Source organism: Rousettus aegyptiacus, unplaced genomic scaffold (assembly GCF_014176215.1).
Source record: "Rousettus aegyptiacus isolate mRouAeg1 unplaced genomic scaffold, mRouAeg1.p scaffold_m13_p_4, whole genome shotgun sequence".
Classification (NCBI taxonomy): Eukaryota; Metazoa; Chordata; class Mammalia; order Chiroptera; family Pteropodidae; genus Rousettus; species Rousettus aegyptiacus.
This window is the reverse complement of record NW_023416307.1, coordinates 121951865-122005970: the sequence shown is the minus strand read 5'-3', so window position 1 is coordinate 122005970 and position 54106 is coordinate 121951865. Positions and strand designations below refer to the sequence as shown.

General features: G+C 40.8%; 1 protein-coding gene, 1 long non-coding RNA gene, 1 other non-coding gene and 1 pseudogene across 5 annotated transcripts; 1 reads left to right on the top strand and 3 right to left on the bottom strand.

Annotated features, from left to right (window-relative positions):
• Positions 1-716: 716 nt before the first annotated feature.
• Positions 717-860, bottom strand: LOC118602363. Its single transcript, XR_004950701.1, has one exon. It is a non-coding gene; the product is annotated as a small nucleolar RNA SNORA79 (small nucleolar RNA).
• Positions 861-1088: 228 nt separating this feature from the next.
• On the bottom strand, positions 1089-37693 carry TSEN2 (tRNA splicing endonuclease subunit 2). Of its 3 annotated transcripts, none has more exons than XM_016162719.2 (12): positions 37611-37693; positions 32455-32661; positions 30988-31069; positions 25369-25405; positions 19424-19946; positions 18460-18537; positions 12545-12595; positions 10209-10347; positions 5933-5969; positions 5325-5436; positions 4112-4201; positions 1089-3121 (listed from the first exon to the last, which is right to left on the bottom strand). In XM_016162719.2, exons 2-12 carry the CDS (start codon positions 32641-32643, stop codon positions 3062-3064), a joined length of 1398 nt encoding a protein of 465 aa, XP_016018205.2. In that variant the 5' UTR covers positions 32644-32661; positions 37611-37693; the 3' UTR covers positions 1089-3061. The 3 variants fall into 3 exon arrangements, with proteins under 3 accessions (XP_016018205.2, XP_036075219.1, XP_036075220.1); XM_036219326.1 differs by lacking the exon at positions 37611-37693 and adding an exon at positions 36746-37576; XM_036219327.1 differs by lacking the exons at positions 1089-3121; positions 4112-4201 and adding an exon at positions 4206-4309.
• LOC118602539 lies at positions 14375-14493 on the bottom strand (annotated as a pseudogene).
• Positions 37694-37782: 89 nt separating the features above from the next.
• LOC118601654 lies at positions 37783-38590 on the top strand. Its single transcript, XR_004950459.1, has 2 exons — positions 37783-37879; positions 38175-38590. It is a non-coding gene; the product is annotated as an uncharacterized LOC118601654 (long non-coding RNA).
• The last annotated feature ends 15516 nt before the right edge of the window (positions 38591-54106 follow it).

Sequence of the window (54106 nt, the reverse complement as noted above, 5' to 3'; positions counted from 1 at the left end):
CACTGAGTCTCAAACCTTCCTCTTGTGGAGAGTCCCACCACCTAATCATAAAGGGCTTTGCAGTATGAGCAAGAACAAAGGTGTCTGCCTCATCTCAGCTCTCAGTATCTGAATATTTGCTGTAATGATTGGCAAAAAATGGTCCCCCATATTGGTTATTCAAATAAAAAATAGTACGTAAGAGTCTGCAGTGAAATCATTCAAGTTGTGTCTGGCCCAGAAAGAAGACACAGCATGTGCTTCTGTTTTAGCTGACTGCCTGATGTCTGCGTTTAGATGTGTATTGTAATAGCACATCATTTCCTTGACTATACTAAGTAAAAATGTCTCCTATTGAAGTGGAAAAAAGTAGATGAGTTTTAGAGGCCTAGGAAATTTCCCTATATTAGAGAAAAAAATGATAGTGCATTGAGAAAGGTGATCATATAAAAGCTATAATCTTGGCCAAGCAGGTTTCTGGTTTTTTTTTTGCATTGGGTTGACAAAATATAACTTGTGAAACATATTGGTTTCACAAAACTTCAGTGTTCTTGAGTATGGCACGCTGTTTTTATAAGGCTAGTGAAATTCCTGTATGGCCAGTACGATGCCACCAAATACAAGCTGGTACAGTAGACAGCTTTGAACACCTCGGGAGAGCTGGAAAGTGATGGAGGAAAGAGGATTTGGTGAAGGATTTCGGTTTTATTTTTATTTTTTTTTTTTTAGTGTTAGAAAAGTGTCTGATTCTGCAAATTTCAGAGAATAACCAGATAATCCCATTATCCTAATATTCTCTGTGTGAAGAAAATCAAATTTTAATTTATGATGACCTAAAATCCTAGTGCCAGGCCTAAAGGCAACAGGAGGAACAGTCATCAAAAGGATTTCGGTTTTAAAGCAAATCCGGGAGGGTTGAGAGATTTTAGAACCATGTAAGCCTGATGCTTTGAAGGGTGTGGGTGAAGCAATTTCTGTTCTCAGCGAGGCTGTGGCATCTCCCCCAGTGAACTGTAAAATCTCCTAAGGGGGTTTTTATTGAAGAGTAAATTTCCAATCTTGATAAACCTGAGGTTTTTTTTGTTTGTTTGTTTCTTTTTGAAAACAAATGCCATCTGGTACATGTATTTCAAAAAGTAAGAAGTGCTAGGACTCAGTGCTTTCGAAGATAAGCTAATATTGCTTTTAGTTGGAAACTGGTGAGTGTGATATAAACCAAAACCTTTGCTGGTGTATTACTCCAGAACCTCCAGGGCCCATGTGTAACACTGAGGAATGCATGGCCTGTTTTGTGCTGTTCAAATCTTATGTATAAAAAGAAAAATCCTTCGTATGAGTCTTGGCTAAAGAGGATGCTTTGGACATCCTTCTGGAGCTTTTGGTTACAAATATCCATGTGATCTTTTGTCTTCTCTACATCTTTACTGTAGCCTTTACACCAAAGAGTCACTACCACCTTCAAAGCATATTAGCTGACAGGATGACCGTACTTTGATAAAGGACTCACAGAAGAGTGTTTACCATAAAGGCATTTGATGCACTGATTAGGTTTGCAAAGATGTGCCATCACAAATGAAGAATGAAATAGAGAAGAAATGCCTCCTGAAATTTTTTGCCAACATTCAAGATTTTGAGAAAGTGATGATTCAAAGTGAAATCTTCCATTTTGCTAAGGAGCCTTTTTACTGTCCAACAAAGTGGACAGTAAAAATGTTGAAGAACTATTAGCATCACAAATGAAGAGTAAAGAATATACTAAGAAGCTCTTTCAAATTGATGGTCATTATTGGTCTGATGCAGGGGAGGAAGGGGAGCTCCATTATTTGGATGACAAATCTTGAAAACGTAGGGCATGCAGACATAATGATTTTGTTGCGAGAGGAGGATCGTGACGTGAACAGAAGCACCGCTTTAAAACACAACTACAAGCAGAATCTTAGGCTGTCAGGAACACTAAGATCAAGCATCAAGGGAATGCAAACAAGAGGCCATGTTGGTTTTTTCATCTCAGCTTCCAAAGATGGTTCTTAACCATCTACTTCTGGAATATTCAGTGCCAAGGAGAAGACTGTCCACCAGTGTCTTGAATTTGGACAGTGGAAGAATCCCAGACACCGGTTTCCTCATGCCTACACTGGCTGCCACTTGCTCGTCTGCCCCCAACTTCCCATGCCCTCTGTCCATTTCCCCACTGCCTCCAAATGCCACCCCTCAGGCAACTCTTCATTGGGATAGAACCAATTTAAAAGAGGCTTTGTTTATTGTGTTTTACCAAATATTAATCGAACTCATTATTTATCTTCATACATTATTTCACTGCCTATTTTTATTTTATAACAAGTACACTGAGGTAAGATGTGATTTTTACCTAATATTGTATAACATTGTTGTGTATTCTAAACAAATATGCCCACCAATGACTTCACTGACAAATAATTAGGTAATTGATGTTTTAAATGCTACAGAAATCCTCGTTAAATATTAAATGGATCTTTATGTGTTTGAGAAATTGGATGAAGCTCTTAGACAAGCTGAGACATATTATTTTTTTTTTTATTTAAAATAATGGACCGTAAAGCCCTACAATCCCCAAATCTGCTCTCCACCACTCTTTCAGGAACAGACTGGATATGGGGAACAAGAGAGCGCTGTGTACAAAAGCACTTTGGAAACTGTAGAGTACCACATAAATGTAAGCTATTATCATTCTCTGGTAAAATCTGAGAACAGAATTTCTCTGCTGCTGAGAGAGTTCTCTTGGGGCTCATCTAGTCCAGCTTCCTCACTGAATGGATGAGGACACAGACTGAGGCCCAGAGGCAAGGAGCTCAGGGTCAGTCAGAGACAGTGACTGATTCAAGGCCAGAATCTGAAGCCTCAGCGTAGGGCTCTTTTTCTCCCTTATATAATTTTATGTTTCAAAACACTAAGTTTTCCAGTGTTGGGAACACCATGTCATTTAAAACTTTTAAATTAATGGACAATTACAATAAAAGGACTCTTTACCTCGCCCTGAACTTGGTTTATCATAGGAGACTCAATAAGTATTTGCTGGTGAAATCAGAAATCTGAGGCTGAATTGTTAAAGTTCATCTTGGTCACTCCTCTCTCGTGAAGAAACCCAGCGGCTTAGAATCACCTCCTGTAACCAATCAAAACAAAAAGGTGACTGAATTTTAAGAACAGAAATAACAACATGCTAGGCATGTGATATTGTAGCTACACTGCACAAAAAGCTGTCTACATAATGAGGATACCTGTTCCCATTCATTTTAACCAAACATTTGGAGAAAATGTGCATGCAGCAATACAAACCTTACATGCAAATAGTGTCTATCATATTTATGCAAAGAATTTAAAAGCTAAACTTGCCTCTACTAGGACTTTTCAGGATTAGGAGCACCAGGGCAAAAGCTTGTATTTAATATCAGAACCAAATCTATGATGGCACTGATACATCTAGGTCAGCTCTGAGGGAGGAGGAGTGGATCTAGATTGGCATGTCATGAAACGTTAACCTAGTGGGGATGAGCATGACATAAAGGGAGAAGAGGTGCTGGGGCCCTGGAGCAGGTCTGCAGTGTGCTGGGGCGGTGCAAACAGGAAGGAAGGGTGCAATGTTAGAGATGGAAGAAAAACAATGAGATGCTGATGTGGAGGAGGAGTCAGACAGGGCAAGGGATGGGATGGAGTATTAATAAACGCTGGGTGACTGGACAATGAACTTGGTAGCCCTGGCAGAGAAAAACCCACCAGGAAGACAGAAAGAGACTCAGTGTAACACAGAACCCCAGAAGCAAGGCGAGAGGTTTCAGGAGAGAGCAAGTCAACAGCACCACTTCTAGTCTCTGGGAATGAGACTGAGGCGAGGTCCTGGCCTGGCTGGGAGGTCTCAGGTTGTCTGGCAGAACAGTTTCAGCTGATTTAAAGGACAGAAACCAGATCATATGGCAGGTAAAGAAGCAGCAGGAATTAAGGGGGAGTAAGAATGGGGTTAGCGGGAAAAGACTTGAGAGGGTTTTCTGTTACCAAGGCAAGATGGGTTTCATTTCTTAGGAGCACCTGTTCGAAAGGACACAATACAATGGATGGAATCTTTAGGATGACATAAATCATCTCTTAGTTTACCCACCTGAACTTTAATTCTTTTCATACATTCTGGTGACTCCATTTCTTTGTCAGTCATGGTAGAGGGTTTAATCAAATAGCACAGCATAAGTTCCTATTGATAAATGAAAATCAGTCTCTATCTCCCACAAAACAATAGTACAAATTCGAGTGCGTCAGCAGGACATGCAGGTCGTTTCCATTCCCTCTCACCCGTGTGCTCCTGGAAACATCACAAAGCACTTCAGTTTCCTCTTGGGAACATCGTAACTGGGTTCACATTCTAGACTAAGGACTTGCCATTAAGTCATCATTGACATGGCAAAAAAATGCAAATAAAGTAGATATGCTGTGATAAATATAGCATTTGAAAAATTAAATATATGCTATGAATCCCAAAAAGTGGGCACAATAATACTAGGAACTGCATAGACTCCCTATTTCTATAAGACAAAGCTACATTTTATAGGCTGGAGCTTAAGCAAGTTAACCTACACTTAAGACAGCTGTCACCTGGCCCCTTTGTCCCTTCTCGCCTCAGCTTCCACACCTCCAGCAGCAGTGAGACAGAGTTGGAGGGGGCCTACATTTATTTTCAGTTAGCAAATTACTGACAACAGAGAATGCACAGTTTTCATCAGTAATGGCCTTGGTGTAAGATGAAATTTCCCTTCTATCTCAAGAGCAGCAGGATACAGTAGAACACAGCCAGCAACTCAAGTAGCTCTAGGTTTAAAGCCCAGTATTGTATATGAACTTCAAGACCATAGGTTTCTCACTAAACATCTCTGACCCTTCAATTCCTCACTCTTAGCATGAGAATAGTAAACAGGTGGTAAAAAACAAAACAAACAAACAAAAAAACAACATGTAAAGTGTTCAGCAGTTAATTCCATTCCTAAGAGATCTGTAAACTTTAAAAAGAAATGTGTCAATGTTTGGACTCTTGTGAATGTGTGAGTGCATTTGAGCATGTGCTGGCTGCGCGTACCAATGGCGCCCCTGGGAAGAAAGGCAATGCCCACTGATGGGAAACGTCAAAGCTCAATTCCTGGAGCTTAGAGCCAGGAATGGTAGGAGGGGACATGAGGGAAGACAGGTTCCAGTCCAATCTTCCAGGACTTCACTGGCAGGAACATTTTGAAGTTTCTACAAATGACTTTCTGTTTCTATTAAATATGGAAAAAAAAAAAAAATTCCAACCACTTAAGTGACACATGAAGAGCTGATGTTGTTACCTTGGAAACATTCACTGAAACTCTGCTCAAGGCAGCCAGCGACTTCCAATTGAAAGGTCTTCTAAGAGAGCCCTCAAAATGGTCATCGACTAACTCAATAATGACAGAGTAACTGAAAAACACAAAGGGTGTTTTAGAAATAAAAAGCATGAAATCAGTCTGTTTTAAAAAAATATTGTTTCTCCTACCAAGAATGAAGATACATAAAAAATAAAAAGTAAATCATCTTATCCTAAATTCCCCTAGACTGCTACTGAGAAAATATTAATGAAAAACTCACATTTTATGTTACAAACATTTAGGCTGATTTCCACATGTACGGGAAAAGAACAGAAATATTTCTCCCAACATAAACACTGTACTGTTTAGATACTAATATTTAGTGATATTAAAAGGAACAATTACCACAAAGATTAATTCAATGTCATAACCTATTTATTATTTTATATATAGTATAACAATGTTAGTGTATACGGCACATAAGAGTATCAATCTCTATTAGGCCAACAGAACATGACTGTTTCTGTGGCAATGAAAAATTAAAGTGGAAGCCAGAAATTTCATCATGGTCCCTTAAGCCATTAACTTATTTACAAATCACTCCAAACCTTGCGTGGTAAAATGGAGGGCCTTTTCGATATAGCACTGCAAAGAAAAAGAAAACGTATAATCACCTCAAATCAAAATCTTATTTTTATTACTTAAGCTTTTTCTTCTCCAGAAGGACATAAACACCCAATTATCTCTATATGGGTAATGTGCAGTATGCCCTGTAGTCTATTTTAAAAACTCAAACTGTTTTTTGCCTCTGAAACAAAATGCAATTAGTAAAGCAAACCTGTTGCCAAGACCCTAACATCCTCATCCTTCTTTCATTCCACAAATGAATTCCAAAGTCCAGCACAAGCAATTCTTGTCTTGCTTCTTATGATGGTCTTGCTTCATCTTATACTCTCTGGAGTGAGAGTGTGAAAGTGTAATAAGAGTATACAGTTTGTATAATGTAGAGCACCATTTTGTTGTTTGTATCAAATTAGTGTAATTTAAAGTGTCTAAGTTAATCTAGCTAGGTACTGACTTAGGTGTTGCCACCAGAAGTGAATAAGACTCATGCTTATTTTTAAGACATTCAAAGTCAAGTGGGGGTGGGGGGTGGGGGGGGGATCACATAACCATACACACTACTCAGAGATCAGTCTGTCCTACTACAGTAGTTTCCCCTTATCCATGGGGGATATTTTCCTAGACCTCCAGTAGATGCCTGAAACCACAGATAGTACCAAATCCCATATATGTCTATGTATGTTTTCTATCTATCTATATCTATATATATAGGTATGTTATGTTTTTTCTTATACACACACACACACACCTATATTAAGATCAACAACAATAACTAATAATAAAACTGTACTGTAATAAAAGTTATGAGTGGCTTTGGGGTTATTGTTAAGTAAAATAAGGGTTACTTGAACACAAGCACTGTAATACTGTGACAGTCAATCTGATAACCAAGACTGCTACTGAGTGACTAGAGGGTGGGGGTTGTATGCAGCATGGGAAAAAGGGATGATTCACATGCTGGGTGGGACAGAGAGGGACTGTGAGAAATTTCATCATTCTACTCAGAGCAACACACAATTTAAAACTTATGAATTATTTCTGGAATTTTCCATATTTTCAGATTGCCATTGACCGTGGGTAACTGAAACCGAGGAAAGAGAAATCTCAAATCATAGGGGACGTCTGTAACGCAATCTGTGGAGGTCAAGAGTTGCCACCTGGAAAAGGAGCCTGGGGCCAGAGACTCTGCCATGCGGACCCTAGAACTGTACAGGGAACCCTCTGGAAGCACACAGTCTGTGGCAGGGGGGCAAACACTATACTCCTAGGAGTATTAAGATTAAATAAGACAAGAGAAGAAAAGCACTAAAGCAAAGAGCCTGGTCACCAAAAGAGCCAGCAGCCATGGTAGCTTTTGGGTGGGGGATGTAAGGAAAGGTTCTCCCTGGTTTCTAGTCTGGGTTTCACCAGTGGGAGATCAAGCTGAACTAGCTCAGCAGCTGCACTTGATTTGAGATCCATATCACTTGTTCCAAATACTGCTCCTGGAATGAAAATTGATTGACAAGATTTATTCAAGGAAGAGTTTCCCTGATAAGATGTGGATTTCATAACAGCCCTTTGTCATGAGTCATTAGCTCTGTAAGCAGAAATAACTGTTAAGAGAATGTCCTGGGTTTAACCCGTGTTGGCAGTTCTAAGGTATGCGTGATTAGGTCACCAGCCTTCAAAACTAAAATAGTATTGTTAAAAATCAGTGGCACTGTGCAGCTATACCTGGAGAAGAGGTAAAGTTTAGAAAGCTGATCCTCTCATCCTGGGCTAGCACTGATCGTGAACTCTTGCTAAAGCAGGAACTGTGAAGACATCCTTCATTTGCTCCTGGGCTAGAGACTTGGTCTCACATTAATTATACAAGAGGCTTGAAGTACATGATATGCCCCAGCTGTAACAAAGGCCTCCAGAGAGTTGGGAAATAGCAGTTGATTTAGTTTCCTTTTCTTTTTAAAAAAAGTCTATCCTTCCATCCTAATAAGGCAGTTTATTTTTAAATTAGGAAAATTCTATTAAATCATCCACAAATATGGCTTGAGTATTGAAAATATATGATATAAGGTACTCAAAAAAGGCTCTGCTGCCCTGTAATGCACTTTTTTAAAAAATAAAGAATGTTATTTTATAAAGTTGTTATCCATGTCATATGATGAGCAAACAGAAGCTCAAAGAGATGAAGAACCTTGCCTGAGGTCGTAAGTGGGGCCGGCTGTGAAACCAAAGAGCACTCTTTCCATCACCCCATGCCACATCTTAATGTATCGCTGTGGCCTTATCCACTGGAAAATTCTAATTAAATTTCACTCACACAATGAGAAAGTTGGAGAAGACTTGCCAAGCATTTACGCTGAGTGGCTATTCTTACAGGAGCATGAAAAGGAGAAGGGAGCAGAAAGCCAAAGCCAATGAAGAAAAATGAAACAGGCACATCACTCACTTATTTAAATAATGTGACCTGTGGCTAACAAAATTATCTGGAAGCCTAGCAAACCAATCTCAAGCTAATCCTGATCTTTCATGTGGTAACTCTGTGTTAGGATACCTGTACAGAAAATCGAGGCATGAAAGAAACAAAAGAAGCCATTTATCTTAAGAGGGATGGGTGACCCTTAACCTTTATTTTGGATTGCTGACCCCCTTTGAGAATTTAATGAAACCTATGGACTCTTGATCCAGAAAAATGCACCAATCTATAAACGCAATATTTTGAATAAAATTTCAGGGGTGCAGGTGCCCCCTAAGACCATTCTATGAGTCTAGATTAAGCACACTCAATTTTGCAGCATTTAAAAAGTCTCAAAAAACACACAGAACAAGTATGTGACAGCTCAAAAGACTTTAAGGGCTATGACTTCTTAGACAGCCTCTCATGTATCTTAAAATTTTAGTTTGAACCTAAAGATTCTGAAAAGCATCCAGGAAGCAGCACCATCACTTGGCAGATGAGGAACATGAGCTTTGAGAACTTATTGAAGAAGTGACACTGGTGCTGATTATGTTCACTCACCCAGGCCCATGGCTTTAAGTGCCAGGTATATAATGACAAGTCCAAATTTCTAGCTCAAAGCTCTCCATGCTTCAGAACTGCCTGTCTTCACAGTATCGCCACTGGACTTAATATGCCCAAAACATTAAGCCAAATATCTAGGCATTATCCCTGATTCCTCTCTTACCCACAGATCTTACATTCATTTTGTCTTTGGGGCTGGTCAAGCTCAGTTTTCCTAACTAGTCTCTCTGCTTCCATTTTTGCCCTTCTGCAGTATATTAGTAAGAGAGCAGACAGAGGGTCCTGTTAAATTAAGTCATTAAATTTAAATCAACCCCTTGCTCAAAATCTCCCAAGATGTCCACTCAGCAGAAAAACATCCAAAGTCTCTGCCAGGTCCTACACCACCTGGGTCTGGCCCAATGCTCAGGCATCAATCACCTCATGTCACTCTCTCTGTGGATCTCTAAGTTGTAGATACACTATCTTTTTGCGACCTGATGAGCTTGTTTCTATCTCAGGGCCTTTGTGCCTAAGGTGCTCTTCCCCCGATTCTCAAGTGACCTGATCTCTCACTGTGGTCACTTCCTTTCAGAGTGCTTTCTTGACTGCGTTTACTAACTTCTTTTACTCTTTATCCTTTTATTCTGCTCTATTTTTCTTATGGTACTTATCAATTCCTAAAATTACATTACATATGTGTTTGCTTGTTTGTCTCCTCCACCAGAATGTAAACGGCTCCATCAAGGCAAAGGAGCCATTCTCCCAAAACTGCAGACTCCCTATTAGAAAAATGAGTGTAGTAAGTATCCATCACATAGAACTGCTGTAAGGATTAAATGAGATAATGGTTGTAAAATACTCAGCATGTAGTAAATGCTCAATACATGATCGCTATGATTATGATTACAATTAGATGATTATTCTCATTTGCCATCTGAGGCAACTGAGGCCCAGAACAAAGGAACTGCTGCATGGCTTATGACAGGTGGGGTTGGCTGCTGCAGAACTCTTTCCGAGGATCACAGAGTAGATGAAAGGAAAAGCCTGACTTAGGGCTGCAAGCTTTCACTCCAGGCTTTTCTCCTAGATTGCTTTTTCATTCTTTCTGAACATACCCTCTATTCCAGTCCAAACATCCAATATTCTTATCTAAGCCAAAAGGAAGACATTTCTTAGAAAAGATCAGCAACAGCACATATAACCACTTTGCTTTTCCACCCTGGGATCTGATGCAAACTCTGGTTCTGACACCTACCAAGCCAAGAATTACTTACGTAGATCTGTTCCATACTTAAGTCCTGCTTTGGGCACCCAGCCCTTGCTTCGGAAGTAATGGTATGCCATGTATGTAGTCCTGAATGTGGGCTGAACTATGGTGAAAACTTTCCAGAGTTTCACAATTGTTAAAGGTTCCTAAAGTTATTGAAAAAAAAAAAAAAGGCATTATAATGTGTATACTCATTCATGATTCAGCCAGTAATCAATGTCTATAAGTGTGAAGCTGAAGCAATGAATAAAACAAACATGGTATACCCACAAGAGGGATTTAACTAGAAGATCCAGACCTGTGCTGTCCAACGTGGCGGCCACCAGCCACATGCCTGAACTGAAATGTGTTCCAATTGTAAAATACATGTGGAATTTCAAAGGCTTAATAGGAAAAAAAAAAATGGAAGCTACCTCAATAGTTTTCGATATGTTGAGTTAAATAAATTATGCAACATATTATAAATTAATTTCACTTGAGTTTTTAAAAAACTTTATAATGTGACTATCAGAAAATTTTAAATTATAAACATGGCTCCCATCTGAGGCTTTCATTACAGAGTGGACAGCACTGCTCTACAAACTCAGGAGAGGCTGTCCTGAGGCGGTAACATTGGAGATGGGAAGGAAGTGGCCAAGAGACAGGGGCTGGTGGAGAGTCCTGGAGGAGGTGGTGGTGGTGTCTGGGGAAGAACCTGGCAGGCAGAAGAAGGAGTGCGTGCTGGGGTGCTCTAGAGTAACAAGTCCACAAGCGAAGCATGTGCCAAACATCTCACAGACCCTGAAGATAGCTACTACATGTCAGTCCATGTTCCAAAAAGGCACAAGTAATTTTATAAAAGCTTAAAAAAAAATGTTCCATTTAGTCTCTGAAACTACAGAACTGGTGGCACAAATTAATAATCCAATTGTTTATAAGAAAATTTTGCTTTCTAATGTAGAACTTGAAGAGCCTGAGAATGGTTTTTGTATTGATACATCAGAGAACATTCTGATGTATCAATACAAAAAATACAACAACAAAAACTAGTGAAGTTTGTAGAGTTTTTCATTTTATTTAAGTACTTAGTAAAATGATCAATTCTTCAGTTGGTTTAGGGCTCAGTCACCTGATAAGATTTGCTCAGTTGGCTCAAATAAAGATTTTAATACCATAAATAAGAGGTGGAGTTGTGGTTGTTTTTTTTTGTTTGTTTGTTTTTTTGGCGAGAGTGGGGCGGGGTGGTGGTGGCAGTTATTCCTAAGGTGAAAACTCCATATATGTGTAGCCTTCAAATCTCACTGTGAGGAAACACTCAACCCCTCCCCTAAGAAGCAACAGTCTTGTAGAGAAGGCTGAACTTCCAATATGGATAGCCCACCATGTTTCAGATGTGGAGGATTCTATGTAGCATCTAGGACGCTCTGACAAATTTCAGCTAAGGCCCAGGAGAGGAGGGAAGGTGGGCTAAAAATGGCCACTATCTGGGAAAATGAGTCACCCATTAGTCAGACACCTGTTTCCAAACCACTGGAATACTTGCGAAAAAGATTTATATAATTAAAATTTGATGAATGATAAAACTGTGTACTTTCAAGAACAGAATAAAATATGCTTTCTCTGGTCAAGTTACTGTGCTACTTACATTTCTCTTTTTAATTTTAATTTCATTTGAATTATTTTGAATAGGTGTTATTACATTCACATGGTTCAAAATTCAAAAAGTACAAAACGTATACAGTGTCATCTCCCTCCCAACATTGTTCCCAGCCCTCCAGTTCCTCTACTAGAAGGCAAGCAATGGTATCAACTTCTTATGGAACCACCATTCTTCTAAGGGCAGCTGGCTGCTACATAAAATCATGGGCTTTGGAGCTATCCTAAGTATAGGTTCAAATACTAATTCTAACCAGACTAGCTGTGTGACCTTGGGTGAGTTATTTATTTTCTCTGAGACTCGGTTACCTTATCTATAAAATTCTTACCAGATGGAGGTAAGGATTATAAGTATTGAATGTAAAGCACCTAACACATACCCTTTACTGAAGAAGTGCTAAATACTGGTGGCTTTTATTTTTGTTAATTGTTAGTGCCCTTCTGACATAGACTTCCTGATCATTATGTAAGATATTGCTCTTTTCCTACCTTCTGGGAATGAAATTCCAATTAAAATAGTCAAAAGTGGCTTTTGCCTGAACAGTCCCAATTCAGGACCCAAAGCTGAAACTTAGAGAAAAATTCAATTCCTTATTTTACTTAGTAAAAGTAGATAAATTTGTATTGAAGCAATATGGAAATTACTATAACCTGCTCTTAACATCAGGAAAAATTTAAAGTGGATTATAACTAAATAAAACATCTTACCTTCTTATAGTAAATACTTAGACATCCCAGGGCATAGACCAGGAAGAAGGCCTAAAAACAGAACAAGCAGAAAATGCTCAACTATTCCACAGTCTTAAGAAATTATTTTACAGATTGATTTCTCTTTGCCTCAAATACAAATGAATGCCCTCGAATCGTCATCAAAATGGTCACATGTATGTGTGTGTGCGTGTGTGTGTATAATATATTTTTTAACGCCTACAGCACCTGGTATTCCTAGGTGGTCTCCCATCAAAGTACTAACCACGCCCGACCTTGCTTACCTTGGTCGCATATTTTTAACAGAAACAGTTCACACAATTTTCAAAGATTAAAAAAAAAAATCTAAGAAAATATGAATGTCACAAACTGGTTTAAAATCAGTAAAAATTAACACCTACTCTGAAAGTTCTAGCTAGAGTAATTAGGCAAGGGAAAAAAAGGCATCTAAATTGGGAAAGAAAAGGTAAAATTGTCGCTATTTGCAGATGACTGGTTATGATATATAGAAAACCTAAAGACTCCATCACAAAACTTAAAACTAATATCAGTTAATTTGTAAGATATAAAATACATAAAAATCTGTTGAGTTTCTATACACTAATTAATAATGACTACTAGAAAGAGAAATTAAAAACACAATCCCATTTACAAGTGTATCAAAGAGAACAAAATACATAGGAATAAATTTAACCAAGGATGTGACTTGGTAAACATTGACAGATATCATACATATAAAATGTGCCTTGGGATCCTCGATAATTTTTAAGAGTAAGTGGTTTGAGAACTACTACTTTAGTTTTACCCAGAACCACATTTAGAGCTTCCCTGAGAGTGCAGGTGGTTACCTACTGATCTCAGTGACCCTGGTTCAGCCACCACTTCCTGCCTGGACTTCTGCAAAGGCTTCTTTGCTCTTAGCCCCTCACAGTCCTTTCTCCACAGCAGCCAGAGTCATCTTCTAAACATGTGAAAATCATGTGGCTTCCATGACCAAAACCCTCCAGAGGGCTTTACTGCACTCTTGCTTTCCACCACCTGCAGCCCCTCCATGTCTGATCACCACTCTCTCCAGCTGTCATGGCTTCACTTTTGCCCCCTGAACACACTAAGCTCATTCCTGCTTTTGTTTCTGTAATCATGATTCCCACACCTGGCATAATCTGCCCCAAATGTAAAGGTCATTTCTCAGAGAGGTTTTCCCCAACCACCCAGTTTAAGTAACCCTCATTATGATTGTCTTCTTCAGAGCATTTATTTGTCTGAAAATATCCTTCTTATAGGTGTCTCTCCAAATAGAATGCAGGCTCTGTGAGAGCAGAAACTCTGTTTGTTGTTCCCTTGGCTTAGAAAATGGTCTAGCATACTGTGGGAGTTCAATGCCTATGCTGAAAGAATAAGAAATAGGTCCCTGGATCTTGCCACGTAGAGCAGGTCTGCAGGCCCGGGTCTTTCGGCTCTTTTCTCCTCAGTGTAGACACTATGTCCTATTTCTCCTTTCAGCTACTGGTGATTTCCCGGGCGTCCTACAATCTTAATTTAACCTTTTATCTTCTCATGGCCCACTACTTACTAACACAGAATACCATTTCTTTCTCAGATGGACATAGACAGTGGCCAAAAGGTGCAATAAAAAGGACAAAGTTGGTTCCCCAAACAGCCAAGTCCTATTTATTCTTTTATTCTCTCACTTCTTGGTTCAGAATGGAATAAGAGGAAGAATGAACTCTGAGACGGAATTTTCATTAATAACTAGAGCCTTGGAAATCTCACTTAAATTCTCCTACCTCATCTATAAAATGGGGATAATAATGCCTTTTCTTTTTTTAACGCCTACAGCACCTGGTATTCCTGGGTGATATTCCATCCAAGTACTAACCAGGCCTGACCCTGCTTAGCTTCCGAGATCAGACGGGATCAGGCATGTACAGGGTGGCATGGCCAAAGACTGATAATGCCTTCTTGGTTGAAGATTTAATAAGGTTAAATGTCATAAAGATTTTTTTTACTGTTAGCATTGAATTTTTTTAAAAAATTAAAATTATTGGGATGACATTAATAAAATCAAATAGGTTTCAAATGCAATAATATGTCATATGTATATTGCATTGTGTGTTCACCACCCAAAGTTAAATTTCCTTCCGCCGCCAAATATTTGACCCCCTTTACACCTACCTACCTCCCTGTCCCCGGCTTCCCCCTCGTAACCACTAATTAATTCACTGTCTGTGTCTATGAGTCTCTGTTTTTCATGTTTGTTGCTTTTAGTTTTATATCCCACGGATGAGTGAAATCATATGGTTCTCAACTTTTTCTGTCTGACTTATTTCATTTAGCATGATAATCTCAAGATCCATGCATGTTGTTGCAAATGGCAGTATTTCATCTTTTCTTGTGCCTAAGTAATATCCCATTGTATACATGTACCACATTTTCTTTATCCAATTATCTACTGATGGGCACTTCGGTTATTTTCCTGTGTTGGCCACTGTGAACAATGTTGCTATGAACATCAGGGTGCACATATCTTTGTGGATAAATATTTTCAAGTTTTTTGGAAAATACCTGGAATAAGGATTGCTGGGTCACATGGTAATTCTTTTCTTTGTTTTTTTGAGGAACCTCCATGCTGTTTTGCATACTGGTTGTATCAACTTACATTTCTACCAGCAGTGTGTCTTAAAGATTTAAAAAGCTATGCTCAATTCATTTAATTTCCTTCCCTTTATTAAAACAATTTAGATTTTGTAGCCTAGAAAGGTTCATCTTTTGCCTAGCAAGAGATTTCTTCCTGGTATCTGTTACAATTTAAGTTCTTCAGAAACTTTCCATTATCAGCAAACATACATTTCTCTAAGAACTGATGAAACAAATGCCTCATTTTTATTGGCCTCAAATAGCTTTTATGAAGCTATGGAAAAAGGCTCTTAAGACACTTATTCGAGATGGAGGGGAGCTTAATTTAATTGAGCTGATTTTATTTAAAATTAAATCATCAGCAGACTGGGGAGGTCTGTAGAGGTTGGTAATTATGTCCTTTGAGATCTCATTAGTAAGTTTTTGCTTTGATAGTACTAATAAGATGGAGGGATGAGTTTTAATGATGATTTTAACATTGTATCACAAAATCTAGTTAGGGCCCACATCATTATAACAGAAAAACAGTTGTCAGTAATGAATCTCTAAGAAGTAGATTTTTAAGTTAACTATGGTATCACCATTCTCAATCCTTAAAAAGAACTGCTTTGAATCACAACAGGAGGACTGCCCATGTTCCTGACAGACACTTATGGAAACACATTAAACTGTAGAAGCGGTGTGCCAAACATGGGTGAATCATTCAAAGGAAATCGGCCAAACAGAACTGAGAAGCAGAGCCAGGTTTAACTGCATGCTCCTTGAGAACTTCCGCAACATGTCTCTGGAATGTTCTCAGGAGCCACGCAGCTTCCAAGAGTGCAGAGCAACCTCACCTGTTATCTCACTACTCTTGCCTTTCTTCAGGGAGTGTCTGGGAGGAGGCAGAGACAGTAGCATTTTTTTTTTTACTTGTCATTAAAAAGCATCGACTGGTCACCCACCTGGAACAGTGAGGCTGTACCTGCTAGTTTCTGACACCTGATATTCTTTTCAGGCCTACTGCTGTCATCTCCCAGAGCTGAGAGGCTGACAGTCCATGCTCATACTGAAGCCAGCTCTAGTCCCTGTTGCTCCTCCACATCAACCATCTGCAGTGCCCTGGTGCACCAGGCCCAGGTCAGACCCCTACTCAGAGATATGCCCTCCATGATCTAGCCCTCCTGTGCTGCCACTTCCAGGACTGAGCTGTATGAAAGAGCCCATGCTGTCCTGTCTATCTGGCAATCCCCTACTTATTCTTTAACATCCATAGATATCATTTACTCTGTAAATTCTATCCAGTTAGCTTGTGTCCCTTTGGACTCCATCAAATTCTATGTAAATTCCATACCTTGTACATATCCATTTAACAAATAATTATTAAACACCTAATAGATGTCAGGCATTGGGTATAAGGATACAAGAGGAGCAACACTGGCACAATTCATATACCACATTGTGCTTTTCACACTGAACTATAATTATTTCTGTGCTATCTTTAGGACCAGAGTCATATTCTATTTATTTCTGTATTGTTAGTACTTAACCCAGTGCCTGGCACATAGTAAATACCCAGTGAATATGTCTGCAAAGCACTAATTGAGAAAGAGTTCCAGTCAGCTACTAAATAGCTCTTACAAGTAACTTAATAATGATGACAATGACCGAATAGCAGGCACTAACACTTACTAAGCATTTACTATACACTAGGCCCTGTATATTACATTTAGTTTCCAGAACATCTTATGAACAAGGTGTTATATAACCCTCATTTTACAGAGAAGTTGAGGCTCAAGCACTTAAGGAATGGGTATCCACAGTGCTGTGAACAGAACTTCCTGTGATGATGGGAATGTTCTACACATGTACTGTCCAAGAGAGTAGCCACTAGCCACATGGGGCTGTTGAGTGTTTGAAATGTAGCTGGCACAACTGAGAAACAAAATTTTGATTTTTATTCAATTCTAATTAAATAGCCATATGCGGCTAGTGGCTACTGTACTCTACAGCAGACTAAGCTATCTCATTTGCAAAATGAGACGAAGTAAATAATTCGAAACATCTGTCCTGCTCTGAAAGTTTGTTCTTTGTACTGTTGGCCTAACTACAAAAAGCACAGATCAGGAGATCAAGAGGATGTAGAGACACAATTACTTCTCTGATGACACATCTATAAAATTACCAACGTAGATGCATTCAAGAAGCACACCTGAGACCTACATATACACCAGGATCTGTACTAGACACTACAGAGGCTATCCAAAATAGGGAAGAGCACTCCTTTGGATATGGACATGACACTGAGGAAGGGATGCTGTCTTGAAGGGCAGAAAGGACATTTCTGTGTATAGTATAAACATAAGCAAAAAAGGTAGAGCTGAAAGTCACATGAACACAAGACAGAGAAACTCCAAATGAGAGGAAAAATGATGCAGTTGTTAGAAAGTCACTTTTTAAGCCAACATTTGAGAATGCAGTTATTCAGTGGTCCCCAAACTTTTTGGTACCAGGTCCTGTGCCCCTATGAGAATCTAATGTGTGATGATCTGAGGTGGAGCTGAGGTGGTGATGCTAGCGCTGGGGAGCGGCTGCAAACACAGATGAAGCTTTGCTCACTTGCCTGCCGTTCACCTCCTGCTGTGTGGCCTGGTTCCTAACAGGCCATGGACCAGTACTGGTCTGTGGCACAGGGGCTGGGGACCCCTGCTTTGAATAATGAGAACATGCATTAGTAATTCTGCTCTGCAGAAGGAAATACCTAGAGTCCATTTAGGTAATTAGCAGTGACTCATTACATGACAGGAAGTATGCAATATAGCTTATTAAAAACTGGTGAAATTCCACAAACACACTAAAAATCACTGAACTGTACACTTTAAACGGGTAATTATATGGTATGTGAATTATATCTCAATAAACTACATTTTTTTTAGAACCTGGGAAAATTAGTAACATAATATTTGGCCAATCTGAAACCTTGAGGTGAAAAGAAGTGTTTAGACAAACCCATTGAAACCTCTGTGGAATGATATAGGAAAGGCCCCCATGCCACCCCACCCACCCCCCACACCCATCCCACACATCTTAGAATTGATAGAATGAAGGCTAAAGAGTGAAATCTAGGCAGGCCTACTTTGGAAACTGCCTAGGGTGATGTCAATACCAAATTGCGATATTCAGTTACTGAATTCTTGGTTACTGAATCACACACAGAAGTGCATTTTGAGGTAGACTCATCTATACAGTGTCGCCCCGGCCCAGAGACCAACAGTTAAGAGAACATGCTGAAAACATACCTCTTCCAGGCTAAGTTGCAAATACTCAAAGATCCTATATGGATTTCTTCTGCATGTTAGTCTCCCTTTTTGCACCAACTGAAGAGAAAGAAATAAAAGAAACATACAGAACAAATGGAAGCACTACGTGTTACATAGTTCACATTTTAAAATGCAGTTTTCCTATAAATTTCTCAGATTTACATTTGTTCAATTCATACTGTTAAAAAATAATTTTTTATTAACTATGTGGACAATAAAGTTTTAGTTTTTTACTATTAACATTTTGATTTATTTCCTTTCTTTCTGCCTTCATAAATTTTTCCCATGGTTGTGGTCATTTTGTTGGTAGATTTCATGGGCTTTTTTTCTCACCCAACTGTATGTACCTTACAAGCATGTGCCTAGGTTCTTAATGAGACTTCATAAACCTCATCTGAAAAGCTAGATAACATTTCTTCAAGTGGGAGTTTCACATACTATTTAACCACTAGATTATTTTTACTTTTTAACTATTACAGATAATTCCAGGGCAACTCTCTCTGACAGTGCGCCCCTTAATGAAGTGGCTGTTAATCTGCTTCCCACTGCTTCTCTTGTGATGGCTGATGTCCACACTCGAGGCCTAAGCCCACCGCTACGCTCAAGACTGTGCAATCACCACTGCATTTCTTTTTCTTCCAAACAAGGGGATTATTGGACTTGCTTTAATTTATACATTTTTTAAGGTTAAGTTATTCACAAACTTTAAGGTTTTAGTTAAAATAGCCCTCACAACTATTAAGCCACCGGGGCAGGACCCAGTGCCTGCTGGTTCCCTCGAAGTATCTGCAGTGTGGTGTCCTGACCACCTCTCGAATACCCTGGATGTTTAATATGGGCCTGCTACCAGTTCCAAGTAAAGGATATCCAATTAGCCAAAATCTCCTATGGGCCAGAAACAGATGATGGCTTTGGAGGAAATGATGTATTTTCTTCTACTTACTTCCTCATTTGGGGCATCTTCCCTTTCGTTCACATCACCCACGACTTCCTCCACCAGCACATATTCATCATCAGGCCCTCTCTCTCCAGCACAGATGAGACCTGCTCGTTGACTGCTATTCTCAGGCTGACCACCACACTGGGGCAGAACATTTTGTCTGCCACAATGGACTTGGGGCAGAGATGCAGCGACCTCTACGATGTGTTCATCCAAGCCATCTATGGTTTGTGCGTCATGCCCAAAGCTCTCCTGCCGGCAGTCTGATTGATTGCTGGGATCCTCCATGTTGTCTGACTTCTCCCCATCTCCGTTCATCACAGAAAGATTCTGTCCATCTGCTGTGCCTTCCATTTTGGAGAGCATTTCAGAGTTCAGCTCGTCATGCAACTGAACCTCTTCATTCCTTTTTATACAAGGGTGCTCAAGTGGTTTTGTATAATCCTTAAGGATTTTATGCACTGTATTCTCATCTTGCCCCTGTCTTCGCAAGAGCTGTGTGGCCCATTCTACACTGCGCTGATACCTGCAAAAGAGAAACACTGTTAGTAACACTTGAATTTTAATATTTAAAAGACAAGAAAGCATGTAAAAAAGATCAAAAAGTAGTATGCCAAAATGTTCACAGCAGTTTTTCTCAATGGTGGGCTATATAAGTAAATGTGTTCTTTAAACTCATCTGCATTTTCTAGCTGTTCTATAAAACACACGTATTACTTTTTGTTTGTTTTTATAATAGAGCTTCATTTAACTTGCTTGAAAAAAAAATTGACCCCAGTTTAACAAAGTATGAAAATTTATGCCATTTAAAATTGGTGGACCAAATGATTTAGGTAACTATAAAGAGAAAATGGCCATCCTTTGTCAAGAGTTGTTCTGCATTATTTTCAATTTTAGATATCACATTTTCAGATACATATATATATTCATATATACAAATATATGTGTGTGTGTGTGTGTGTGTGTATTTTCCATTCAGAATATAAAGGGCCTTTGTTTAGTACTGGAAAGCAAAAATGAAAATTTCAATAAATTTTGTTCATAGTACCTCCTAACGTCTCCACCGCACATGGAAAGAAATGATTATGGCTATATACATATAGCCAAGCATCCTAATGGAAGTGGCTCTTTTTTCCAAAATAATTTTTCAAGTATATTTTAATGAGAAACTTCATGCTTAGTTGAAGGCAAGCCCTGAACACTTCCCAGGGTACACAAAGTTAAGGTAAGACAACAGGGTTTTGCCCTGGTGAAGAAGTATCAACACCTAACAACATTGCTGAAAAGCATTCATGGGATGCGAAATCACCCCCATATGTGGGAAGTCTGATCAGTGGAAGGCTTGAAGACATTGTGAAACTCAAGCACTTTTGCCTCTACCTATAGCAGTTAGTTTAAAAAGCACCTAAGAAGACACGTGGCTTGTGGGAAGACAGATGTAATTTTACTCTTCACCTTGAGTATTTTGTCTGTGTATTGATGACTGAGTATGTCATGGCTTATAAACTGCTACATCTCACAAATGATTAAACAAGGAAGTTGGCTTCCGTTGTATTTAAAAAAGAGATCTGTGGCTGCTTAATCCTAATTAATCAAAGAATCTCTAAGCTCTCCACCCTGTTTAGCCTACGTAGGGATGAGCATGGATTCCTATATATTGGGAATGGTATCTTAGATTTCATGATGAAAACCTGGCAAGGCTACTCTAGACCCAAAGAGGCAGGGTGATGCAGTGATTACATGCATGGACTTTGGTATTGCACATTTCATGTTCAGCCCTGACTCTGTTACTTGTAATTGAGGCAATTGCATACCTTCTCTGTGCTCCAGTTTCCCATCCATAAGATGGGGATAACAGTACTACTACCTAAGAAGGATAACATTATGTGTTACTTTTTATAATCAGGGTAAAAAATGTAGTTGCCCATGTAACAGTAGGATGTCTTTTCACTTGTATGAAAAGTATGGCCACCCTTACATGCTCTTTATATTATCTAAAGCACTGCCTCTATAGACCTCACAGGTCTGTGAATCTCCTTTATTTGAACATGAATTTTTGTGTCAATGTATATTTTTCTGGGAAAGGGATCCACAACTTTCACCAAATTCCTTCACTCAAAATATGTGAGAGAACCACTGAATTAAAGGTTCGACAGTTCCCCCTTTGAGCAGAAGATCTGGAAATGAGAGAGAAGGAGCACACAGGTCATTGCTCTACTCTTTGCAAAAGAGAAGTTAAGGCAGATGTGAGCTCAAAGCCTCACTCCATGCTATTCTTGTACTAACTACATACTGTCTTCTCGAAGGGCTCAGTTCTTCCTTTGTAAACCAGAGATTAACTGTACCTACCTCATCGGATTGTTGCAAGGATTAAAAGAGACAAGATATGCAAAGAGCTCAGGACACAGTAAGTGCTCAATAAATATTTATTTCCTATATTTATTTATTGTACATTACTATATTTATATCTATTGTGAGGTTCTTAGGGAGACTTGAGAAATAAAAACATTTTGACTATCACATTAAAAAAGCAAATAATATTTTAATGAGTGGAAATGTCTATCTTAATTAACTGCTCTTTGAGAGCAGGGGCAGCCATGTGGGGACAAGTGCTGCAGCACATCTGGGTTCTAGAGTTGGCTCCTCTGTGATTCGCAGCTAAGCCACTTAGCACCTCTACATCTCCTTCTGCTCTTCTGCCAAATGCCAGAATCACGCCTGCATTCCTGCCTTATATTGACCTCAGCTGTTCATCTATGAAAGCTCAAATGAGACACTGGCTACAAAAGTATGTAGAAGAAGGCCTCTGAGTAAGACTGGTGATGAAAACAGCCAGATACACAAATGACATATGGCATATGAGTCACAGAGGAGGTATCGTCTCATTGGCTGGCAATGACTTCAAAAGCCAAGTCCTGCTGAAATTAACCCCAAAGACTGCTAGAGAAATGGCAAGAGAAACGGTAAGAGAAAAGTAAGTCAGAAAACATAAGGGGAGGGGGGAGTGGCAGAAGAGAAAGGTGGCAGCTCTGATTATAGCAATGAGACTGATGAAAAGCAGATCCATTTTAGGGCAGCGCGAATGCTGAATGGCACCATCTGAACACACCTCAGCTTCTCATGTTTCTATGCCCTGAACACACCATTTCCACAGAATACTCTTCTCCACCATCTTATTGATTAATGTCCATTTATCACTGGAAGTTCACAGCAAAATGGTTTTGAGTCAGTCTGCTTAGGTTCAAGTACCGGCCTTGGGCAAGTTACTTAAACTCTGCTGGTTCAGTTTCCTCTCCCATCAAAGACAGATAACGGGAACTACCTCATAGGGGTGATGCAAAGATTTAAGGAAATACTCCATAAACCTGTTATTAGCATAGTACCTAGCACATGGAACATACTCAAGAAATGCCAGCATGTAAAACTATGTTATTGTTCTCATTATGTGTCAGTTCCTCTCAGGCTCGGGAGCTGGCCAGCCTGGTCTGAGCTCATGTAATCTTGGAAAAGATATTTGCAGGTTCCCATGTATGGGATGGAAATGACTATACCTACTTCAAAGGTTTCTTGAGAAGATGAACTGAGATGATACAAGTATACAGACCAGTAACTGGCACTATTGGAGCAATCAGTACTCATTGGCTATGATGATCATGATAGTGATCACCAGAAGCTAAGTTGAGGCATGGAAGGATCCTCCCCTAGAGCCTTCTGAGAAGCACAGCTCTACTGAAGCCTGATTTTGGATTTCTGGCCTCCAAAGCTGTGAGAACAAATTTCTATTCTTTTTAAGCCAACGAGTCTATGGTACTTTGTTATGGTAGCCCTAGGAACTAATATAAGGGTTAATAAAATTCTTGGAATGTTACGTTGCAGAGTTTACAAAGGGATAACCTTCAGGTAGGTGGCAATCTCTATCATCTGAACCTTACACATTCAAACTGGCATGACAACATGTCATCTTTATTATCAGCCTGATCAGGATGCAGTTCTGAGGGGTGGGCTTCTGATCTATTTCTGAGTCTTAGTGTCAGTTGGAGCAACCTGCCTATACTGGCAGCCCCTCCTGGGATGGGGTGCGGTGGGGGTGGTTCTGCCAGGTTCTTAGCAGGCCCCTCTCACAGACCAGAACCCCTACCCTTTTCCTTAGGTTGGGGTTTTAGCCAAAGCATCCATCAAGATCTTCTTGGTGCCACTGCCTCCCAGCCACTCTGGCCATGGAGTTATTGGGCATGTAACCAAAAAGGAGCTGTCAGATTCTGCCAGTACGTGCTAGAAAAAAGATGAAAAGTCACTGTGGACTTGAGTAGTTTTAGAAGGAAGAGCTGTACCTCAGAGATGATGAAGATTTAGATGACCATTTAATCAACAAAATCCTACTAAGGGACCACTAAGTGTTGGGGATGTAGACAGAAACCAGGCATGGTCCCTGCTCTCCAAGAATTGACAGTCTAAATCTAGGTGTATAACAAATAGCACAGTGAGGGGCGCCAAAGCAGACTCTCTGAGAGCCCGAGGAATGACCCCAACTCAGTTGAGGGAAGAGTGGTGAAGAGAGAAACTCCAAGACAGTGTGACAAGTAAGCTGTGCGTGGGATGTGCAGGAAGCGCTAGGCAGTGTGCATGCCGGGGGCGGGGGAGGGGGGGTTAGGGAGAAATGTTCCGAGAAATGGAAACAGCATAAACAAGAACCCAGAGGAGTCACGACTGTATGAGAGGATGAAGAAGAGCCTCTGAGAGCCTCTTTCTCTAACCTTACAACTGTAGAGCAAGGAAAGAGGCAGATTTATGCTCACACAGGGTCGTTTATGCCCACATGCCACAGGAGAGTGGTTCTAAATCTAAGCATCTTCTTAAAGATACACTGTTCATATTTTGAAAGGAATTCAAGAGACAAAGGACTTGGGTTAGGATTATTTTAAAAAATAAATTTAATTAGTGCATTTCAAATATGATTTGATCCACATTAAATTTTCAAGGACACGCCTACTACTACTACAAAAAAAGTCATGACTACCACATCAGAAAAGGTTATCTAAAATTAGATCTGATTTGAAACAAATTAATAGGTGCAGAGAATATTTGATGGTTGACTAATGGGAAGGGATTGGGGAGGGTGGGTGAAAAGGGGGAAGGGATTAACCCATTTCCTGTTTAGAAAAAAACAGTGCAGTTCGCTGCTAGCATTAATTTTACATAAACATGCTCTTTGAGGCTGAAGCGAATCTGATTGGTTTTCAATGTGAAAAAGTATAAAAATTGTTTGTGGAGTTATTTCTAAACAGAACTTGTCTATAATCCTAATATAACAGAAATGTATACATAAATAGGATTCATCAAATGAATCTTAGGCTAACTACTGTTCCAGAACAATGTTAACATCACATGTAGGAATGCTATGTTTTCTAGGATTTGACATTTTCAGCAATCGCGAATTAACACTACTAAATAACACTACTAAAAACATAATGCTATAAATAGAATGATGTCATTTGTTTCCAAACACTACTGATATACTAGAGCAATATGAAAATAATAATAAAAGTGAGATATTGTGTGACAAACTTTGGAGGTAAGGCTGTAATCCACAAGTCATCTCAGGGTAAATGCAGCCGCAAGTACTACGTGCAAGTATTCTTGGGGCAAACGATTAAAGGGTTTAGAAGTACAGACTGACAGTTACAAAATAGTCATGGCGACATAACATATAGCATAAGAAATACAGTCAATGATATTGTAATAACTATGTATGGTGTCAAATGGGTACTACATTTATTGGATGATCACTTCATAAGTCATATAAATGTCTAATCACTATGTACACCTGAAACTAACAGAATATTGTATGCTAACTATAATTAAAAAATTAAAAAAATGTAAAAAAAAAATAAAAATAGATCTGACTGAAACCATAATTTTGATCAAGGCCAAAGTTCACCATGACTTACTTCTTTGATGTGATTATAGGCATGTCTGTCTTCATATCTGTAACAACAAAGAAATTTTATTAGTTCAGACAAATTGTCCTTAAGGAGAAAAACACAGAAAATGTAAAACAGAGACAGAATCTCAAGATTCACAAAATTATACACCTAGAGGGTTGACTAATTCTGTCCAACTAACAATGGCAAATATACGCTTTATATTCCATCATTCCCTGCAGGTGCACCTGACCAATCACAGTGATCTTGCTGGGCTCAGATGTGACCTAAGAATTCTTCACTCAACACTATAGCTAGATGGCGATGGCATGGAAGAGGAATCCTCTCTGCCACCTCTGAATGCTTATGCCTACTACTTTTAGATGAGAATACAGAGGCCCGAAAGTTACACACTTTACTCCCACTCCTCCATATTCAATAAAGCATCTTCAGTGAAAGTTGTACCTATAGAAAGGGTTGTTAGATTTCATGGTGGTGTTAGTTTTGGGTGTGAGGATTTGGGAATTCTGGTCTCTACTAGCTCTGGGCATCTGGCTGGGAGACTCTTTTCACCTAAAATGTTTATTGGGTTTTAGTTCTAGTCCTCCTTGACTCTGCCTTGAGGCAAGTTATTTCTCCTTCCCCAAATCTGGCCTTTTCTCCAGTGCATTCGAGCAGGGGTCCCCAACTTCCAGGACACGGACAAGTATTGGCCCGTGGCCTGTTAGGAATCGGGCTGCACACCAGGATGTGAATGGTGGGAGAGTGAAGCTTCATCTGTATTTGCAGCTGCTTCCCAGCACTAGCATCACTGCCTCAGCTCTACCTCAGATCATCGGGCATTTGATTCTCATAGGAACACTGGTCCCTGATGCCAAAAAGGTTGGGGATCGCTGCATTAAAGGCTTGAAATATATGATGTTCAGCTTTAAAACCCTATGAAAGTGAGTTCACAGACTCTTACTCCATTAGGAATTTGTCAGTTTTCTCAGTGTTATGACCTCCATCCTCTGGTAATTTTACAACAAACAACAATTTAGTAAGTTTTACTGATAGTCTTCCATGTGCCAAGTACTAAAAATACAGAATAAAGCAAATCTCCTTTCCTGAGATGCTCACAGTCTAGTTGGGGATACAGAGCAGAAATGACTGATTCTAACCCAAGCTGATATATGACCAAGTAAGTATTATAAAGGGTCTGGTTAACTTTACCTGGAAGGGTTAGGAAAAAACACAAAGGAGAAAAAATAATTGAGCCGGGCTCTAAAGAATGAAAAAGAATTCACTGAGTAGGCTGGGAGGAGGGGAGAAACAGGCAAGGAAAGCATTGCACAAAGCCTGAGACAACGAATACTTGGTGCAGGTTCATGAAATGGCAAGGACTCCAGGTGGCCAGTGCCAACAAGTGAGTGGATAGAGGGGAGGGTGGAAGATGAGGCTAAAGCCAGTTTCTGAAGAAACTCTTAAAATGGACAGTTGAGATTTTGTTCTTTAGAGCAGTCTACAATCTTAATTTGTTTCCTTGGCATAAATTCACTTCCTTCAAATTTCTATCACCATTTCAAAATTAGTTACAACACAAATCGGGAAAAGATTCTCAATTGTTAAGATTATACATTTTTGGCCAAATATTGGTAACTACCAAAGTTGGGCGATGGTATAGGCAGGTCATTATACTACTTGCTCTACTTTCTCTTTTTAAAAACTTAACAATGAAAAATGTTTAAAATATATAAAAAGGAAAAAAAGAGTGAAAAGCTTAATAAATTCCTATGTTCCCATTACCCAGCTTTAAGAATTAACTCATGCACAATCTTGCTTCATCTGCTTTTCTGCCTATTCTCGATCCCCAGATTATTTTGAAACAGATGCTTTCTATCATATCATTTCACCTCGAAATAGTTCAATATGTATTTCTATAATGACTTTAAAAAGTACTACTATCATGCTTTTAAAAATTGATATTAATTCCTTATCATTATCCAAAATCTATGTATTGCCTCAAAGCTTTTTTCTTTTTCGGAAAGTCTGACTCAAAAGCCAAATAATGCCCATATACTGCAACTGCTCGATGTATCTTAAGTTGATTCTAACATATAGGTTTCCCTGCCGTGACTTTTTTTTTCTTTGAAACTCATTTGTTGAAGAAATGGGTCCTCTGTCTTGTAGAACTTCTCCCAGTCTGGCTGTGGATGATCGCATCCCTGTTGTGATGTTAACACAGTGCTACTCAAACAAAGGCAGTCACAGACCCGCTGGTCCAAGAAGAGATGAAGGTCTTGTGTCTCACCAAGCACACTGCTTAGTTCAGCTCACCTTGTTCTCACAGTCAGATTTTCATGGAGAAGGAAGCTGTAGGTAAATAGTTAACTAGCTGTAGCTAAATAGAATGGGATTTATTTCTGTTCTGGTGCAAAGGTCTTATTTTGCTTCACTTCAGTACTTTGCGCAGCACTGGCTTAACATGTTCCTCTGTTCCCTGTGTCTCCTGTGAATTGGTGGAACTAGAAGCTTGATCAGATATAGCCTCAATTTTTTGGAAAGCCTACTTTATAGGTGATGCAGTGTGTTTCTATTAGAAGACACAAAATGTCTTGTTGGCTCTTTTATGTCACCAGTACCATTGTTGATCAATACATAGATTCATTAGAAGTTACAAAATGGTGATACTCGAATTCTATTATTCTTTCTTTATTTATTAGCAGGATTCTTTTATAAAGAGAAACCCCTCACTGTTTGGTTACCCCTAGAACCAGTTCACGTTTACCAGTTTTCAAAATGAGGACTCTTCCACGGGTGAGCAATGAATTTCATCTGGCATGTATCAGAATGAACTAAAGTATTCAAGTATTTTTGGCTATTATTGTGAATGAATGGATTTCAAAGTAAATTGTAGAATTATTCATGTTGATGCTCAAATGTTTCCACAACCAGTGGAAGCCTCTTTTGAAACAAGATTAGTAGTTTTTGATAGCTTCTTTGCTTCCTGCTATAAGATATTTCATGTAAAAAATCCTGGCTGCTCTCAACCACACCAATATACTCATTTGCTTTATTATAAAATGACACACACACACACACACACACATACACACACACACATACCACAGTCTCAGCATAACAGTAACAATACTACCACCCATCAAATAATTGCTGAAAACAATGTAAAGCTTCTTTTGTAGCTCACTCTTTCTTCAGAGTATATGGCAAGTTGACTGCCCCAGTTCTTCAGATCTTCCATTTGCTAAACGCTTTGTCTCTGGGCCAATGGAATATTAGCAAACATGATGCAAGCAGAGGTCTGAAAAGTACTTCCACCATTACCATGAGAACATGCCTTGGCTAGCCTGCTGGAGGATGACACACATGGATGACACGCATGGCCTCATGCCAGTTGAAGCCATGCTAGACCAGCTGATAGCCAACCATCAGTCAACTAGATACTACTGAGCTCAACTTGATCCATTAGAGCAGCCAGTGGATCCAAAACCATACGGATGAGCACATCCAGCCAAGATCAGATCTACCCAGCAAACCTACAGACCAGTGAACAATTTAGTTGCCGTTGAAAGCCTCTGAAATTTGGAGTAGTTTGTTAAACAAGAGGTAACTGACACAAAGTTTATCCCATCAGTATTAAACTATCAAATTAGCACGTTTTAAAGTCACTCAAAATAGTTCCCCCATTGTGGCTATATCACCGACTTGATATATAAGATCTATTTTTTTTTAAGAACTACTTTAAAAAACTTAACTTGTTTTGTAATCATGTAATACATTTACAAGGTTCCAAAGTCAAATCTATAAAATCTCATCTCTCATTCCATCTTGTTCCATCCCTCCCTGATAGGTATTAAAAATATTATCCTTCCTATGGCTCAGTTATATTTATACTCTCCTCTTTTAAATAAGCCATAGCACACTATGCAGACTTTCCTTTACCTTGCTTTCTTCACTTAAAAATATATTCTAGTGACCTCTCATTCTTATCTCAGTTCTACAGTACTCCATTATATGAATGCATGAAAATTTATTCAACCAGTCCCTTCCTTACGGACACTTTGGTTTTTCCAGTCTTTTAATATTAGAAATAGTGTTGAAATGCATAGCCTTGTGGTATTTCTTTTCATATTTTTGTCATTTTGTCTTTAGCTAAATTCCTAGAAGTGAAATTGCTGAGTTAAAAGTAAATACATACACTGGGGCAACTAGATATCCACAGACAAAACAAGAAAGCTGGACCCTTACTTTGTATCATACACAAAAATGAACTCAAATTGGATCAAAGACCTAAATTTAAGAACTGAAACTATAAAACTCTTACAAGAAAACATAGGGGAAAATATGCCTGAACTTGGATTTGGCAATGGCTTCCTAAATATGACAGCAAAAGTACATGTAACAAAAGAAAAAATATATAAACTGGACTTCAGTAAAATTAAATGCTTTTAATGTTTCACACTCATTAGGATGGCTATTACCAAAAACAAAAACAGAAAACAAGTGTTGATAAGGATGTGGAGAAATTGGAATGCTGGGGCATTGCTGAAGGGAATGTAAAACAGTTTAGGTGTTTTGAAAAACATTTTGACAGTTCTTCAAAAAATTAAAATAGAATTATCATATGATCCAGCATGTCTCTTCCTAGGTATATATACCAAAGAGAAATAAAAACACATGTCCACACAAAAACTTGTACATGAATGTTCACAGCAGCACTATTCATGATAGCCAAAAAGTGTAAACCACCCAAATGTCCATCTTTGGATGAATAAACAAAACATGGTATATTCATACAATAAAATATTCAGGATGAAGTTCTGACATGGATGAAACTTGAAAGCATTATCTTAACTGAAAAGACACCAAAGTCATCATAATGTATGTTTCCTCTTATATGAAATATCTAGAATGGGCAAATTCACAGACAAAGAAAGCATATTAAGGTTACCAGAGGTTAGGAGGAGAGAATGGGGAAGAGAAGTAAATGTACATATAATTTTGGTAGATATTGCTGAATTCCCCTCTGTAACGACTGTATCACTTGCACTCCCACCAGAAATGCATGAGTATTTCTCAGGGCCTCACCAATGGGCCAACTTTTGGATTTTTTGCCAATTGCTGGAATGGTATCTCAGTACAGTTTTAATTTTTTTCTTACAATAAAATGTTTTTAAAAATTCTTTCTAATTATGTTTTCACCTGCTGGTATTGGTTATGTAATTACAATGAGGACCAGCAAGTAAGAACTACCCACATTAGTATGTTTTAACAAATACATCAATGTGATGGCTATTATTATAAATTTAAATTCTAGAACTAAAACTCATTTTGCATACAGGTGAGCAGGTACTTAATTACTAGTACCTTCCACATATATAGTACTCTGGTGGGCAGTGCTTAACACCAGAAAAGCCTGAATAAACACTTTTGATTAATCCCAGAAATTAAATAAAACACATTTTCACCAATTATAAGAGTCCTTTCACCTTAATTAGAATTATTCTAGTTAATATTTTTAGCAGTAAAATTGTCAATGTGCATGTTACTTCTCCTCTAGAATTTTACTATATAATCTGAGATGGAAGATCAAAAATGAAAGATAATAATAATTTTCCAAAAGAAGTAAATGATGCACAAGTTTACCTTTCCATTTAGCAACCAGTTTAGGATCTGAAATTGTGAAGTTTGGACGGCTTCTAGACAGGATACCTTTTCCAAAATAACCCTTCCAGGAAAAAGAAAATAAGGTTAGTTCGCCTTTAGTTATTAAGTTTTTAGTGGCAAGATAATAACTATTTCAATTAACAAAAGATTTATTCCACATTTCACAGCTTTACATCTTTCCTCTGATTATCTAATGATTACTAATGAGGATCTTAGCATTTTATCTCTCAGATTATTTGAAGAGTGCTAGTAAGTTTTTAGTAAACCTCATTTGTCTCATAACAATTTCGGTCAGGTCTGGTAAGCTGAAGGCAATGGGGCAGGCAGAGGCAGGGTTTCTTCTTCACATGTGGGTCAGGAGCAGTGTGCCTAAAAACAGGAGCCAAGTCTACCATGTACAAAAAGCTCTTGAATTCTTTTATATCTAGAATTGAAGTATTCTTCTCCTCCTGCTGATTCCAAAAACAACATAAATTTTCCCTCTCATTTCTTAAAATTATAAAATATTAATCCCATAGAAATTTGAGAGTAATAAAATGAAACTCTTTACCCTTCACCTAGATTTAACAATTAGAATAAATGTGCATAGCATGTTATAAAACTTCTTGCTTAATTTTATGTATTGAGAATGTGGAGAGACTGCCCTTGGCCTAGACCCTATCTCACCAGGATCAATGCCACCCACTGTACCCCACTTTGGAAAGGTGGCTACGACCTATATATTTTATATGAAATGTCTAGAGAAGGCACATTTATAGAGACAGGAAGTGGATTGATCAGTGGGTGTCTTGGGCCAGGAGTGGAAGCAGGGATTAAGTGCAACGGGCATGAGGGAACTTCTGTGCTGATGTGAGTGCTCTAAAACAGGATTGTGGCAGTGGTCGCATAACTCGATGAATTTACTACAATCACTGAATTGTACAATTATAATAGGTGAATTTTATGGCCGTAAATTATACCTCAATAAAGCTGTTTATAAAATACCCCTAGTGATGAATTGGCTGTGAGGAGCAGAGAGAGGGGGGAAGCAAGCTACCATTCCCAACCCAAACCTTTTACTGATGGAAAATAGCAAAAACTAGAAGTTGTCTTCATGTTAAAAGAGGTCCCCAACTAGGACAAGAGCAGATAAGGCACCAGAGTACATATTGAAGCCTCACTTTATTTATAATGAACATACGCTGCTTTTATAATTGAAAGACAAGAAAGGTCAATGTACTGACCCTATTTCATTGATGAAATGTGGGTTCAGGGTTGGGAGTTATCCTCATGATATATGGCTTCAAGGAACCTGAGTCAAATAGTAGTGTTCCTCCAAGGGACCAAATAGCAAGAAAAAAATATGGGTCATTCATAATTTGTCTCTGGGGGTGGATGGGGAGCAGAAGAAAGGATAGTTGGCACAGGGCTTGCAGGAAGTAGCATGCCAAGGCCACCTGTACTTACTTTTCCATACAGCTGCTCAATATTTTCTGTGTTCCTCACAATCACACTGTTGTTTATCAGTTCAGCACGGAATATTTTGAAGTCTTTCTCGGGACCACCGTTCTGACCAAAAGGGATAGGAAATGGAGATTCATAATTCTCATACACTCTTCTTTTCCTCTTCGGGGCATGGAAAACTGCTTCCGCCATTTTTCAAGCATAATTGTTCTTTAAAGAGTATAATGAAAAGAAAGAAATAGTCCATTAATAACTACACTGATCAAAAATGCAAGTATATTTATACCTACGCTCAGAAAACTTTGTGGTCTGTGGGAAAATTAAATATTTATAAAGCAGTGAACTAAAAGGCACGGAGTACTGAGAATATTGTGTAAGAGCGGCACAAATCTCATTCACCTAGAATATCTCAATTAATTCCCACATACCCAAGAAGTCGTGACATATTCCTAACTATACCTGATAAGACTGAGGCCTAGTGACATGCTCCAAGTCACAATGCAATGCAAAAGTCTCTTGATAGTAAGCACATTAGGATTTCTGCCTATTAGGATTACTTCCATTCTTTTAGCCAACAGACATTTACTGAGTACCTACCAGGGCTCCTAATAATTAGAGATGCTGGGGATATAAAGATAAAACCAAAAGAGACCCTGTCCTCAAATAATTAAATTCAGTGAGAACTTCATTTTCCATAAAAAGGACCTTCAAATACATTCTACACATTATGTCAATCATCTTCTAATTTTTAGGGTAAGTTGATAAATAATAAGAACAATGACAGCAGCAGTTTTCATTTAAGAGTCTATTACGTACCTCTAAATGTGAGTAGCTAAGAGTAGGAACTATAAAGTCAGAGTGCCGGGATGGGAATCAGTGAAGCTGATTCCCAGCTGTGTGATTGTGGGCAAAAGTTACTTAATTTCTCCATGCACTGGTCTCCCCATCTTATAGTTAGTTATAAGACCCATAAGAGTATCTAGCACATACTGAGAGCTATGCATGCATTTTCTGTAATTATAGTTATGGGGTGAGCACTATCAACACCCCAGAGATTTTGTGAAAGGTTCTGGAGAGTGGGGCACTGGACAATACCAGGTCTGTTGAACATTAAAGCCCATGTTCTTCACTCTGCGTCCTGTGGCAAACACAGGTAGCATCTCTCCCCTTTTGTCTGAAGGCTCACTATTTCTCAGAGTTAAAAGCTGAAGGGTTACAGAGACTTGTGGAATTAATTACTGTGCACCCAGCACTGAGAGGGAGTAAAGGAAATTGAAGTCACTACTTCTCCCTTTCAGGCCTTACATTTGGCCTGAGGAGACAAAACAAACATCTAACATGCAAAAGGCTGCAATTCAGTAACAGCTAAAGGAAGGAAGTAAAGTTGAGTGTACAGTGCGATAAAGATATAGAGCCACAGTAGATGCATTTAACTTAAGAAAACTCAACCATACGCAGACGGGAAAAAATGTAAACAATGCAAGAGATTGGGCCAGCCACTCTACACAACAAGCAGACACCCTGGAATGAGATGGGAGACATAAATCTGCTGCTCCCTCTGTCCTGGTTCTGGTCTCGATTTAAACTGAGAGTGTATATGGTGCTTGTAGATACCAGATATAGTAGAGTTAAACACACGTTTGAGCTACATGGCTCCAAACCCTCACAAGAAAAAAAGTAGGACTGATTATTTAGGCACATCCTACACTCAGTACCAGCATCCCACTGGGCAATGGAAGCAATCAAGCCTGACACAGCTAATGAAGGTAGCCAAAGCTAAAGAAGGAAGGTGAGTGGCTTTAAGTGTCCATGACCGTTCAAAAGAAATTAAAAGCTTTGTCCAATGTGTGATGACATCTTTACCGTTTCAAAGCCGAGGAATTAAATGAGGACAAAGAAAAACATAGACCAAGGAAGAGTTAGAGAAATTGATAAATTAGTTACAAAGATAACTGGAAAATAAGAATCAGCAAGTTGGAACCTTCATAGAAGTGCCAAAGTATCCCACGCATCAAAACACTAGAATAATCTAATTTCTACATAAGATCCCTTAATGGAATCACATAATGAGCATGACTGTACACATTATGTATGTATGTATGTATGTATGGTATGTATGTATGTATGTATTTGTGTGCATATATATATACACACACATACACACTGCTGTATAGCATTCATAATAAAACATGTATACTGGTTGTTAATGGGAAATTAAGAGATTTTCTTCCAAGAGCATTTTAACTAAATTTTCACTTGTCAATTTATCCCTGGACTCAAGCCAACTATTGCATTTAGTATTCAATTGACGAAAACACCAGTTTATTCTAAACTTAAACAATGCTGTGCTGGCTTTTTTTGAGGCAGGATGTTGATCTCCAATGAGGAACTTTCTTGAGATTTCAGGAATGATTCAGACTTTTATGATATTTACACTTTTATAACTCAACCCCTGGTTAGTATTTGATTTGCATACACATTTGGAATTTGTAAAAAAGAGAAAATGTTTAATGGCTAATTTCAAGAACTTACAATTAAATTCTCTCAAACAAGCAAAAATTAAAATATTTTAATTTGTCTGGTTTGTATAGTATTTTCCCTTTCAGACTGCTGTTATACTCTAAAAAAAGCAAGAATGAGCTATGACACTTGATGGCAAGAACTCTGTACTCCGACCCAAGTGTATATGATATAGGGGCTCCTGTTACACAACACTTTTTCACAAAAATCTCAAAATCTGGTACTACTGTGACCTGTGCCCATGTGACAACATGAACATCAAGAATGTGGCTCATAGGAAGCCTTCCACATATTCAAAGCTACCATTACTACTGTTTGACCTTTATAACCCACTTAAGCTCTGAGCCCAGTTTCTTCCTCTTCAAATCAAAAAAGACTAAAAAACAGTCTGGAGATTACTCAAATGTTAACCACAGAGTAACCATATGATCTGGGAATTCCACTCCTAGGTATAGATACAAGAAAACTGAAAACATGTTCATGGAAAAAATCTGTACATGAATGTTTACAGCAGTATTATTAGTAATAGCTAAAAGAACCCCAAATTTCCATCAAGAGATGAATGGATTGACAAAGTATGGTATATCCATATAATGGAATATTATCAGTAATAATAAAAGAATGAAGAACTGATACATGCTACGATGTGCATGAACCTTGAAGGTGTTAAGTGAAAGCTAGTCATAAAAGATGACACATTATGTAAGACCATTAATATGAAATGTCCAGAATAGGCAAATCCATAAGAGTCAAGAAGTAGAGTAGTGATTTCCAGGTGCTGGCAGAAGGTGAAATAGGGAGTTAATAGTTATGGGGTTTATTTCAAGGGTGATGAAAATGTTTAAAATTAGATTGCAGTGATGGTTGTATAACCATAGACAGACTAAAATCACTGAATTGTACATTTTACAAGGGTGAACTTTATGGTATGGGAACAATCTCTTGATAAAGCTATTATTTAAAAAATTCAATAGGACAAACCAGACGACCTCTCGTTTCATAGTTTTGTGGAAGATTTGTCTCGTGCTGAACTTGAAAGGCAAAGCAAAGGAGAAAGCACTGAATTCACTACTCTCCAAAACTGCAATATTCATTTAAGACATGTTTCTTTAGTGCCATGATAGAACAGCATGATGTCAAATGTGGGATGTAACATTAGAAAAGGTAATCATGATCGGTAGATACAACATTCTAGGTAGGCAATGACTGTGCCATATGCTACACAGGCCAATACTACTATCCTCACTTCACAGACAAGGAAACAGAGCTTAAAGAGGGAAGGCAAGTCATTTGCACAAAGCCCCATTGCGAAGGATAATAAGAGGTTAGTAAGGTAGGGTGACAAGGCATGGTAAGAAGACTGGCCTAGAAGACCAATGTCGGAAGCACACAGAGATGGAACAGGCCAGTCAGGAGGGTTGGGATGTGAAAGCTTGTTTAGACTTGAAACCAGTGCAGATTATGACAAGTGAAAAAGATTATGAAAATTAACCCAGGGTGGCATGTAACAGTGGCTCTCAAGCTTGGCTGCCCTTAGAATTACCTGAGGAAAACTGACATCTCCCAATGCCCAGGCCACATGAGCAACTACATCAGAAATTCTGGGACCCAGGTAATTTCAACACGCAGCCTATTCAAAAACACACAATCCCAATAGACCCCTGAGTTAAGTACTTTACTATTCCCATTCTACAGATGAGGCAAGGGACTCAGAGGGACTGAGTGCTATGTACCTCTAAGAGGTTATTTTTCCTTTCCAAAACCTGGGCATTACCTGACTCCAGGGGCTGGCAGTGTTAAGTATGTTTACTTTTCTCTCCAAAGCAGGGCTTGTTCTTTCTTATTTCTTTGAGCAGATAAGCTAACACCTGTTAGGTGCTCGATAAATGTTTATTCCAAAGCAAAGCAAAGCAAAGAGGGGGGAGGTAGCTACATTTTAATTTTCCAGTTCTCTGGGTTCATCTTGCCAAACAAGCCTGGTTAAAACCTCTCACCCAGCAAAGTTCACCTTCTCTCAATTAAAAACGTTTGAAACGCCGACTGCTTACCTCCTGGGCTGGGGGAGGTAGGGATAAAGGGGACAAGGCGCCAATTCAGCTTTTTAAAAAAATGATAAATATTTGAAGGCTGTTAAGAGGATTAAATGGGTAATTGTGCGTAGGCGCCTAGTACTGGGCCTACCACGAGGAACTGCTAGCCAGACAGTAGCTGCAACCTCAATAAATGACGCCCCACAAACCAAAAAAGTGTTAAGGGCCAAATTCCTAACTGTCTTAACCACCTGCTGATTTCCTTGGGTGTCCCTCACCATCCCCCGCCCCCAGCAACCTCTCGGGCAGAGATGGAGTCAGATGCACGTCGACTTCCCCAGCCCTGGACGTGGTATCAATGTTTCCAGAAAGAATGAGGAAAGAGAAGTACTGAGAACGGGGAGAGGGGCTAATTCTGGCCGAACTGGGAAGCCTAGCTCCTCGTCCCGACCCAGTCACGTCCGGCTGTGCAACCTGGGTGAAGTCTCTGGGCCCTTTTCACTCTCGTCCCACGTGTCCTCCTGTGGAACCCCGCCCCTGCCCAGTGTGCTGAGGGCCACAGGGCTCAGCGCCCAAGGAGGCCGCCGGCTCCTGGTCCAGGGTCCTTACCTTATTCAGCCTCACGCGCTCGCCGTTACCCGGCAACGCCGGCCGGTGCGGACGGACACCGCTGCCGTCAAGCAGTGCAGCCGTAAAGCCGGACAAATGCGCAGCCGCAGAGGCCGAGGGCGCTCCCGCCGAGTCTTTGCGGAGCGCGCCTGCGCACAGCCTGATGGCGGGTGTTCATTGCGTCCTGCTGGACCCTCGCGGAGTGTATGGGTGAGGTAGCAGGCCCTCTTTCCCGTACTCATCAGTATGATACAGACAGCTGGTCTTGAGTGAGTGACTTAACCTTTCTGAGCCTCACTTCCTTCTGCTGAAAAATGAGTCGTCAGGATTATGAGACATGAGCAAAAGAGTGTTGGAAAGTGTAAAAGTTTCTCCTGACCTGATTATTTTAAAAATAGGCCGGTAGGGAGTCCAATGTATACCTTCCCAGATATGAATTCCAGGGTCCCCAGCACACATACTACACATGCTGGACAGTTGGGGAAGGTGATTGATAGGGAAGGGTGGGACTAGGTGTGATGGGCTTTGAAATCTGTATCTTTCTCAACTTTCTCTTGTCTCCAGGTCTTGGAACCTACTGTTGCCTGTGCCTGGAACATCCTTCCCCACTGTTCGCAGCAGTAATTCCTGGTCACCCTTTAGGTCTCAGTTCAGATATCTCTTCCTCTAGGAGATATCCTCTTGCTTCCCCAGGCAGGCTTGGGTGACTTTCCTCTGTGTTCTCTGTTTCCTGGTCCTCTTTAACTGTTCTATGAGCCCTTGGCAGAAAGAGCTTAAGACACCATGGGCATTAACTACTCAGCTAAAGAGTTCAGACTTTAGATAAACCAAAATCAGAATAGCTTCCTGTTAGTGTTGCAAAAAAGGGAGAACTCTGGCAAGATTCACAGAAGAGTGGTATCAGGGTAGATTAGACAGGGAAGAGAGAGCTGGGGAGAGCCTGTAATGCACCAGAATATGCCAATTTAGGGGATACTGGTTTTAGAATTAGAGGATTTTAACAATGAAAGGGAACTCAGAGGTTGTCCAGTTCAACTTTATATCTAACTGATAAGAAAAAAGATTCAGAGGCTCTGTGAGTTGCCAGAGGTAGCCGAGCAAGTCTGAGAATAGAAGCTGTCCTGGACCTCAGTGAGGTGCTCCACACTCAGGGACTTGGGATTCCCCCCTAATGGAATCTCAGGAAGCATCATCTGGAGCCCTTGTCCCAACAGAGAATCCAGAATGGAAGTTACTTAATATGATACTCTTCCCCCAAGATTTTCTCCTCATGTACTTTAAACATTTGTTATGGTCATTTTCAAACATACACGAAGTAGAAAGAATTATCTAATAAATCATCACTTCTACAATCTTCAGCCTTTGGTAACTTGTTTCTTTTACACTCTCCATATACACATCTTTATCCCACTGCTGGAATATTTTAAAGCAATCCCATACATATAATTTCACTCAATATTTCAGTATATATCTAATGTTTAAATTTTATTACATACACATACATATATACATATGTGCACACACGTATATGCATATGTATATGTATGTATGCGTGCATATATATATATGCACGCATACATACACATATAAATTTGATTCTCATTATTCCAGCAGTTCTATAGAGTCACCATGAACACTGAATTAGTGAATACTGAACCATTACTCCTGGGGAAAATATAGGGTTAGGCTCTTGCCAGTCTGGCCACAACATTTTCATCAATCAATATGTAACCTTGTTTTATGTGTGTCTCTGTTTAAAGACACTTTATTTAATATCTACTATTGATTCATTAACATCGAACTCATGACCAACAGCACTTTAACTCACACCTGAATGAAGCTCATCTAACACATGTGTTTTCCCTGTAAGAAACAGCATAGCTTTCTTAGCTCTTCAACACTCTGCCTGGGTCCATTTTAAACAGCAAAATCACCAACAGCACAAAAATGCAAAACATGGCACTAAAGAGACTGAAAAAAGTAAACTTGTTCGTGGAATGAGAGCTGAAATAAGATGTCAGCTGAGAACATGCAAATTGGGAGACAGTCTTCTCCGTCCTATGCATGTGCATGTCTGCAAACGACCAAGCACTGTGAGTATTGATTTTGGCATTACAAAGAAAATTTAGCCAGTAGATGAATTTGCAAATGCTGAATCTTCCAATAATGAAGACCAACTGCATATATATATCCCCAATATCATTAGCACATCTAACAAAATGAACAATAATATTTATCTGTGAAATGGTGCACAGAACCTACATGTACTATTTGTAGTATCTTGTATTTTATATGATCACCTTAATGACAATTTATTGGGTGTTAATATGTGCTGGCCACTTTGCATCCTATCTTATTTAATTTTCATCACAGCCCAGTGAAATAGGTGTTCTTACTTCTATTTAACAGTTGAGGTTCCCTCCTTCACCCAAGTTCTCAGAGCTAGGAAGTAGTGCAGGCCAGACGAGGATCCAGATCAAGGGACTACCAGGCTTGCATTTATTTTAATTCATCATGCTGGATACTGGAGAACAATGCATTGACAAAACACAGCTTTAAATATACAAATCAAAAAATGACCAGCAGCAAGCGTTGATGGGAGGCCAGGGAAGACCAGGATGGATTGAAGAGTTGGGGAGGCTTCCAGGAAGAGGTGACCTTTCAGCTGAGCCTTGAAAGAGGGTTAGCCTCAGAAAACTGGAGAGGAGAAGGGAGGTAAGGTCTGAGGCACAAGGCTGGTCCACGTGCTAGGCAGGTGTGGGCTTTGAGGTTCGGGAGCAGGGAGGAACTGGGCCTGGCGGGGGCAGGAGGTTGAACCCGATGATAAGGTCCTAAAGACAGGGCGGGGCCCGATTGGGCCGGCGCTTGAATACCAGGCTTGGCATTTGGACTTTGCCCCGTAGACAATGGGGAGCCACTCGAGTTTGTGAGCAGGGCAGGGCGGCCCCAGCTGTCACCCCATTGTTTTTCCCAGATAGGGCCAACCCCTGCAGTGTTTCAGAGAGTCCACTAGATGGAGACATTTTAGCAAATTTAAGCGACCCAGCCTCCCGCTGATGCAGCTTTCCGGGGCGGAAAACAAACACAGGGTCCTTGCACAGCCTGTGTTTACTCGCAGCATCCGCAACATAAAATCCTAGAGCTGTGGAACCAAAATCAAATCAGAAACTTCACCATGCTGGTGAGAAGGAACTTCAGATAGTTTTACAGCTTTCAAGGGGAAAGTATCCAGGGTGAGTTGGAAAGGGCGGACAGTTTTAACAAGTGCCCTGCATATGTGATCTAGCTTTAAGTCTTATGACAGCCCTTCGAGGTAGCTGCTTTTATTCTATTTTACAGAGATGCAGAAGGGTGCATTTGCTCAATTATTTACCCAGCTGACAGCAGCCTAGGCAGGGGAAAGAGGTGATACCATGTAGTAAGAGGAGGGCTGGGCAAGCCTCAAGGTATTGCTCTGCTGGGCTCCAGGTCCCTCGTGCAAAGGGTTGGACAGTGCCTTGAGATCTTACTTTGGTTGCTTGAAAAACCTATGGCATGGATGATGAGAGCTACTGGACTCCCACCATTTACAATTCCTGGTACTTTTTAGAAATAGCCAATGCAGTGAGTTAGGGATTAGCACACACCCATTTTATAGGTAATAAAACACCCAGAGAACTGAAATGACTTGCCCAAGGTCACACAGGGAGTAAAAATATCAGAGCCGGGACTGGATCCCAGGTATATCTACTTCTGCCTTGTGACTAACAATCAAACACATTCGACTTCTGGGTAAATTTCCTAGAGAAATTTGGGCATAAATGCCCGCAAGGCACATACAAAGATTTTTTTAAATCAAAGCATGTTGGTTTGTAATTTAAAATAAACAACCTAAATGACTGCCCCTTTATATATGGATATATAAAATGTGGTGTAAAAGATTCATAGAGTGGAATATGGTGCAGCCTAAATGAAAAGGAATGAACTAGCTCTTATTACATGTCAATGTGGATAGATTTAAAAAACATAATGTTTGGTGATAAAGGCAAGATGCAGAACAATATGAGTCCTATGATACTATTTGTGTAAATTAAAATACACAGAAAACAAAATACTGAATGTATATATTTGTAAGTTAAACTAAAAATAACAGGAAGGATAAGCACCAAATTCATTACCTATCTGTGGGGGTTATATAGTATATATGGGGACTTTAGCTTTATGTTTTATCTAAAAAAAAACTAGGAGCAAATATGCAAGTGGGAATATGATTGTTCAATTACATGTTTTTCTTTATCTATTTTTAAATTCTGCACAAAAAAAGATGCTTTGGGAAAACAAACAAATGCAAAGATAGAAAACTACAAAACCCAAATAATTTTCTTATTTGCAGATAGGGGTAGCCAGTCCTCTAGGATGGCCTGAAAGGAACTTGGGAGAAGACAATCAGAAGAGGCAGCGCACAGGTTCTGGCGCTTGGAGGCTCAGGCCTAGACTCTGTTATAGGAATGTGGCTGGTGGAGTCCAGCTCCTGGCATCCCACAAAAGGTCCCACTGTCTGTGAGTGCCCGCCCCACCAGGGGAAAGCGAGTGCCAAGTGAGACTGTGGGGACACCATGAGAAGGACAGTGAGGACCAGGAGGAGGTGCAGGCGCCCTGGAGAAGATAAGCTTCTGCCGTGGGAAGGAGACGGCTGGAAGTGGCCACACCCTCTGGCTTCTCTCTCTCTTTCCCTTTCCTTTCGTCATTTTCTCTGAACTCATGGTCACATAAGAACATTTAATGTGTGTCCTTGAGGGACCACTTTCCTACACCAGATGCTCCAATGGGCGACTAAGGGCAGTTCTCACTTTCCCCGTCTCCTGGGCTGAAGTGACAAGCATGCAAAATCATGAGTGCTAATGTTCTTTGCAAACTAACAGTCACTACAAAGAAATAGAGCAAAATAAAGTCTTACTGCTTTTTCCATTTTTCCTCTTCCTTTACATTTGTCATATTACACAAAGTAATATGGGAAACATAAAGAGCCGAGCACTTTCCTTGCATTGGTTCATTTCCTACTCATTTATTGCTCATAACATCTCTATCAGTAAATACTTTCAATTTCTCCATTTTGAAGGTGAGGAAAGTGAGTCAGAGAAGTAATTCACCCAAGGTAACCCTGTTAAGGAGTGACAGAGGTAAATCTAAACCCAGGTCCACCTGACTACAGGGCTTCTGTGCTACGTTAATACAGTACGTTTTATGGTCTCATATCCTAAAAAGGAGGTCCAGAGAACCTTTTGTGTTTTATTTTGTTTCTCTCTCTCGTACTGACTTCTTTGTTCTAAGTTGCTTTTGTCTTGTATGTGACCCTCTACAGGTCCCCACCTCTGAGCTTAGGATCATGATTTCTTGGGTGATTAAAGACCTTCTTGGTTTGCTCATGGAAGAGAGGGAAGAAGAATAGGCTCAACATAACCCAAACCTGGCTTTTCTGCTTGCCTGGGTATGTTCACCTCAGATGTCAAAAGGCATGAATTCCAGGCAAACCAGGAATAATGCCCCAGTCATCAAATTTGAAACCAAAATTCAGCAAAGACATGTATTTGCTGCCAGAAAGCAAATAGCTTTTTCATTTCTTTCTCATTTTTTTTCGCCCAAACAAAACATCCTCTTATGAAATATGTCCAATTTGCAATATTTACTTTCCCTTTATTTAATAACAGGAAAGGGTTTGCTGGACTTTTGTTGATTTTTGCATTTCTTATTAAAATTCTTAAGGGGGTTTTGGGGGAACTTAATCAGCAAAAAAGGAGGAGGAAAAAAATCTCATCTGCATTCCACAGGCTTTATTAATGGAGGAAACTTGCTGTTTGTTTAAGAGCATTTTCTGATGGGAGAGGCAGTCATCACGTGTCCCAGAGTCATCCTCTGACTCTTTCTCTTGACTGTGCTTCCTTCTCAGCCATCTCCAGGGCTCTCGATCCCTTGTTCCAAGCTTTCTGCCCAAGGAGATGGAGCTAGGGTTTATGCCACACCGCCAGGCTGAGAGAGAAACTAGCATTCATGGAACATCCCAGCACAGTTCTCTGTACGCACAATCTCACTTTGTCTAAAATCAGCCATCCTGGCAGCCCCCATTTAGCAGATGAGGACAATGAAGCTTAGAAAGATGAAGTCTCTTGTCCAAGATGCCTTTTCTTGTAATTTTTATTCCTTGGGAGTAAAAAGAAAGGATTCCTAGTATTCGTGGAGTTCTGCAACCATCCAACTGAGTCCTCAAAACAACTCCCTGAGACAATCTCCAATTTCAAGGCTCGGAGAGGGAAGGTAACTTGATAAAGGTCACACAGCTGAAGGGCTGCAGATTGGGATTTGAGCTGAGTTGTGCTCTGCCTCTCATATCCATGTTTATTTTGCTCCATCATATTGCCTCTTTGGAGCCAAGAGTGGCATAATGTTTCTTATAATGAAATATACTGCTCCCCCCAGTTTAAAATCTCTCCCCCTAAGAGGTCTTATCCTGCCTTTCTTGGTTATGGAACTAGACTGCAAATCACTTCAAGGGCTTTTTTTTATATATATTCATGCTACCAGAAATATTTATATACATCATTATTGTTATATACATTATATAATTATTATTACAATATGTTTATTTCTAGAGTAGTGCCTTGTACAGAGTAAGTCTTAATAAACAGCATCACCGATAGTCATGTCCTAATGCTCAACTTCTACGGAAAAGGGAACCAAAGTCTAGAAAGACTAAGGAATTTGCCCAAGGCCCCAGAGGTCCAGAATTGGAGTCCAGATCTCTAATTCTCTTTGCATGGTGCTTTCCCATGAGCAAGTCTACAACAGCAACCTGGTCATTCATCTAGCCCCGACTACATGTGGCACCTTGCTGGAGGTTAGGAGACCCAGATAGACCAAATACGATCTTTGATGTCAAGGTTCTCAAGGGCCAGGGAGGAGGATGCTTGGAAAAGTTACACTCTCATAAATGTGGTAAATGCTACAACTAAGGGTTTCAAGGAGGGAGGGGCTCAGGAAAGACTTCAATGAGGAGTGGACTTTTGAGCTGGGTATTAAAGAATGAGGAAGTTGAGAAGGGTATCCCAGGCAGAAGGCCTTGCCAAAGCAAAGGCTCGGAGGTGTGAACATGCATGGCATATTCAGGAACCATCCCACAGTCTTCTGGGGAAGAGAAGCAAGTCCGAAAAGCAAAGTTGTTTACTGTGAAGGGTTTGAATACTGATCTTAGGGATATAAATTTTATCCCATGGGTGGTAGAGATACAGGAGGGTTGAAGGAGGGGAGTGACCTAGTCAGATTTGGTTTAGGAAGGTCACTCTGGAGGCCTGGAGTAAAGAAGGATAAAGAGGGCCGAAGATGGAAGGAGGGGGGAAAAAAAATAAAATGATAAATAAATAAATAAATATATAGATAAATAAATGATAAAACGTTAAAAAAAAAAAAGAGAGAGAGAGAGGGCCAAAGGCCACCAGAAAGGGGCTGCTGCATGTTTCAGGCCAGAGATACCCTGCTCATGCCCACCTAAAATCTTCTTTCTCCTCTAGTCTTTGAATGAAATTATTCCTTTCTTTCTTCCTCCAGGCACCCTCCCAGACCACACACATGCCCAGAGCCCCTCTTCCTGGTTCTAGTTCTTAGTCTTTGGGCTATGCCTTTTGCACCTTTCTCTCCACTCTTAACACCTCTATTGCAGGGGTGCCCAACTCCTAGGCCACAGACTGGTACCAGTCCATGACCTGTTAGAAACTGGGCCACACAGTAGAAGGTCAGTGGCTGGCAAGCGAGCAAAGCTTCATCTGTATTTGCAGCCACTTCCCAGCACTAGCATCATGGCCTCAGCTCCACCTCATATCATCAGGCATTAGATGCTCACAGGAGCACAGGTCCCTGGTGCCAGAAAGGTCGGGGACTACTGCTCTGTGGCAATGGATCTTAACCTTTGTAGTCTGAGATCCCTGGGAGAGGCTAAGGGAAGGCTTGACAACTGAAGAAATGTGCACATTCCAAGTGTGGAATGCATTATTGAGTCCCGTAGACCCTCTGGAGCTGCTTTCACTTATGGGAGGGGGCAAATCCAAGACAGCGAGGGAGGCAGACACCCTGCAAGGTATCGACTATACTTTGTGAATCTCCAAGGAATGGAAAAGCAGTCCAAGGAGGCAAGGAACTCGGAATGAAGACTGCCTTGAGAGTTCAAGCATATGGCCTAGAAGGGAACCTCAAATGAATGTAGTAATGTTTCTAAAGAAAGAACGTGTCCGTCTGAAGAAGTATTGGGTAGCCAGGGAGGCAGAGGAAAGAGAAAGAGGGAGGATGCTCTGGCCAAGGATTCTGTGATCCCAGCGGTAGGTCTAGCTTGCCCTGATACTGTTAAACTCTGGAATCCCATAACCAACCCTGCCCTTTTTTCATTCTGTGCTCACTAAGCATCATTCTGATTAGAATTTGGCTCCTCAAGGGGTTTGCCTACAGGGAGCTGATCTGTTGGCTGGAGGACATGTGTATCCGGTCCCTTTGGCAGTTATATTTCTTGTTGTAAATTAGTAAATTGAGAACAGACAATTCACAGAAGAAGCAATACAAATGACTAATAAGCACATGAAAAAAATGTTCATCCTCACTGGTAGTCAAAGAAATGTAAATTCAAACCAAAACCGAGATTGTTTTCTACTTATTAAATTAGAAAGGATTTCTTTTTTTTAAGTTAATACATATTGCTGGGAAGAGGGTGGTGCAGGGGGCACCCTCGTGTGCTGCTGATGGAAGCATGATGCTACCTGCCTGAGTGGGCGAGTCTTGGTCCTGTCGTGTACATTCTTTAAACTCCTAGAGAATAGATCCATGCAATCTCATCTGCTTGAAAGGGATGGCTGGAGAGGGTCTCTTCATGAATTTGTTCACCACATATTTACTGAGCACCTATTATGTGCCAGCCTCACCAGACAGCGTGTGAGGTAAGGGCCACATAAAATTTTAACCCAAATGCACAATCATCTCAGACCCAGAAGGAGGCTGGAAGCCAGTTTCTAAGTGGGCCAGAAAAGGAGGAGATGGAAGGGAAGGTGAGGGGGAGAAGAATCTGCTAACCTTCATCTCTCCCACACCACAATCCAATTCTCCCTTTAGTTTCAAGTCAAGCTGAGGCTCTTGGTGGAACACCAAGAATTTCCCAGGGCCCAGATCATCAAACTATGTCCACTCCTGGAGAGTCTTATTGAGTTGGTTTGGGATGAGTCTAGCCACACTATTTAAAAAAGTATCCCAGGCATTTCAAACGTGCAGCCTGGGCTGAGAACCACTGGAAAAAATGGAAAAATAAGAAACTCATCTAGATCGCAGTTAAGAGCATGGGCATTAGGGCCACCAGATCTGGTTCAAAGGCTGGTCACTTACTGCCTGAGTCACCTCTGGCAAGACACTTCCTTTCTTTGAGCTTTGGTTCTCATCTCTGTAAACCAGAGATCAAATATCTGCCACGTGTGGTCGTGAGGATTTAATGAGGCAATGCATGTAAAGTGCTTGCCAGTACTCGATGATAGTCATGATTATGATTATTTTTGATCAGCCAGATACCTTCGTATGTAAGGAATAAGGGACACAGAAGAGAAAATCCGAACTGAAACAGCTCTGACTTTCCACTCGATTTTTTTCTGTGAATTGGGAGACTATCCCCATGACTTTACTTGAGCTCCAGGAATTCTTGTCCCAGCTGACTGTGGAACAGGGAAACAATGTGTGATTCTAGCCCAAGAAGCATAATGTAGAAAGGGATGGAGCTGAGCTGCATCAGGACTGAGCTGATATGTCAATGCCAAGATTTACTGGCTCCACTTCTGTGAAGACAGCAACTAAGAACGTGGGGCCCTCAGACCTAATTCTGCCAGATCCCACCACTTACTAGATGTGTGTGACCTTGGGCGAGTGACTTCCTCTCTCTGAGCCTCAGTTTCCTTGTCTCTACCACGGGAATCATAACTGGTCCCTGCCCAACTGGCTTGGGGGTGGAGGGGGAGGGTTGAACGGGTCAACGCCGGTGAAGCTCTGAGCCCAGGGTCCGGCCTGTGTTAAGTTACGGCCTCCGTGAACAGCCACCACATGGGCCTCTCCCCAACTGGAAAGAGTCCTTCCTATAACGGTTTGACTGCCTCATGGCACTTAGCTCCTACACATATGGCGCTTGGGGGTGTAACTGCTTATGTGTGTGTCTTATCCAGGGGCTGGCCTGATTCACCCGTTTCCTTCAGTTCCATGGTTCACTGTTATATTCATCCGCTGTTCAGTGTACATGTGTGAAACTGAACTGACCCCTCTCTCTTCCCAGATAAAGATACCAAGGCTTACAGAGGGGCGATGATGGAGTAGCCCCTCTGTGAGCACCCAGCATCCAGAGGCTGCTCGCTGGGAAAGGAATCTCAAAGGGGTCCGCACCTGGACAGAGGGTGTGGGGCCTTCTTGGGCAGTGAACTTTAATAGGGGGGATGGAAGGGAAGGCGACTGTAGACACCCCTGGGGACTCCCGCCAGTGGTGGGGAAACTTTGCAGGTGGCCTGAGGACCAGGGCAAGCAAGGGGAGAGGGAGGGGCTGATCTTTTACGGGTAGGGTGACTCATCTGTACCAACAGGCTGGTGAGACATAGAGAAACTCTGGGTACAGGAAGATCAGATGGGATAATGTGTTTGAAAGTTCTCTGAAAATGGTAAATCAACCTAAGAGCAGGGGCTCTGGCTTCAAATAGACCTGGATTCAAAGTTTGTTTTTGAAACTTTCCTGTAACCTTAGGCAAGTGGCTTAACCTCTTAGAACTTCAGTTTGCTTATCTGAAAGGAGGGGGTGGTAGTAGTAACTGCCTTAGTGGGTTGCTCTGAGGATTAAATGCCACAATGCAGATAATGTGCGAGGCCCATCTCCCGGCATACAGCCGCAGTGATGGTGAGGAAGAAGTTCTGAGGAAGAAAGTCCTTCCTCATTGTGTCTTCCTGTTCAATTCCTACCCATCCTTCAGCCTGGCCTGATTCTCCTAGACAGGCCTCTCCCTGTGTGCACTCATGGACCCTTATCTAAGCCTTTCCCACAGCACTTATCAGACAAGGCAGGGCACCCATTGTTGTTTAATGAACATGCCTTACCACCTCCAGTGACCTGGGTCTTACTCATCTGTGCCCACTGTGCCCTCAACCCTCTCTAGAGAGGTGTCAGTGAATGCTTGTGGACTGGCCAGAAGGCAGAAACAGCAGCTGAGTGATAGCTACCTTGGTTTTGATACCAGAAAAGATTATGTTATTTGCACTAATAAAGTACAGAGGAGAAAGGAATTTGTAAATACATTGAAAAAAAATCTACAGACTTCTTTTGATTGGTAAATTTAATGCATTTTTTTATGCATGCAGTTTCTTGTTTGTTTTGTTTTTACTCTGTGATATGAATTAAATGAATGAGAATTTCCCATATAACCCACAGGGCGATAAGTCCACTTGGAATGTTTGTTAAAGAGCTAGGCAGGGAAAGTTGGCCCAGTTGTAAAAAGCCCTATCGCCAGCCATCAGCAAAGGCCAAAACAGATAAAGAGAAAAAGCATCTCCTCTCAAAGACTGGAAAATTCGAGAGCTTACATTTATGTGCTCTTGTGTGACGTGACCCCCCTAAGCCACAGGTTGGTCACCTGTAAACTGGAGGAAGCAAAGCTAATCCTGCAAGGACGCCGAGAGGTCTGATGACAATGTGTGCAGAGCCTCCCAGTGATGCCAGCTACTCTTGCCATTACTACTTGGCAACGACACAAACTTATTTTTTGGACTTACTACATAAAGTGTAAAATGAGTTGTACCTAAGAAAAAGACCTGTAGCTTTGTCTAAGAGCGAGCCCAACCCAGTATCTCTTAAACCTTTCAAAAAATCAACATTTTGATTTCGAGTCTATTAAATGGGAAGTAAGGAAGACACAGAGAGGTGACTGTCAAAGAAGAATCAGACAGGGTGGGCTAAATGCCTGGCTGCTGGGATTTTCTTCAATAAGAAAGTTCAGGAACTACTTCAAACAGGCAACTGAGGTAGACGGGGATGGCAGGGGGAATTAAACAATTTCTTCAATTAAACAAACAAACAAACAAACAGGCAACTGAACCTATGCTTTGTCCATTGTTAACAACCTCGGAAAAAAACCAACCACAAAATAAGACTACTCATCTTCCAGACATTCGTCGGGCTGAGAAGACTCGCTTCTTCCTTCCTTCTTTTTGCTCCTTCTTCCCCATCTCCTTCTCTCCCATCTCCTCTCTCATTGCAAATCCCCCTTTCTGCCTGGTAATTTTCCAACTCGAGCGCTTCAGGACCAACAACTTCTCACCTGCCACAGGGTAAATGTCCAGATCCTCCATTCCTGGCCTGCAGCTAATGAGACTGGCCTGAGAGTCTCCAGCTGAAGAGCCCAATTCTGGCTGTCTCGCCCTCAGGCAAGCCCTGTGTCCTCCCCGCCCTCTGCTTTCTCCTGGTGCAGGTGCAGTAGGGACAGGTTACTCCAGGCCCCTCGGCTCTGCTACTGAGGCCACCTGGGGTCTGGAGCCTAACTGACTGGAGTTCCAGTCCGTGCTCCACCACTTACAGCTGGGTGGCCTTGAGCAAGGTACACACACCCACCACTGGGTACACTGGGGAGTAATACGGGAACAGCTCCTTTCGGGTCATGGTGGGGATTAAATGAGATGCTACATGCTAAGTTTTACCCTCAGGCTGGCACACAATAGGCAGTCCATAAATGTACTCTACTATTGCTCTTATGCAAAAGAGGGTAGAATGGCATATCAGACCAGTCTCACACTGACGTGGGACCCCATACTAGGGTCGACTCTCTGTCAACTCAGAAACATGGCAGGCCAATTCTCCAGTGTGTGGCATCTTGTGATACAACACTGGCAAAAGAGGGAGGTACAGCAGTTTCCAGAGAAGCTCATTCCAAGGGCTGTGTCCCTCCCCCCAGGCTTTCAAGGGTCCCCTGCCCTGCGTCAGGGATGGACACATTAAGCCATGCAGGTTGTATAAATGAGTAAATCTTTGCCAAACAGGACTGGAGAGCACATGCCCAGGTTACAGGAACAAAGATCAAATAGTGTTTTCAAATGTTGCCAGCCAAACAGGGTTCCACAACCCAATTCAATCTGCAGGTCTAATTAGGAGACTCCTGGTTGCTGCTTGTGTTGGGCTGAGACATGGTCCTCATCACTATTATGTGTGTGTGGGTGTGTGTGTGTGTGTGTGTGTGTGTGTGTGTGTGTGTGTGTGTAACAGCTCCATTAAAACATAATTCACATACTATACATGTTTCCCTTTTAAAGTGTGCAGTCGAGTTAAAATATATTCACAGAGTTGTGCAACCATCACCCTAATCAATTTTATAACATTTCCAGCACCTCTAAAAGAAACTCCCTACCTTGGGTCACTCCTCATTCTCCCCCTACCACACTCTAACCCCTGGCAACCATGAATTTACTTTCTGTCTTTATAGATTTGCCTATCGTACATATGTGAAACCTTATACTGTGGGGTCCTTTGTTAATCCTTTTGTTCATTTTGCATGATATTTTCAAGGTTCATCCATGTTATAATATCCATCAGTACTTCATTCCTTTTTTATGGCCAAATAATATTCCATTGTACAGATAGATCACATTTTGTAGATTCATTCCTCTGTTGATGGGCACTACTCTGAACATTTATATACAAGTCTTTTTGCAGGTATATGTTTTCATTTCACTTTTGAAAGTACCTAGAAGACCATGGCTGGGTCATATGGTAAAGTGTATATTTAGCTTTATAATAAACTGTCAAAGTCTTTTCTCAAGTGTGTATTATAACACTTCGCATTTCCACCAGAAGTGTACGAGTAATCTGGTTGCTCCACATCCTCGCCAACACTTGCTGTGATCAGCCTTTTTAGTTCTGATGGAAGAACAGAGGTGTCTAGTAGCTTTACATTGCATTTCCCTGTCCTTACTCTGAACCACTGCAGTCAGCTGTATGGCCCTGCATGGGACACTGGATGAGGAAGGTACAGTGCCAGCCCTTGAAGGGTCCACAGTTGGAGTCAGGGGCCTCAGTTACTACATTAGCCTCCACTTCGAAGGTTGTCTCTGTTGATCCCTCCAGGTAAATGGAAAAGAGCAGGTGTTGGTAGTGGAAAATCTGGAAAATCAGACGAGGAACAGAAAAAGCGTTTTGGTGGGTGGAAGGGGGAGCCGAGCAGGGGCAAAGCAGAGAGCTGACTTCGCAGTCTGCAGGTTGGCTGCCTTTGTTTGTTCAGCACATTGGAATCTCCTGGCCACTAGTCTTTTATTTCCTTTAATTAGCCTTCTCCACTGATGGCGACAGGTCAAGATTTCTAGGAAGTGCTCCAGACGGCTCTGCCTAACAGACATACATCCCAAGGAGTGCATTTCTTAGAGCTGAAATGCATCCTATTTCTCATCCTTGGAGCTGACTTAGGGACTGGCAAGAGAGTTGTACTTCTGGTGCTTTGATTTCATTCCTTACTCTACCTCCAACACAAAAGAAGGTATTATTTAAAAAATATCTCCATCACCCAGAAAATAAGTTCCTGGGAAGAATTAAACAGTTGCACATTAAAATTTTTAAAAAATACAGGCATGCATCAGCTGCCATTAGTGCGCTGGCCACTGCTGATCCATTTGGAGTCTATTTGGTTCAAAGATAAGCTACTAAAGCTTCAAGGGGAAGTGGGCTCCCTTGAAGGACACTTGGTTGTAAATCTGGGCCCCATCGGAAATTCCTTAAGCAGCAGCAACCCACACAGTCACAATTTTGTGGAGGGAAATTTCCTAAATGTAGTGAGGAAATTGTAAGAGTTCAGAGCAAAACACTCAGAAATCAAATCCTAACCTGTTGAGCTCGTGGTCCCAAGTAAGAGATCACAAGATCTATAAAGAAGCAAATGATAAGACGGCATGAAAGCTGTTATGACAGAGAGATGGACAGGGCCTGTGGAAGCACAGAGGAGAGAGCAACTATTTGGGGGATGGTTTAGAGCTGTCTTGACAGGAAAGGGGACATCGAAGTTGGGCTTTAATGGATGAATAGAAGTTTGTTGGAAGATAACAGAAGGAGGAACCTACCAGTCAGAAGAGCATGGATAAAGCACTAACAGCTGAAACCATGGTAGGTTCAGGAAACTGTGGATCCTTGAGCAAGTCTGGAGTGTAGGGCGGGTGAGAAGGAAACTGGTGAGCTCAGCAGAGGCCGGACCCCAAAGAACCTTGACGAACAAGATAAGGAGTGTGACCTGGTCCACATATGTTCTTGAGAAAGCGCCCTTGTCACCACTAGGGAAATCGATGGAGAGAGCAAGACTGGGAGCGATTTCATGAGGACCTTGGTCAGTGCTAGGAGTGGTGGATGTAAGATGTGCCAACTCCATGCCAGGTACCTAGGGTTCTAAGTCAGCTCTACTCTCAAGGGATGCTAGAGTTTGCTGGGGCCTGAAGGAGGGGTGCTTTTTGTACCACCGATGACCCCTTCCCAGTGGTTACCCAGCTCAATCTCCACAACCGGAAAGGGGATATTTACCCATTTTCTCTCTTAGGGCAAATTCTGGGACACCATGTATCAATCACTCTGATTTCAAGATGGGAAAATGGCCAGGGCTCAGCTGGAATTGCAGCAACCCAAACACTATAGCTACTATTATCTCCTTGGTACCTGAACCCCTCAAAACCCAGTGTCCTAAGCCTGGTTGACAACCTAGCTACCCTGGAGTCATGCCATACCTGGGGAGGCAGGCAGGCAGGGCTAGCTATATCCCTTGCTTTTCCAGAGGAGGAAATCGAAGTACAGAGAAGGGTTCTCGCTTGCCCAAGCTCCCAGGATTAAGAAACGGTAGAATCCCTTTTCCAGGCTGCTTCTCACAAAAGGTCAGGAAGATGAGCACCATGCCAGGTGCTGTACATACATTTTCTTTAATTCTCATGAGTAGTCCCATTTTGCAGATGGGGAAACTGAGGCCCCAAACCAGAAGTAGATTACATGTAGTAAGAGGCCTGTCCATCTGATGCCGAGCAAATACTCCAAGCTGCCTTTCCATGTCTGAAAACAGACTTGGATCAGAATCTCTTTCTACAAGCCTGCTTCGCTATGCAAGGATTGATGAAAACACAGGCCTCTGGAGATGGTAATATTTTCTGCACTGACATGGAAGTTGACTTGCAAAATACCACGGTATTAAGAGGAGTTTTTGCAACAGAGTTCTTGTGACAAGGCAAAGAGGCCATAGTGCTCTGGGATTTGTGCTTCTTTAAAAAAAAAAAAATCATTTTTGCTCTTTTTGACAAATAATGCAGATTCTGAGCCAGCATTAGAACAGCCAGGGGATGTTGCCCTTCCCCCCTGGCACCCACTTCCTCCAGGGCCCAGAGAGAGTGGCCTGGCTGCTGTCTCTCGGGCTGCAGCGCTCTGAGCCGCCCCAGGTACCCGGAGTTTGTTTTATGGATGGGTC

Bases quoted from the DNA above. Each gene is read 5' to 3' on its own strand.
- TSEN2 (XM_016162719.2), bottom strand. From the start codon at position 32,643: ATGGCGGAAGCAGTTTTCCATGCCCCGAAGAGGAAAAGAAGAGTGTAT. The intron at 18,538-19,423 runs GTAAGTAGAAGA...CTTTCTCTTCAG, and splicing joins AAGATGCCCCAAATGAGGAA to TTGGTGCAAAAAGGGAGACT. The intron at 12,596-18,459 runs GTATGTTTTCAG...TTCTGTTTTTAG, and splicing joins TGCAACTTAGCCTGGAAGAG to GCCTTCTTCCTGGTCTATGC.